Below are 72,089 nucleotides of genomic sequence, written 5' to 3' on the forward strand. Positions count from 1 at the left end.
ATTTTTTACGTAATAATATTAAATAGATAAACATAGAAAAAATTTTTATACCGTCACACATACGCGATATTGGATCTAAGTGAGAGATTGGTGCGGTGCATATATGTGACGTTGATTGCAAGCAAATTGAATTTTTTTATTAATCAAATAATTATGCGCACACATGGAAGTGTTCCTTTGTTAATATTTGGGTGGCTCTGAAAAGAGCCGTTTGATGTTTAGTTCTGACAAGAACCGTTTTAATAATCCGTCCAATACCCTTGACGTGCAACAACTTGTTGGAGACGTGCGTCGATGGAATTGTGCAAATTCCAGAAAAATTGGGGCTCCCGTCTAAGATCCTCCCATGCGTTCCTCGCGTGTGCAACCAAAGTTGTTATATTTTTCTTATGAGCTCTCATGAGCAAGATTTTACAATTTTTCTCTGTATGTTATATATTTAATTGAGATCCGCGGATTTCACTGGCCAATTGAGAACTTCATGCATTGTTATCTTGAAATAATCGAATTGCCGGCATATCGTCGTTTGCATAGATTCTACGAATGCAGTAACGTATCGGCAACATCTTTTATCTCGCTATGCCGACGTGCTTACTTCGCGTCTTTACATTTCGCGCTCTTTCAAAAACAAAAGAAGAGCAAGGACATATAGAAGCGGAAAGAAAAACAATCGCCGAGATGCATTTGTTTTTATCATTGCTGTTTCTTCTAACAGCCGTGTCCTATTGTCGTATCTTTATATACGATCAGTCGACCGTGGACACATTATTGGGATGGGGGAGGTAGTACAACAAATGAAGAGATCGCAAGTCGCATTCCATGTTCCGAAAGAACAGTGAGGAAGTAGATTGGACGGTGGCAAGCAGAAGGAAAGGAGGGCCTTGTCGACAGAAGAAAATATGATAAGGGAGTTCGCGTATTAACCGAGGAGGAAGACGCACTTTTGTTGGCAGAGGCGAACAACAATCCTTTTCTTTCTTTGTCGCAAAGTGTACATCAACTGGATTTGCCGTTTTCGGCATACACTGCGCGACGTCGACTAAATGACGCCGACATATATTGTTATCGTCCTGCCCGGAAGATACCACTGACCGAAGCACATCGCGATAATCATGTAGCATTTGCTCGAGAGCAAATAAACATCGTTTTGCCAGAAGATTGGGAGCGTACCATTTGGACGGACGAAAAGGTGTTTTCTTCATCGGTGGATCGACAGCAGTTCGTATGGAAGCCCTTTCTTCTCTCCGTGATTCTCTCCGTCTAAATCCAAAATATGTTGTTCCTCGCGATCGGAGTGGACGTATCACTTGTGGTATGTGGGGTTGGATTAGTGCACACGGCCCAGGTGAACTAGTCGAAGTGTCGCTGCATATGAATACCCTCGAATACGTAGATATTCTGGAGAACGTTTTACTCCCCAGCGTTCGCAGAATCTACGCAGAAGAGGATATGCCGACAATTCGTCTAGTTCAGCACAATAGCGCTGTTCATACCTCTCGTATCGTTCAAGAGTGGTTTGCACAACACCCAGAAGTTCTCAACTGGCCAACGAAATCCCCAGATCTTAATTTAATAGAAAATATTTGGGCAAAAATTGTAAATTCATGGGATCCTGGTCATGAGAGAACAAGAGCTGCTCTAATTGCACACGCGAGGAATGCATGGGAGGATCTTAAACGGGAGCCCCAATTTTTCTGGAATTTGCACAATTCCACGACGCACGTCTCCAACAAGTTGTTGCACGTCAAGGGCATTGGACGGATTATTAAAACGGTTCTTGTCAGAACTAAACATCAAACAGCTCTTTTCAGAGCCACCCAAATATTAACAAAAGAACACTTCCGTGTGTGCGCATAATTATCTGATTAATAAAAAAATTCAATTTGCTTGCAATCAACGTCACATATATGCACCGCACCAATCTCTCACTTAGATCCAATATCGCATATGTGTGACGGTATAAAATTTTTTTCTATGTTTATCTATTTAATATTATTACGTAAAAAATAACACGATTTACGTTGTGACAAAAGTTCTCCAAATAAATGTGGCAGACTTTATATTTTCCCGCTTTCTCACATACATGTCTTTATCGACGCAACAATTATTCTTTCGCTGCTCGTGTTACCATTGCAGTGTCGGTAAAGTCGTCGATAAGTTGGGCGCTCGGGCGGCCGGCGCATAATAGCGTGCCAGAGAGGGGGACCTCCATTTCCCCTCTCGCGGAACGAATCGATACAACACAGTGTATCCGGTTTATAAAAAGCAAACTATTTATCTTGATAATTCAGTGTTTAAGCATCGGGTAACATTTTGTAAGAGAAAAAATAGTCTTAGAATTTGTTTAAGAATGGAATTAAGATGGTATATAAAGAACAAGAAATTGTTCCTGATCATTCCATTTATCAATATTCTTCCTAAAAGTTTTCTCTATGCTTAGAATTTAGGTACAGATGATGGCATTAGGATGTTGGTAAAGACTTCCTTTTTCTACGTCGCCATGACTATGGAATCATTTATTTTTTGTTTTGCTGGTGAATATTTGAGTAATAAAGTGAGTACTCTCGAAATTGTTGTTAATTACTTCGTTTTTTAATTTCTATCCTGAATTGTTGAAAATTCCGTTAATTCTAACGTTAATTTAAAAACTTGGTCTGATGTTCATATAAAAATAGCGACGTCATAATATTTTTAAACATTTGTGTTGTTTATATTTCAGAGTAAAACGGTTGGTGATGCGGCATATGAATCACTTTGGTATGTTCTTAAACCACGGGATTGCCGTATTTTATTACTTATGATAATGAGATCACAAAGACGGCTGACAATTACCGCAGGAAAATTTATGGATTTATCATTACAAGGTTTCGCAAACGTAAGATTCTTAATAACGATGTTCATTTGCTAATTTTTCTAACTATGCGTAAACTATCTTAATATATCTGTGTTACGTCCGGAAAATTCCGTGCGATTAAAAACCTAATCACCATAGTATGATTAAAGGTATTTGATGAACTTCATTCCGAGTCAGATAAACACTAATATCAAACATGTTATCACAGGACGTGATAGCTCTAAAATCTTCGGAAATTTCGATGAAGTGTTTCAACAAAAATCCTCGAACAGACTCAGATTTTGTTTTTCACCCAACGCTTAGTCAGCGATAATATCACAAACGTCCTTCCTAATCATAACCTAACCTAACTATTCCTTAACTTATTACTTAACTTATCAACTTGCATACAACTACCACTGTTTTCCCTTCTAAAAAGTTGTTGCTGCATTTTGCGTGAAAACTATTACGTTTTCTGTAAGAGTGTTATTGTTGGTCTTCGGCCCGACAAGCTGCCGAATTTCTCTGTTTTTTTTTGTCAGATTTGCCGAGTTATTTCATCCAGGCGTTTTCCTTCCCAAATATCTTTTAATAACTTTTAATAACTTTTTAGAACTTCTTTCTTCGGAGTAATAATTTTCTTTGAAAATGAACCGAATGGGTCAATTTCGCATATTGTTACAAGGTACGACTAGCCTTTGGTCTTCAAAAATCTGTACCTTTTTTGCGTCCCTTCATAAATTTTGTTGCGCACCAACTCTAACTAAACCTAACAAAGCCTTTTTTTTTATCACCTAGGAGAAACTCCTAACGGGTACCCCGACTCTGGGGGAAGTCGGGGTTATGTGGGACTTGCACCCATTAAAACTCCTGGGAGAAACACCGGCAGGACAAAAGCGAAGGACGGGGAACTAGTTCCCCATTCCTTCCCATCCATTGCAACCGTACGCTAAAGAAGCGTCGCACCTGTTCACCGTGCGCCGAGAACTTTGTGAGGGGAGGTGATTAGGGGCGGGAAGGGAGAGCAGTCTCTATCCCTAAGGGCAAAAGCATGTGCTCAATCGCCGTTCCCACACGAGCCCTGTCACCGTATCCCTCACTCCTTTCCGGAAGGGGGAGTACTAGCTACGCCCGATCCAAGGGAGCGAACCTCTCCCAAGGACGAGTTCCTCACCAACCGTTCCGGACGAGGATGCGCTGTCCTTAATGCGACGCGCGGTGAGGCGGAACAATTGTCCCGCCGCCGACCAATATTGCTTGGCCGGCGAGGGAGGGGGGTCTCCAAACCCCCCGCCCTCTCCCACTCCGGATGTTCGAAGTGAGGAGGGTGGAAAGATGGGCCCGGCCCCCACCGGGTTGTTCCCACCTCTCCTATTCCCCCCCCCCGAGGCCCAAAGAAGGGGCAAACCCCTATCCCCAGGGGCGGCACGCACCAGGGGAGAGGACTACCTCCCCCCCACGGCGCCACGGGAGAAGAAGGCTGCTGCCGGGCAATGCGAGTCCACGCCACCCGGCCCGCAGCCGAAGACCAGTACCCTACCGGGCTTACAGCACCCGGGGGGCCGACCGTGGGCTAGCGCCCGGCCTAACCCGCGGCACAAGGGCAGGCCAGGTCGCGATGCACCAACCAGCTGACTGAGAGGAGCAAGCTCCTCCCAGGACCCCCGGTGTTCACCCATATCTGTAGACGCGAAATGCGTCCACCACTGTCGTCAAAACTGACGGCTTAATAACTTTCCCTCCCTGATACAGGCGCGAAATCGCGCCCGTTCCCACGGGACCCACGTTGGGAGGGCGGCCGCGTGGACGCCTACTGCGTCCACCGTCCCCCTTCCGTTGGGAAGCCAGCCAGCACGCAGGCCCTGCCATGCGGTGGCTGGCCTCTCTACCAGCGTCTCGACACACCGCACAACACAGAGTGCCATCGCACTCCCGTGCAGTGTGTCCGCCCCGCCCACACCTGTAGCACAGGCCGCCGCTATCAACGGCGGCCGTACAGCTACCTCGGGTGTGGCCAAGTCCCCAGCATTTGAAGCACTGGACCGGCCTAGCCGCCAGCAATATAATACTGACAGCCGACCAGCCCAGCGCAAAGCCACCCCTCTTGGGAGCCGCCAAGGCCGCCGCCAGAGGGAGCCTGGCCCATGCAACCCCTCGGCCCCTGAGTCCCCACCTCAGCGGGCCGAGTTGGATAGCCTCCGGCGCGCAGCCAGCGCAACCGGCTAAGGCTATCTTAACCGCTTCTGGGGAGGCCGTCTCATTGAAACCAGTGAGGCGGACCTCCCCTCTTTGCACAGGCCGATTCACTACCGCATCCGGCAACACTGCCCTAAGACGTTCCGCCAAGGCGTCCGCCTTCTTCCCCTCGGTGCCGGAATCTCGGACGCGGACCAGGAGCGCCCCATCGGCGCTACGACTCACGTCCACGTCCGGAATCCCCATCTCCCCAAGGGGGATCTCTTCCGCCCATTTCAGGGCCTCAGCATATGTGGCCCCGCGAGCCAGCTTCACTGTGACAGCAGCGGTTGCCGGAAGCCGCGGCCACCTCCTACCCTGTTTGCGAGAGGGTAATAGGGCCGGAGATGGGGGCGGTGGGGTTGGCCACACCCCGTCCCGACCCATTCTTCTCCTCCTTCTCTCGTGCTCTCTCGCCATACGCGAGGGTGGTCCTGGGGCGGGTTGTATCCATCGCCCCTCCCATCTCCCGCGGTTACCACTCCGAGGCTGGGTGGGTCCTTCCTGGCTCACGCCTGCTCCCCGTTCCATTCCTAACCTAACAAAGCCTAACAAAACACGGGTAAACCTTGAAATCTTCTTATCACCATATGTATCCCATCTCCTACAATATTTATCTTCGAGATACTGCAACATATTCTTAAACCCCACCTCTAAAATGTCTTCGCACCACAGTCTCATGACCATATCTGGGCATAAAATTTAGATTTCTGATGCAACTCCCCGAACCCTACCCTCTCATCCAAGCTGACGAGTTGAGTAAAACCAAAGGTCACTTCACTTCTCGACAGCGATACAAACTTTGGTTCCCGAGCAGCATGACGTAGGCGATGGCGTGCGGCGGCGAACGGCAGCCAGCGGCAGCGTGAGGTAACGCGTGGGGGACTAGACGAGCACCGACGTATTATTTACTGTCTCTTTCTCGTTCGTCTAACTTGCGGCCTATGTGAGCCGCAGAATTTTTCTCGCTACTCCTATAATTCGCTCCTTCTCTCTCTAACTCACTCGCTCGTCCTTCCTCTCTTCTCGCGTTCTTACAACTTGATATATTAATTATATGACATACATAATGATATATATGATGAAGTATGACATATATTGGGTCTGGGAAAGAGTTCGTGACTTTTTTAGTAAAATTCAACTGGTTTTCTTATAGTGTGAAAATGAATTTATTTAAACCAAATATGCTCCATTATTATCGACAATGTTTCGCCATTTTTCGGGTAGAGCCATGATGCCATCGGTGAAGAACTTCTGTGGTTTCTGGTTGAAAAACTGAATCAAGTGGTTTTCACACGCTTCTTTTGAAACCAGCTTAATTCCATTGAGAGAGTTCTGCAGAGTTCGGAACAAGTGATAGTCAGAGGGTGCTATGTCTGGACTATACGGTGGATGCATCAGAACTTTCCAACCAAGCTCTCGCAATTTTTGACGGGTCATCAAAGAAGTGTGTGATCGGGCGTTGTCATGATGGAAGACAACACCTTTCCTGTTATTCAATTCGGGCTGTTTCCTTTCAATTGCCTGGCGTAATCGCTCTAGTTGTCCACAGTAGAATTGAGAATCAATCGTCTGACCAATTGGAAGTAGCTCATAGTGGACGATTCCCTTCCAGTCCCACTACACACACAGCATCACCCTTTTCGGCATCAATCCTGGCTTCGCGAACGCTTATAACGGCTCACCATCCCTTGTCCACGATCTTTGACACTTCCGATTGTCGTATGTGATCCATTTTTCATCACCGGTTATGACGTTTCAGAAATGGCTCGATTTTATTGCGTTTCAGCAGCGCATCGCAGATGTTAATTCGGCCTATCATGTTTTTCGCGCTCAACTTATGAGGAACCCATATATCGAGCTCCTTTTTGTAGCCAGCGTTGTGTAAATGATTCAAAACAGTTTTGTAGTCAATGCCTAGCTCCATACCGATATCGACACTGCTGATATGCTTATCTTGCTGGACTTTTTCAAGAATCTCATCAGCTTTTTCAATGATTGTACGACGAGAGCGTGACTCATCTTTCACATCAAAATTATCAGAACGAAAGCGAGCGAACCATTTCCGCGCAGCAGATTTTGATAAAGTACCTTCACCGTACACAGCACAAATTTTTTCACAAGCCTGCGCAGCGTATTTTCTTTTCTCGTAATAATATTGCAAAATATAGCGCAATTTTTCATTACTTTTCTCCATTTTCAAACGCAAACAACTTTCCAACCACAACACTAATTTCGATGTTTATACACTCAAAATAACGCTCGAAGTGTCATCTTTCCAACAAGCGTTTAGTAGTGTCGCTGGGATCAGTGTTTCCGAAGTTATTTGCAATTGACGCCATCTATCGGGAAAAACGCCACGAACTTCTTCCCAGACCCAATATATGAAATCTTTATAAAAATGAATGACATACACATATAGTGTATATAGGGTGGGGAGTTATAAGTTTACAACCCGAAATGTGAAGGTAGATTGGCTTAAGATAAACATAAAAGTTCCATACCGTTTTGCGAGATTCGCAATAATTATCGAGTTATTAATGACAGAAATCTGAGGAATGGGAGCACGCCGACATAGATGATTGGAGAAGCGTTGCAGCTACTCAGGGCACAGCGCGGCCCACTCGACCTAGCAACTGTTAGCAGCGTGCAGCGAGACGTAGCTTCGGCGAAATAAAACAACGAATAGCAGCACATTGTCTTTCCCCTCGCCACGCACCGGCAACAGTTGCTAGATCAATTGAGCCGCGCTGCGGCCTACGCGGCTGCAACGCTTCTCCAATCATCTATGCCGGCGCGCCCCAACTTTTTTTTTGTTCACGCAGGGGAATCCATCATGGATACCCCCACTCCCTTGGGGAGAGGCGGGGGTTATGTCAGATTCTTACCGACTAAAACCCTTGCGGGATGTCTATCTGTCGGACCGTGAGGAGGGGAGTTAGGGGAACTGCTCCCGCATTCCCTCCCCAACCCCCCGGCCCCAGGGCTCTAATCCAAGAGCCCCTCGCCTCCTTGTACCGCACCCCCCTTCCCCTTTCGGGAATTAGTGGGAGAGGTGCAGTCCCCAGCGGGTAACCCTGCCGGTTGGCCTTCTGGTGTCACCTTGGAGGAAGGGGACGTCCACCCTTCATCCTTATCCTCCCCCTTCCTAAAGGCAGAGGGAGAACTTTTGGGTAGGTGGGCCCGACCCCAATCGGGTTCCCCACCTCCCCTTCTCCTCCCTATCCGATCACTCGGGAGAGCGGAAGGTCTCCTCTCCGCTCCCCTCCGAGTGGCGGAGCCTGGCCCGAGGTGGCCGAGGAAACCGCCGGCCCGTGTAGGCCAACGGCCTCTCCTCATCCGATACCACCTCGGGCCCGCTGTTAATACCCCCTCCCCCCCCAGGGGAGCGCATGCCCCGCCGTCCTCTGCGACGGCGTTTGCCAGGCCGGCGCCCCCATTCGGCGGCCTCCTTCTGGGAGATTACCTCCCCGCAGAAGGAGGCTGCCGCGTCCCACGCTCTCTCGTTCCCGCACATGGCTCGCACCAGGTGCGGGAGCGAGAGCTCCCCGTCGCGGCAATCCACCGCCCCGAGCAGAACCCGGCGCTGCCCATCCCATGCTGCATAGGCAGCTAGGGTATGCCGCGCCGTGTCCTCTTGCTCGAGGCAGTGGTGGCACCGAGCGTGAAGCGAGGGCTCCTTCCTTATCCGGTGCAGGTATCTCCCGAAGCACCCATGCCTGGTCAATACCTGCACCAGGTGGAAGGACATTCCACGCCCCTCCTGTCTGTCATTTCTGACAGACAGGGGCAGACAGCCTCGGCCGTTGCTAGACCGGACCCTCGGAGGTCGGCTAGCAAACCTTCCCACCGCTCCAGGGTCCGGTCTCTGGCCTGGGTCATCAGGGCCTTCAGGCCCCTGGCCGTCAGCTCTCTCCCCTCGCGGAGCTCCTTTACCCGCCAGTAGAGGATTCTCCTCTCCTCGGCCCGGAGCTCCACAGGGGGGGAGCCGGCCAGGGTAGTCGCCGCCATGTATGACACGAAGCGGAATCCCCGGATCGCCCTGATCATAAGGGGCCTAAGGGCCTGCCTCATCTGCCACTTGCCTACCGCGGTGGCCAGCAGCTGAGGAGCCCAGATAGGTTCCCCGTACAGGGCGACCGAGAGAACCGCACCGACATACAGGCGGCGAGCCTGCCATCCTGGGCCCCCTTGGGCACGCATCAGCCTGGCCACGGCCAGTCCGGCTTTGCACACCCTGAGGGCCAGTTGCCTGAAATGTGGCCCGAATGACCACCGGCTGTCCAACGTCAGGCCGAGATATTTCATCGTCGGCCCGACGCGGACGTGGACGCCATCGACTCGGGTCTCCGGCGGCGCCCGACGCCGGCCGTGAAAAAACACAACCTGAGTCTTCTGGGGCGCCACCTTGAGACCCAGCTCTCCGATGGTTCCTACCACCGATGCCACTGCCACCTCCGCGCGGAAGCGGGCCTCCTCCCAGTTCCCCCTTCGGCCACCATTAACGTGTCGTCTGCGTAGCAGACGACGTGGCAGCCGTCGGGGAACGGAGTGCGAAGGACCCGGTCGAAGCCGATGTCCCATAGCAGGGGGCCGAGCACCGACCTGCGGGACACCGCGCTCCATAGTGCGCCAGCCTTGAACCCTGCCTTCCTTGGTGAAGGCGAGGTCTCTGTCCCCGAAGTAGGCGGACATTATCCGCCGGAGATAGGCGGGCACCTCGAAGTGCTCGAGGGCCCATCCTATCTCCGGCCAGGGCAGGGTGTTGAAGGCATTGGAAATGTCTAGTGACACCGCCAACAACACCCTGCCCCTTATCTCCACGACCGCCCGGGTCAGGTCCCGGACCCACTGGATAGCATCCAGCGTGGATCGTCTGGGCCTGAACCCGTATTGGCGGTCGTGGAGGTCCAGCCCACTCGAGGACATGCTGGACGAGGCGGTCCGCGATGATGCGCTCCAGTATCTTGCCCGCCTCGTCCAGCAGGCAAATCGGCCTGTAGCCTGACGTAGGCCTGTAGTGCCTGTAGTCACTACCGGGCTCTTTGCCCTCCTTCGGGAGGAGGGCCAACTTGGCCTCCTCCTCTGGGAGGAAGACTCCCTTCCTGAGGCATCCTGTCATAGTATACTTACTGCCTGTACATTAATTGAATGGAAATCTTTTAAGGTTTATATATGATTCCTCGTGATGTTTTGGTCTCACAATAGCGACATGAGTGCAATCTATGCAACCTATTACTCCTTTAAAATTCCTTTCCTTTTGAAATCTGTAAAAATATATTGTACAAAACAATATTATAAGAAAATTATGAAAAAAATTATAATTCAGTGAATAGACAAATTTATTTAATATTATTTAAAGAAAGATTTGTAAAAAAAGTCACAACAGTTAAGTGCAATCATATATAAATTACTTCAATTTCCTGATATTATTATATTGTTTTCTTAAGAAAAATATAAATTGTTTACAGTTAAAATAAATTTTTAACGGTCTTTTATAATTGTAAAAGGATGTTACTTTTCGTTTAAAACTGCTCGTTTTTCCTCTGTGTTTGGGAATTTGCTCTACTCATTGGCAAGCAATTGCGTGATATCCATCGCTACTGCTTTTATTGCTCTGCTAGTTGCTGGTTGTGATATAGATATCAGATAATCATTACCAATACCTTTTTGATAAGAACTTATAGGAAAAAAACGCAGTGCAGCTAAAACCTGTAAGTAGTTAGTAACACATAGTTTTTTATTATACAAATTTGAACAAAATCAGTTTACAGTCATGGACAACAATAAAGTTGTTCGTTATGTTTTCAATATAGCTCGGAACGCAGTTGATAGTCTAATAAGAGAACTTGTTTTGAAAACTTTTCAGCAAATAAGTTCTCTCGTTGAACCATCAATTGCGTTCCGAACTATATCTAAATATAGCGGAAAACTGTAATGTCCACATGTCTATTATATATTTTAAAGTTATATTAGAATTTACATAATTACCGATGTTTCTTAATCCTCTCCTTCCTTTACATTGCAAAATATTTTGAAGTGAGTCACATATATAAATTACTGCTTCTTTTAATAAGCGGAAAACTCTTATAAATTGTTCATCCGTTAAATTAAATGGATTAATACTATCTCTCAATTCTTTCATTATTAGAGAATTTTCCCTCTTTTCTGCCTTTTCCACATCATTTAGCATATTGATGAGTATTCCACAAGCCATTTTATTCACAATAAAAAATACTAATATTAACTTAACCTTGCAAGATTGCGTTATGACATTAACGTTCTCCGGCAGCCAGCGTTAGCATTATTTTACGTAACGCAAGAAAATGCGTTACAAATTGCGTTAAAGTGGTTTACAGAATACGGATTTATAGTGAAAAATAATATAACGCAAACTTAACGTTAATGTAACGCATATTGACGACGCCATAAGTTAAGATGCATTTACAGAATACGAAATCGTAAAACATGCGTTACGAGCCATATAACGCATGCGTTATACTTACAATACAACAATATTGCGAGATAAATCTCATCGCAATATCACAGGAATATTGCCGCTATATTCCAGCATGATAGACCGCTACATAATATTTCTGAATATCGCAGTAATACTTCAATTTGATATATCAATCTACAATATAGCATGAATATTATAACAATGTTGCGGAGTGATATATTAGACTACAATATCACTGGAATATTACTGCAATGTTACAATATGACTATCGTATGGCAACATAGTGACAATATTACAACAATATTGCGCGATGATAAATCTCATTGCAATATCACAGGAATATTGCTGCTATATTCCAGCATGATAGACCGCTACGTAATATTTCTGAATATCGCAGTAATACTTCAATGTGATATATCAATCTACAATATCGCAGAAATATTATAACAATATTGCAGAATGATATATCAGATTACAATATCAGTGAAATATTACTGCAATGTTACAACGTGACTATTATATGGCAACATAGTGACAATATTACAACAATATTGCGCGATGATAAATCTCATTGCAATATCATAGGAATATTGCCGCTATATTCCAGCATGATAGACCACTACGTAATATTTCTGAGTATCGCAGTAATACTTCAATGTGATATATCAATCTACAATATCGCAGGAATATTATAACAATGTTGCGGAGTGATATATCAGACAGATTGAATAAATCAGCATTATAAAGTGAAAAAACGTTAGAAAAATCGATATAAGATGAAATTCGTGATTTCGGCTACAATGTTGAGTCCGCCATATTGAAAAAAATTTAGAAAAAGAACTACCCACATATTTTTAAGGTACAAATGTTAATAACGCGATCTTTGTAGTTTCCGGTATAAAATAACAATTTTTTTTAAGAAATCAATGATTTTCATAAAAGACAAACTGAAGAAAATACACCGTTTTGTTTAGATCTAAATGGTCAAATTGTAAAAAGCTTACCCGAAAACTCTTAAAAAAATTATTCCCGAAAAGAATTATTAGCGATTTCTTCAATATCTGTTAGCTCAAAGTTTATAGTCACGCTATTGACGGTTGCTGTACTCAGTTTCAGAATCCTTTACTGAATAAGACATAAAATTTTTTCGATTTGCGAAAAGTTCTTATTGAGAACTTCTATAAACATTATTCTTTATGCTATCATTATATTTATATTTCTATTATTGAAAATTGTCTCATATATATATACGTTAATATTACATCTGTATTTTTATTATAAAAATGATAATGATAAGATACTGATTTTAATAAAAACTTTAGCAATAAAAAAATTTTAGCAATTATGGTTTATAGCATCTTACAAATCTTATAAAATTTATGATTCTGAAGCTATGATTACCGAAAATATTTGCGTTTTGACTTAACAGATGATATATCAGACAATATCACTGGAATATTACAATATCACTGGAATATTACTGCAATGTTACAATGTGACTATCGTATGGCAACATAGTGGCAATATTACAACATTATTGCGCGATGATAAATCTCATTGCAATATCACAGGAATATTGCCGCTATATTCCAGCATGACAGACCGCCACGTAATATTTCTGATTATCGCCGTAATACTACAGTGTGAAACAATTTATATACAGGGTCCCATTTTAATGTCACATCACAAATATCTCAGAAACACTGCGTTAAATCAAAAAGGTTTCAGACAAAAGTTGTTTGGCTTGAAGAAGGACAAGAAGGCGATAGCATTTTGTTTATAAATGGCGCCACTTTTGAGATATTCATTGACAATAAATTTTCATAAATGGAAATCCGAATTTTTTGTTATATTTTCTTATTCCATCAATTAATTTGAACAATTTTTGTCTGAAACATTTTTTTATTTGGTTAATATTTTTTGAGATATTTAAGGAAAACTTGGTAACTTTTTCAACATTTAACTTACGATATCTCGCTAACTATCCGTCGAAAGAAAAAATAGTATTAGACTTTTTTACTTTACTTACTATCAAGAATATATTATTATAATAGTGCCCTAACTTTTGTTAACTTATCGACCTTTGGAAATTTCAAAATTATTAAATTAACAAAGGTTAGGGCACCATTAATATATTCTTGATATTAAATAAAGTAAAAAAGTCTAATACTATTTTTTTGTCGACGAATAGTTAGCGAGATATCGTAAGATAAATGTTGGAAAAGTTACCAAGTTTTCCTTAAATATCTCAAAAAATATTAAGCAAATAAAAAATGTTTCAGACAAAAGTTGTTCAAATTAATTGGTAGAAAAAGAAGATATAATAAAAAGTTGGGATTTTCATTTATAAAAATTGATGGTCAGTGAATATCTTGAAAGTGGCGCTATCTATTAACAAAATGCTATTGCTGTCTTATGTCCCCCTTCAAGTCAAACAATTTTAGTCTGAAACATTTTTTTATTTAACGCAGTGTTTTTAAAGCGTAGTCTACAATGGCCGTAAGCAATAAGAAGAAAGCGTGAACAGTAAGAAATGGACTAATCACAGTTGATTATTTTTATCATAATCGAATGTGATTCGTTTATTTCTTACCGCTTACGTTTACTTCTTACTGCTTACTGCCATTGTTGACCACGCTTGAGATATTTTTGCGAGATTTATGCCTAGGACATTAAGTATTTTTGCAATATTGCTGTGATATTTATGCAATATTTCAGTAATATTCCTACAATATCGCAGCAACATTTAAGAAATATTGTAGCAACATTCCTGCATGATTGCAGTAATATTTCGTCAATATTTTGCAATTTTTCTGCAGTATTGTGACTATATTTCATAGGTATTCCTGCAAGATTGTGGCAATATTTCAACAACATTGTGGCAATAGTCCTGTGATATTATGATAATATTCCTACAACATCATTACAATATTCCCGCAATATTTCTGCGAGACTTATGCCTAGGATATTAAATATTTCTGCAATATTGTTGTTATATTTATGCAATATTTTAGTAATATTCCTGCAACATTTCTGTAATATTCCTGCAATATTGCGGTGCTATGTGGTTCTTCACATTATGGGGGGGTAAAAGTATGTGTTTCCAGCCTAAAAAATTAATTGACCTTGATATGACTGACACATAACCTTAAGAACAAGGTCAAGGTTGTAAACATGATATCAGAACGTAAAATTTTTCAATCTTGACACTTTTAGGTCAAAAGTATGGATTTTCAGTCCTAAAAAAAGTCCGGTTTGACCTTAATAATAATCTTAACTCATGACCTTGAGAATAAGGGTAAGGTCACGGCCTAATGTCCCTCGTTGACTTCTGCATTCTTATTCTTATGCGTAACATTGCTCCCTAGCAGGTGCATTTTCGAAGATATTCGCGTTTTCAGCCTAAAACAAGCTTAGACTTTTATGTGACCTTCAGAGGTCAAATTTGGCAGTGTTCAAGGTCATATCCAAACGTAAAATTTTCCGCTCTTTTCATTTCTGAGTCAAAAGTATGGGGTGCCATTTAAAAAAATTGACCTGACCTTGAAATAACCTTCAAGGTTATTGTCAAGGTCAAATCCAAGGTTACCGTCAGATAGCTAGGAAAAAATCATAAAAACCCAGTACTTCGCATTTTTTCTGGGACTTATATTTTTCGAGTTATTCTGCTCTTCCGGGACTTTTATAACACCCTGTATATATATATATATATATATATACAATAAAAAAATTTTTCTTTTAAACTTTTTTAAAAACAAAACAAAAAATTCTACAAAATATAAAAATATTTTTCTTATTATTTAGTTATATTTTTAATTATGTAATATATTTTTAATTAAGTTACAATTTATTTTTACAATTCTATAAAAAATGAATAATATACTATAATAAATAAATCTAAAAAATATATATTCATTAAAAAATATATTTATAAAATAACAAATAGTAAAAATATAAATTGCGACGTTTTTCACTAAACCCGATGAGACTCCGAAATGAGATGAGCCGCGCAAGATTTTCCGTCGCAAGAAATGCCGCCGGTAGCGAAAGTCGCGAGTCTGATCGGACCGAATCTTCTACCGTTCAAAATATCACCAAGTTCTTGGGCACCAGGTACAGAGACGGCCGTACCTGGTACCACCGATCCTCGCAAATGTCACGTACTTGACTGTCGGATTGCAATCTCCGATTTCCACCCCGTGCGGGGCCGACTAACTCCCCGTTATTTAACTCGTAACTGCTGTGAAGCCATTTTAAGTACGCACACACTGTTCACCGGTCAAATTGACCGGTAGGAAACGGAACTGATGAATATCTTGACAAATAACACGACCACACAACTGCGCGTATATCAGTCGACTGACATTCAGAATGTAAGAAAATACACTGACGGATGAGTACGCAACTAGAAAATTAACTACGTTATTTAAATTTTAAATAGTGCAATGGTCAAATTGACCGGAGAACAGCAGTTACGGGTTAAGTCGGAGGTGGGCGGGTTCGTTAGAGTATCAGTGCAATACTAAGAAAACGGTCTCGTCTGTTTGTCTTAAACATGCAGTCTATATTATAAATCATACAAAGCAGTGGACGAGACGTCCACTAGCTTCCGTCCGCCCGATGATTCCGCACACGCAAATATGCAGTCTGCTCGAGCCGTCGACGGCTTCGCCGTCCGACGGACTCCGCCAAGTACCGTAATTTCTATACGGCGGTGGGTCCTCGACCGCACCGACCGTTCTGGGCCGCGATCTTCTGAGGGAAGACCCAGCCACCCTCGCGAGAGGCAAAAAGGTGATATGAGCTTACGCAGCGGCTTCCTCCTTCCTGTCCAGTTCCATACTCGCGAAGGTGGCCGGCTGCTCGCTCGTCCTCCGCTTCCTCGTTCGCTCACTCTCGCTTCGCTCGCATCGCTCTCGGTTTGGTCGGTCGCTCGGGATCCCAAGGCGGAATAGGAATCCTTCGCAGGGACATCGGCTCGGAGCCCCCCCCCCCACTTGCGGGACCTCCCAGGGAACCTTGCGCGGTCCTGCCGTCGTGCCCCGCCGTTTCGCCGAATCTCTTCCCTGCCTGCGACAACCGTCGCGACGACCCCCGGCATTATATCCCGAATTCGCGGGCGCCCCGCTCGCACGGGTGTCCCGCCGCCAATTACCGATTCTATTTCCGAATATTTGCTCAGTAACGGGCGCTCCAAGCTGCCACGTTACAAAATATAATACAAAAATTAATTAAAATCTAAAATAATAAATTTAAAATATTAAATACACATTTTGGACAATTTTAAAACTTTTTAAATAACAAAAAGTTACAATAGAAAATAAAATTGAGAACAACAACAAAGCACTTGGCGCGCCCAAAAACGTGACGATCCGTAAAGTCCCGTTTCTTTCGGACGCGCCAAGTGCTTTCTTTTTTTTATCACAATGGGAAAATCCTCATGGATACCCCCGCCCCAGGAGGGGGCGGGGGTTATGCCGGACTCTAACCGGCTAAAACTCCACCGGGGTGTTTACCGTTCGGACCAGAGTGTGGGGAGTCAAGGGACTGCGCCGGCACTCCCTCCCCGACACCCCGGCCCCGGGGCTCTTATAGAACCCCTCACCCAAATGCCGCACCCCCTCCTAAAAAGGGAGTCGGGGGCGCGGCGCCCCGGCCGGTCGCCCAGCCGGATTGGCCTTCTAATTTCTAATTGGAAAGAAGGGACACTCACCCTCTCTCCTAGCCCCCCTCTTAATTAAGGGAGGCCTGGGAGTTGGGGCCGCCCCCAAACGGGCTACCACTCCGCCCTTACCTATCCTCACCGACGCACAGGGGGTGGCGGGCTTTACGCTGTCGGGGGGGAATGCAGGCGTAGTTCCCCTGACTCCCTCATCATGATCCGAGCGGTAGGCACCCTGCAGGGGTTTTAGTCGGTAGAAGTCCGATATAACACCCGCCCTTCCCAAAAGGGCGGGGGTATCCATGAGGATTTCCCTTGCGCGACCAAAAAAAAGGGCTTTACGCTCGTCCTCCCCCCTTGCGCTGACGGAGGTGGGCCCGAAGCCTCCGACGAGTCGGGGACGGTTCCTCGGCCGGCGCCAGCTCGGGCCCATTCCTTAAACCAGGGGAGCGCCGCCACTTTCTCCGTCGCTCCCTGCGACGGGTACCGGGGCGACGCACAGTGGGTCAAATGGGTCTTTTCGTGGACAAAAATCGTTAAACGGCGTAATTCTTAATCGATTTCCATGCTTTTTTTTTTAATTTACTCGCGAAGAATTGCTCTACAATCGTATCGAGCCCGATTTTTAAATTAGGCACTCTATTCAAAATGGCGCAAATTTGTCAAATGTATAAAACCTGTAAAATATCGAAGATTTTTGGATCGGACAAAGTTTATACGGGCTTTTAAGGCCTCTGAGATACATATGTAAGATCGAAATTCTCAGTTTTTGCCAGTGGAGAGAATCTGCAGTGGGCCGATATATTTTATACCTGCCTGATATCCCCACATTATCAATGTATTCTACTAATGAGTTTGCGTATATGTATTGCATATATATATAATATATATGTATGTAACATATATTGCTTATTTTTTTATTATTTATGAATTCCATAGTTTAACGTAAAATCCTGATATAGGTGACAGCATATCAAGTCAGTACTCAGATGAAAATAACGAATTAAAGTCAATCGTGTGAACTGGCTGTATTAATGATGGTAATACTTATCTCCTTTTATTCTGACGATTTCGTTATGTGTTTAAATGTTTAGTATATTTTTGTCTTTTGTAATTAAATATTAGGTGCGCAACTAAGTTCCCGCTGTTTTTCAAGAGATGGCTCCAGTAGTAAGTGCTGGTCGATTGTGACTTAACCAAAACGTCATGAACCAAGCTTAGACATATGGTAAACAAACCGCTTTGACACATTAGTGATTTTGTTTTTGCGTCATATACTTTTGGTTGTGTGAAAATGTCTTATTTTGTGCCAAATAATCGTCATTTGCGGGAAGTGTTGCTTTTCTTCTTTCATTCGAAGAAAACGGCGGCTGAAGCGTATCGAGAACTCCAAAAAGTTTACGGAGATGCTGCTCTAAGTGAAACAACGTGTCGTGATTGGTTCCGTCGCTTCAAAGACGGTGATTTCGATGTTGACGATCGTTCGCGTGAAGGAAGGCCAAAAACCTTCGAAGACGCTGAATTGGAGGCATTGCTCGATGAGGATCCGTGCCAAACGCAAAAAGAGCTTGCTTCAGCATTAGGAGTTACCCGCCAAGCCATTTCGCCAATCGATTGCATGCGTTGGGAATGATTCAAAAACAAGGAACTTGGGTTCCTTATGATTTGAAGCCAAGAGACGTTGAGCGTCGTTTTTTCGCCTGTGAACAACTGCTCCAGCGGCAAAAAAGGAAGGGTTTTCTTCATCGCATCGTTACGGGTGGTGAAAAATGGATTCATTACAGCAACCCAAAACCGAAGAAAACAAAATCATGGGGACTGCCCGGTCATGCTTCTACGTCGTCGGCTCGGCCGAATATTCACTCTGCGAAGGTTTTGCTGTGTATTTGGTGGGACCAGGGCGGTGTTATTATTATGAACTGTTGAAACCGAACGAAACCATCACTGGGGAACGGTATCGAACTCAATTGATGCGATTTAGCCGAGCATTGCGCGAAAAGCGGCCACAATACGAGCAGAGGCACGAAAAAGTGATTCTACAGCATGACAACGCTCGGCCTCACGTTGCCAAACCCGTTAAAACCTACTTAGAAACGCTCAAATGGGAAGTCCTACCCCACCCGCCATATTCCCCAGATATTGTGCCGTCCGATTATTACTTGTTCCATTCGATGGCACATGGTCTGGCTAATCAGCAGTTCCGCTCATATGAAGACATCTCAAAATGGCTTGATTCGTGGATAGTCTCAAAAGACGAACACTTCTACCGTGACGGTATTCGAGCTCTGCCAGAAAGATGGGAAAAAGTTGTCGCTAGCGATGGGCAATATTTTGAATGATCCATTTGTAACAATTTTTTCACAATAAAGTTGCATTTTCACCAAAAAAACAGCGAGAACTTAGTTGCGCACCTAATATTATTAAATATTAGACTATTAGATATTATATTAGATATTAAGTGATTTATCTAAGTTTACACTGTTGTGAGTTGAGCAAGATTTGTGCTAACTCTGAGCTGGGATCACGCAGAAGTTGGGCGCGAGAGCGAGTATAGATTAGGCCGACGGTTGTCGGCCAAAGGAGAGGAACGATAAAGAATCTGGTCAATAATTTTCTGGTCTCCCCGTTTCAGCCTCGATTTATTTAGATGATGACTAGTTACAGCGATCCGTAAGTCGAATGATGTCGAATACAGATCGTCTTGGACGATGGAAATGGAAAGCACCGTTAGCTGAGCGCGGACACCGATTATTTAATTCTCCACGTGTCACGAAATTTTGATAAGTGCGATAGTTTTTTCAGCGAGAAAATGAAATAAAAAAACTGAGAAATGAGATCAGGTGCCCAAGCGACGCGTTTTCGAGGCACTGCGGCACCAGAACGGATTCTCGAGAATTAAATATAATCTTCCACGGTATGAATCGTGATATTTATAATTTAATATCTCGGATGCAGCATGAGACGATTGGCAGATTCGAACGGTCTTCTGTTCAGCCGACACAAAGTTTAGGCGATATAAACAATATTTTGCCGTTAGTTCCGAGATATTATTAGGTGCGCAACTAAGTTTCTGGGTTTCACACATGAATGGCGATAACGACACATGTAGTTGACATACATGTCTGAAGTTGTGTCTTTTTTATAGCTTGGACATCTGTTAACAATAACCAGTCGTAATACTAACACATATCGCAACGCAAAAATATTTTTTCTAACAACGAAGATGTCGAGTTTTGTACCAAATAAACAGCATTTGCGGGAAGTTTTGCTTTTCTGCTTTAACTTGAAAAAACGTGCAGCTGAAGCACGTCGTTTGCTTGAGGAGGCCTACGGCATGCACTATCGAAAACTACCTGTGAAGATTGGTTTAAACGCTTTAGAAGTGGCGATTTCGACACTGAGGATAAGGTGCGCTCTGGAAAACCAAGAACAATTGAGGACGCCGATCTGCAAGCGTTATTGGATGAAGATAATACGCAAACACAAGATCAACTTGCGGAGGCATTAAACATGACTCGCCAAGGTATTTCCAAACGTTTACATGCCATGGGAAAAATTCAAAAGGAAGGAAAATGGGTGCCGCATGAGTTGACTGAGAGACAGATGGAAAATCGAAAAGCCACTTCCGGAATTTTGCTTTTGCGGCATGAAAGAAAGAGTTTCCTGCATCGAATTATTACTAGCGATGAGAAGTGGATATATTTCGAGAATCCCAAACGCAAAAAATCGTGGCTTTCACCTGGCGAAGCATCAACATCGACGGCACGGCCAAATCGCTTCGGAAAGAAGACAATTCTCTGCGTTTGGTGGGACCAGAAAGGAATCATGTACTATGAGCTGCTGAAACCCAGCGAAACTGTCAATGGGCATCGCTACCGACAACAATTGATCAATTTGAACCATGCATTGCTCGAAAAACGGCCAAAATGAGACATGAGACACGAACGAGTGATATTGCAGCACGACAACGCTCTGTGCTATCGCACTTCCATCGTCCAGGACACCATCAAAACGCTGAAATGGGATCTGCTACCACACCCGCCGTATTCGCCAGACCTGGCCCCTTGCGATTATCACTTGTTTCGGTCGATGGCGCATGGCTTGGCTGGGCAACACTTGGCCAATTTTGAAGAAGTGCAAAATTGGTTGGATGAATGGTTTCGGTCCAAAGACGCGTCGCTTTATCGTCGCGGTATTCATGTATTGCCAGACAGATGGCAAAATGTGTAGCGAGGGACAATACTTTGAATAAACCATTTTCTTTATTTCTCTTGAAATTTTCCATTTTTCATTGATCAAAAAAACCGGGAAACTTAGTTGCACACCTAGTAGATTCTCACATCGTCGGTTTATGTCGGTTAATGACAAAAGTGTTATTGTTACGGTGGCAATGATACATTGTATAGGAATACAAATAAGTTTCCGCCTTTTTCTATCAAAAATTAGGAAATTATTGTGAAAGAACGGTACATTACGTTTTATTCAAAGTATTGTCCATCACTAGTCATTACTTTTTCCCATCTTTCTGGCAACATTCGGATACCACGTAAGAAGAACTCTTCATCTTTTGAGGCTATCCACGAAGCGACCCAATTTTTAGTATCTTCATATGATGTAAAGCGCTGCTTAGACAGGCCATGTGCCATCGACCGGAACAAGTGATAATCGGAAGGGGCAATGTCTGGTGAATACGGCGAGTGGGGTAGGACTTCCCAATTAAGTGTTTCCAAATAGGTTTTGACCGGTTTTGCAACATGTGGCCGAGCGTTGTCATGTAGGAGAATAATTTTGTTGTGTCTGGAGTAGTAATGGGCGCGTTTTTCCTTGAGTACTCGGCTCATTCTCATTAATTATGTTCGGTAGAGAGCTCCAGTAATGGTTTCGCTCGGTTTGAGCAACTCATAATACACGACACCAAGCTGATCCCACCAAATACACAGCATGAGTATTTTCCCATGAATATTTGGTTTGGCTGTCGATGTTGAAGCATGGCCCCCAGGTGGTCCCCATGATTTTTCCTCTTTGGGTTATCGTAGTGGATCCATTTTTCATCACCAGTGACTATACGATGCAAAAAACCCTTTCTTTTATGCCTGGCAAGCAGCATTTCGCACGTGCAAAATCGGCGTTCAACGTCTCTCGGCTTCAATTCATATGGAACCCAATTTCCTTGTTTTTGAATCATTCCCAACGATTTTAAACGATGTGAAATTGCTTGTTGAGTCACTTCTAATGTAAGTGCTAGTTCTTCTTACGTTTGGCACGAATCTTCGTCCAATAATGCTTCCATTTCCGTGTCTTCGTACACTTTCGGCCTTCCACTACGTTCTTTGTCTTCCACGTCAAACTCACCGCTTTTAAACTTTTGAAACCACTCACGACTTCTCTCACTTAAAGCAGTCTCACCATATGCTTCTACAAGTAATTGATGCGCCTCAGCTGCAGATTTCTTCAAATTAAAGAAGTAAATCAAAAGTTCCCGCAAATGACGCTTATTCGGCACAAAACTTGACATTTTAGCACGAAAAAAATTATGTGATGCTGATACGGAGTCACTAATATTTCAAGGTTATGTTGTTACCAGATGTCCGAACTTACGATATTACGTTTTACATCTGACAATTTCAACATAACCTTCTGGTGGGGCCATCTTTTGTCAAACGGCGGAAACTTATTTGTAATCTTAATAATTCGCCGAGATAGAAGAATAAGCAGCAAGATAGAGACCGAGCAAACAATTCGCTAGTAAACACTTTCGGATTACCCGATCGGTCACTCGTGCTACCGGCCTCCAGAAGACACTCAGCGAGAATCCTCAGGAAGATTTTAAAGCGAACAAGAAAAACGCGAATCTGAATTCAAGTTCGGAACAAAAAGTTTCCATCGTTTTTAAGGCAATGTCCTATTAATATTATTATAAATGATAGTATCTTCAATCAAAATATTTTCCGGCATTATCTACTATTTTTTGCCATCTTTCAGGCAAAAGATGGATACCGTGATAAAAGAAGTCTTTGCTCTTAGAATGAATGAAGTTATCGATAAATTGTGGCACTTCCTCAACATTGCGAAATCGTGTACCAGAAAGACTGCTGCATAGAACAAAATAACTGAAAATCCGATGGGGCAATATCTGAAGAATATGCTAGATGTGATAGGACTTCTCATTGCAATTCCATGAAAGTTCCCCAGGTCGTCAATGCAATGTGAATTTTAGCATTGTCGTGCAAAGGAGTCACTTTGATTTGTTTTGTCGTAAAATATAGCTGTTTCTCGATCAATTGCTCATTCGACTACTTCAATTGTCGACTGTATAATTCCGCGGTGATAATCTACGAGGGTAATCCCAGAAGTACCCGACCTGACGTATATATAGCAGTTGTTGTTTGAAAAGAATGACTATGGTAGTGTTACGTCCTGGAGGAGGAACGCAACTTGACGCTTGCTTTCGCAAGCGTCAGACGTACTCGCAAATCTACAGAACAGATCAAGGATCGGAATGACCCCTTTATCTGGCGCAGATGTACGTCAGTGGTCCTTTATTTAGGTCAAGGAACTGAATCCTTTTACCTGGGATAGGACCGTGAGCGACAGTTGAGAGAAGGGAGAATTTTTGGTTGAGAATAATTATTTGGAAAACGTGATTGGTTTACAATTACAAATAACTTGTTTTATTAGTGATTAGACGGAAGTTCACAATGAAATAAAATTTGTAAGATTTTATAATGTGTCCGTATACATATGTGGTTAACAATCGCGCTCAGAACAATGATTCTCGATTACTCAGAACAATATTCCGTGTTCGTTATGTCCGACTGTGATCGAAAGGATTGGGCCACTGACGTCTGATTTAACAATTAAGGAGGAATGCCAAGGAAAATAGAAAACAGAAGTAAAACGAAAGGAAAAGAAAAGAGAGAGAAGAAAAGATAAAAAAATGAAACGAAAGAGGTTACTCAAGTAAAAGAAAATACAAGTAACTTACTGCTGGACTTCTCTGATCTTAGTAGACAATGAAAGGTGTGGTTGCTGCGTCTCTGTGAGGATAGATGCCTCAAGTTCTGCGCCAAGGACAGGCAGCTGGTTTCGACAGGATCGCTCTCAATGGCCCAAGAAAGAACAAGATCGTTGCACCGAATAATTGACAAGTGAAGAATACTGGTCGGTCTAAGCCACAAGTTGGCTTGATTGTTAAGAAACCCTGAAGGGGTGCTGGAGAGAAGCGTCTGTCCTGGATGCTGGATCGGCGAGAAGTGAGTGAGGCTTTTGACTTTTCTCAAAAAGTCAGCTCGGTTGAGAGAGTGGGGTTTTGGGGGAAATGTTCCAGAAGATTATTTTATAGGAGAAGATACATGTGGCAATAAGAGAATTTCGAAAGTCTTTTGTAAATAAAAAAAACGTGGCAGCTATCTTAAGAAGTAAATATCGATATTTCTAAGAACGATGTCATGGTACTGTTATCAATGGTTAAGCGCGTGGGAAACAGGATAGGAGTTGGTTCAAGATTGTTAGTATTTTCGGGGTATCGAAAATTCCAGAGATATCGTCGTGTGGTATCATGCCTGAGCGCATTCGGCCATACGATAAGTAATCATAAATTCGATTTCCCTTATTTATAAAAGAAACCTAGGGTCCGCTGAGTCAGCAGGACGTAACAGTAGAAAGTACCAACCTTATAAAGCTTAAGTTCGAAATTTGACGACGCTACGTTGTTTAGTATTTGTTTGGTAACCATCAATATTGAACGCTCTCAGTGAATTTGTAAACATGGAAAAATTGATCATCGTTATGTGATAGAATACTTTCATTTGAAAGGCCTCAGTCCAACCAATATCAAAGCGGAGCTAGATTCTACTCTAGGGGAGTCTGCTCCTTCATTTACAACAGTAAAATATTGGATGGCAGAGTTTAAACGAGGTCGTACGAGCTGTCAAGACGAATATCGCAGTGGTCGACCAAATGAGGTGACCACACCAGAAATGGTGAAGAAAATCCACATAATGGTATAGGATGACCGTCGACTGAAAGTGCGCAAGTTAGCAGACATGTTAGGCATTTCAAAAAGTGCTGTACATCGCATATTGACTGAAAATTTGGACATGAGAAATCTGTGCGCAAGATGGGTGCCGCGATTGGAACAAAAACAGCGTCGTGAGGATGTTTCAATCAAGTGTTTGGCGAAGTTTCACAGCAATAAAGCCGAGTTTTTGCGTCGATTCATAACCATGGATGAAACATGGTTCCATCACTTCACACCTGAGATGAAGGAACAGTCAAAACAATGGACCAAGGTGGCTTGATGGCTATTTAAGGAGCTCGACGATTCCCACTATAAACAGAGTATCGAAGCTATTGAACATCGCTGGGAAAAGTGTAATGAGCTAAAAGGAGACTATGTAAAAAAATAAAGATATTTTTTCCCAAATTTTTTGTGTTTTCTTTGTTAGGTCAGGTACTTCTGGGACTACCCTCGTAAGATGGTTTTAACAGCTCATAATACAGCATTCTTTGTATATCCCACCAGATACCATAGGAGGACCTTATGACCATGAATATTTCGTTTTGGCTCTAATGTAGAGAATTCTCCGGGATTTACTCACGACTTTTTGCGACTGGGATTGTCTTGATTAATGCATTTTTCGTCTCCGGTCATAATTCGATACATAAGAGACTTGTGTTTGTGTCTATTGAGCAGCGAAAGGCAAATGGTGACTCAGCTGGCAATAGTATTCTTGGATAATTAACGGGGAACCCATTTTCCTTCCTTCAGAATTTTCCCCATTTCATGAAAGCGTCGAATTACAATACTCTGATTAACATGTAACCTTCTCGCAAGTTCTACACTCGATTGAATAGAATCTTTTTGCAATAACGCTTCCGAGTCATCCGAATCCATTTCTTGCAATCGCCCGGCACGCTTCTTGTCTTTCAAGTCAAAATCGCCACTTTTAAAGCGCCAAAATCACTCATGACATCAACTTTTAGCTACCATTCCCTCACTATAAGTTTCGCAAATGCTTCTGGTTGCTTCGACAGCTGTTTTGTGCTACTGAAATAAAAAAAGCATGCAAAGACAAATACGCATTTTATCGACTTCCATCTCCATACAAATTAAAAATGATTATGTTAATAAATATGACTTTTCACGTATCAGTTTCTATGTGGGTTGACCAATATTGACATAATCTAACAAAAATGCGCCGCAAATGTAAATTATTTATAATATCATCTATACGCAAATGCTTTTGTATATCCCTAATATTTAAGGACAAGTTGAAAATATGTTACTAAAAACGTATTGTTAGAGAAATTTTACTCGCATGTCATGCGAGTATAATGATTTCATCATAATCATTATTAAACAAAATAATAAAAAATTAAAATTGATATAATTCGTATTAATTGTTTAACGTATTAATTGTTTAAACGAGTATTGTCTCATCATACTTTTGTGTATTAACATAACATACTAATTTATTGCATGTTATTTAATATTTCAGAGTTTGAAAGCCTCCGCATCGTATGTATCCGTTTTATACGCAATGTATTGACGCCGATGAAACTTAAAACGTACACACTTATTATAAAATCAAAGTAGTATCTGTTATATTCAATATAAATATATATATATGTATGTTATATGTATACATACACATGTTATATACAACATATACGCGCGTTCGCGCATACGCACACGCATACAGTTATTTATAATTTTGTCTTTATGTATTATAGTGATACGATACATGTGATACTACCATGTTTTCTCTCATAAACTAATTTCTTCTTTCTACATTTTTTTTTTCTTTTATCTTCCGTGATAAAATTGGTCGTATATTAAATTATGTAGTATATATTATTATAATTAGAACAATTTCTTATCATTATAATTAGGGTTATTTCTTATTATCATAATTAGAATAATTGTACAATATTCGATTTTAAGATAAGATCGTACGGTAATTGTAATCAATATAACTCTTAAAACATAAATAAATTGGTCGACACTAAAGTTAAAAATTCTAATATCTTTAACCTATGTAATTTAATAATTTAATAAGTACTTTATAAGTATGCACAAAGTTATTTAATAAGTAAAGAGACAGTAAATAGGTAACCAGACAGAAAGTTGTAATTCGAAAAATATCTAAATAATAAATATGATACTTTAAAAGTCATATGTAAATTGACATATTTATATATTTGACATATTTATTGTCACTTAAAAACAGATGTTTGACTATTATTTTTGTTAATATAATACTAATTTTGATAATAATAACTCTGAAATTTGTTTCATTATAGTTAGTATCCTCTCGAAAAGTGCACTTTTGAAAAACAGCATTCAATAATAAAAATTTTATTTTCATTTTTGTATTTATGGGTGTAAAATTTTTTAGTATTTATTCTAGGATAATCAAGTAATATGGTAAAAGTAGGAATATAGAAAGAGGCCGGTTCTAAGCCAAAACGCTGAATCAGCACTGCTAGCAAGATGTCTGCAGCCGTATATTCTCCCCTCCTCCGTATACTCGCCCCAACTTAAATGATGCCCCCCCTCCCCATCCATATTATCCCCATTGCTCGGGTGCCACTTCTCCATTCAGCCGTATAATCGGATAATATCACTCTCTTTTTTACCGATCCTCTAGTCTAAAGATAATTATTTTTTATCGACGTTCAATTAGCTCCCCCCCCCCCATTAATTGGTTACTCATTCTAATTAACACGTCCGCTTTACCGACATGTACGGTAGATACTTTCAGAGAAGAGCCTGAGAGCGGTACACCGGATTTTTCTTTTCATTGAGCAGCCCAGTAAGTAAAATGCTAGCAGAATGCGCGCAGATTGACGTCAATTTCGATCAGATCTCCACATCAAAATCATAGCCATCTGTGTCCTCATTAGGCTCATGTTTTGTCGATAGGACCTGTGTGATAGACCGTGCGAGCAGATTGTCGGCAGAAACCGCGCAGGTCCTGCTGACAAACTACGCGTAGAATCTGCGCGTAGAGTTTGCTCGGTTTCTGCCGCCAATCTGCCGTCAAATTACTGCAAGTCTTGCGCAGTTTTTGCTACAAATCTGCCGTCAAATATCCGACAATCTAGCGTATATTTGACCGCAGATTGGCGGCATAATATGATATAACAGATTCTGCGTTAAATTTGTTGCCTATTTGCCATCAAACTATGATAGCAGGCTTTGTTCGAAATCTGCTCGCGCAGGTTTGGCTATCTGGGAGTATAGGATATACAAAATACGTACTGTGCCTAGGTATTAAGCCTATTGGCACTCGATTTACATGAAAATTAAGCTTATTCTAATAGTAGTACATAAGAGTCCCTAGGAAGGTAAATAGCAGGTAACTAGGCTTAATCTATATGTACAGTCGTTGTTTAATATAACTTAAAGGAGTGTACATCTTAGTCATTATGTCATTATTTAAGTATCTAATCATGTACATATTTGCACACATACAGAGTGTATAAAAGGTACCGGGATAATGAATTATCACAAAAACTAGCATTTTAGAAAAAAATGTTTCAAACAAAAATTGTAGGGTTTCAAGAGATCTATTTACTGACATGAGTTTGACCTTGGGTGGCGTTGCCAAGGTTAAGATAAGGTCACCTTGTATTTTTTAAACGAGTCCCCCCCCATTTTTTATTGCATATTCTTATAACCCTTCTTCAGTCCTTTTCAAAACACTATAACTTTTTCTACTTTGAGTAAGCAGTTTCGAAGTTATCGAGCTTTTTATAATAAGATAACCAGCCAACCAAGACCAGATCTAAGAAGTATCCAGGCAGCCAAGGCAAGATCAAAGAAGTGTCCAGCCAGCCAAGGCAAAATCAAAGAAGTATCCAGCCAATCAAGGCAAGATCAAAGAAGTATCCAGCCAGCCAAGACATGATCAAAGAAGTATCCAGCCAGCTAAGGCAAGATGATCATAAAGGAAAACTAGCAATTGAAAGCTCGATTAATGTATTAAATGTTCAAATTGTTCACCACTCATTGTTTGACAATGCGCTAATCGATGATAAAAACCTTCTTCTATGTATTCATTTTCTATGCATCTTCTATGTATTCATTAGGTATAAGTGCCACTTCGTCAAGAATCCGACCTCGTAGATTATTTAGATTCCGATGTTTAGTTTTGTATACTTGATCTTTTAGATAACCTCAGAGAAAGTAGTCGAGAAGTGTCAAATACGTGACTATATTGGCCACTCGATCTTGGCCACAGCTTCTCCTCCCTATCCACCGTTCAGGAAAAATTGTGTCTAAATAAATACGAATGTTTCGTCCATAAAGCAGTGGTGCACCATCCTGTTGAAACCATCATCTATTGAAAGTCTCCGCCAACGATCGCGTTGATTGCAGGGACGATTTGATTTCTCAGCATGTCTTTATATGAATATACAGGGTGCACGATTTATCTGAAGACATTGAAATATCTCGAGAACTATGCATTGGATAAAAAAAAATGGTTAATGAAAGTTGTTAGTCTCGAAGGGGGACATCCAATGATACCAAACTCGACCTCCCACCCCACCCCCTGGGGGTGGGGGTTGAGGGCAACTTTGAAATCTTAAATGGAAACCCCCATTTTTTATTGCAGATACGGATTCTACGCCACAAAATACGTAAATTTTGTTCGAAACTTTTTTTTTATTCGTGATAGATGGCGCTGTAATCGCAAAAAATTATGTTTTCCGCAACTCTCTAGAAATGATCATTGGATTGAGAAATAAAAAATACCTGTTCAATATTTTTAAAGAACATAATAAAAGTTATTCCCCCCCCCCATCCTCTCGGGGTAGGGTGGATAGTAACGTTCAAATCTTAAATGGGAACCCGAATCGAAGAGGGAACTGCTCGACGCGCCTTTCTGTGGGGTTACCTAAAAGATAAGGTTTACAACAAGTGCCAACAACTCGTGAAAACGTGGTAGAACGCATAAGAAACGCTTGCGCTGAAACTCCCGCAGATATGCTTCTATCCTGTGTACAGTCATTTGAAAAAAGGATCAATAAGCGTATTGAAGTTGAAGGTAAAAATTTCGAACACTTACTCTAATTAATTGAACAGTGAGAGGCAAGGGGACTCACATTAAAAAAGCACCCGAAGGGAACATAAAACTACTACGTCCTCGTCGTTGTTCCTGTGTAACGCTAAAAGTAGTTTCTCGGAAAAATTCAACGCTATCTATCACGAATGAAAAAAATTGTTTCAATAAAAATTTCACGTACAATCTAATTCTGCAATGAAAAATGTGGGTCCCCATTTGAGATTTGAACGTTACCACCCACCCTACCCCGAGAGGATGGGGGGGAATAACTTTTATTATGTTCTTTAAAAATATTGAACAGATACTTTTTATTTCTCAATCCAATGATCATTTCTGGAGAATTGCGGAAAATATAATTTTTTGCGATTACAGCGCCATCTATCACGAATCAAAAAAAAGGTTTCGGACAAAATTTACGTATTTTGTGGCGTAGAATCCGTATCTGCAACAAAAAATGGGGGTTTCTATTTAAGATTTCAAAGTTGCCCCCAACCCCCACCCCCAGGGGGTGGGGTGGGAGGTCGAGTTTGGTATCATTGGATGTCCCCCTTCGAGACTAACAACTTTCATTAACCACTTTTTTTTATCCAATGCATAGGTCTCGAGATATTTCAATGTCTTCAGATAAATCGTGCACTCTGTATACATATAAGATCACGATATTCGTCATTATCGCTACTTACATATAAACGAAAGGTAAGAAATGAAATATATGCGGTGGGATATTAATTTGTGAATTCGTTGCAACTGATGATTCATCTCGTCCATCTCTTTCTGAAGACTGCAAAGTGGAAGTGATATTTTAAAAGGATATCTCACGTACCATTTCCACACTTGGGTGAAAAGGTAAATATCTATAATTATGTTTTATATTGTAGATACTGTCAAAGCATTTCTTGAGAACAAAGTAGGAAAATATAATGAAGAAGATATGAAAAAAAGAGTAGAAACGAAGAAAAAAAAGAAAAAGAGAAAAAACGTGAGAAGAAAGCAGAAAAACGTTTAGTCAATCTATATAAAATTGAAGATCGCTGTGAGGTATCTGTTCCAAATCAACGAAAACGAAGACCTACAGTTTTATATGTTGGTCAGCAGAAAATTATTATTTATAAAATAATCTTATACCAATAAAATTCATCTTTGTTTGAATCATGTATCCTGATTCTATATAAACATTTTATAACTATAGATAAAACTGAATTTAAAGATGACTGGTGGACTGGTGTTAAGTACAATGAAACTCTTGGCAAAAATGATTGAAGGTACAAGCATATATTTAATATTTCCTTATACTATACCAATACATATCTTTTTCTTGCTTAATTTATTTTGTGCTTATTATGTTTTCATTAGGCTGGGTCTACAATAGGTGTAATAAGCTTTTAGTTATTTGGTATAAGCTTTACCAATCGCTTCCCATTTCATTTCCTTTATGTTGTGATTTTTATAATATTTATTATCTTTTGCATACAAACAGGGATTTGCTTGTACAATTGTTATTAACACTTCGTCGCCAATGTCAGCAACATATTCTTCGTTGTCGGACATTTTGCCAAACCAAATCGAAACGTGCGTGAAAACGTGTACATATGCCTAAATAACTTTTCTTATTGGCTGAAAGAAATCGGCCTTAAGCTTTAATTCTTAACTTCAAAAGTTTGGATCTACCCAACTTTACTGCCAGCGCTGAAAATTTATAGTTTACGTGACACAAACTATATATTTTCAGTATTGAGAATGAATATCAGAACATAGCTTATATTGTTGCCTATGTTATTGCATTTTGAATAAGGTAAGTTTTGGAAACATCCCACATTAGTTATATACATTGTTCGAGCGTATACTCTTAAATAATTTTGTTACAGAAGTTGGTTAACATGGCCAATATAGTAATATCAGGTGTAGTAAAAAGAAATCCATTATTTTTGCATGAAATTGAAGGCTTTAATTACCATAGTTAGAATGATCCGATTTAGGTCAAATATGCGCCGTTTTGTTCGATAACTTGTTGCCATTTTGAAAGTAATTTCATTATGCCTCTCTCATAGAAGCCCTCGTCCCTATTGGCAAAAAATTGAGACAGTCGATTTTCACAAGCCTCTCTTGAAGCGAATTTTCCACCAGCAAAATTGTTTGCCATGGACAGGAACAGATGGTAATCACTTGGTGCCAGGTCCGGACTATAAGGTGGATGCATAAGAACCTCCCATCCAAGCTCCCGGAGCTTCTGGCGAGTCACTATCGATGTGTGTGGCCTGGCGTTGTCCTGATGGAACACAATTCCTCTCCTATTGGCCAAAGCTGGCCGCTTCTGGGCGATTGCTTCCTTCAGACGGTCCAATTGTTGACAGTACAGTTCCGAGTTAAGAGTTTTGCTGTAGGGGAGCAGCTCATAGTAGATAATTCCCTGCCAATCCCACCAAACACACAGCAAAACCTTCCTGGCCGTCAATCCTGGCTTGGCCACCGCCAAGCTTCCGCCGGCTCACCGCGATTCGACCACGACCGTTTTCGCTTGACGTTGTCGTAAGTGATCCACTTTTCATCACCAGTCACCAACCGCTTCAGAAATGGGTCGATTTTGTTGCGATGCAAAAGCGATTCGCAGATGGAAATTCGGTCCATGAGGTTTTTTTCGTTAACTCGTGTGGCATCCATACATCGAGCTTCTTTTTGTATCCAGCCTTATTCAAATGGTTCCAAACGGTTTTTTGTGCAATCTTTAGCTCTTGGGTAATCGAAACAGTGCTTACATGACGGTCGGATTCGACAATGTCCATGATTTTATCGATATTTTCGACAATTGGCCTTCCAGTGCGTGGTGCATCTTTGACATCGAAATTACCGGAACGGAATCGACAAAACCAAAATTGCGCGTGATTGGCTGTTACAGTATCAGGACCATAAACACTATTTACATTTTCAGCCGCCTGGCTTGCGTTTTCGCCTTTATCGAAGAAAAACTGTAAAATATAGCGTATTTTCTCTTTACTAGTGTCCATCTTTGATGCGCGCTCAAACAAAACTGAGTCAACTAATTACAAAACTGTCACAAAAGTTTTTTTAGTACGAAATCTCATCTTTCTAACGCCATCTAGTGGAACCCGATCGGACTTATACAACGCGAGATACAGATAACTAAAGCCATCTATTGGAAAAATAATGGATTTCTTTTTACTACACCTAATATTATTGGTGCTGATATGCTTGCTGAAGCAGAAAGACATGTACAAAGAAATGGGAAACATTTCCGAACCCGAGAAGATCTATTTGAACTTCCAGAAAACCAATTCATAAAATTATTTCATTTAACTAGAAGACAGGCTGACAATATTATTGATATCGTAGAGCAATACCATCATCCAAAAAGATCTTCAGCATTAGATGCATCTGTGGAAGTAAGTTACTTGATTCCATATCTATCAATATTATACCTGCTTTTTGTATCCATCTCTATTAATCGTCATGTGGAGAAAAATTCCCGCTTTTGTTATTGCTCTTTCTCTATTGGTTAAGAGTCTCCTGACAGTAGCGACAATACCGCTGTCGAGTCGCATGCGACAATTGTCACAGGGGCTCGATTCCCGACGGCGTGCGAGTGAGATGCATATGCGAAAATGTACAATTTACGTTACATATAATATAGATTTTCGTATGCGCATCTCATTCGCATGCCGTCAGAAATCGAGTCCCAGATGTCATGCGACAATTCTCGCATGCGACATATCTCATACGCTTTCAAGTGGTCTGTTTTTTTTAGCTGCACTACTGAACTGGTGCAATAAGTTAAAGTGAGAAAAAATATAGTTGTCTCATTCTAACTTATTGCACTAGTTCCGCAGTGACCGCAGTGCAGCTGAAAAGAACAGACCAAATAATTGAGCCCCAGAGTTTTGTTGTCAGTTGTCAGCAGGGGGTTCAAACTCCCCGTATTTTTTGACTCCGAAAGTTCAGTTCAGTGGTCGGTGCTCCAGGCGGCAGCACAGTCGATCCCTCTCTTTTCCTCTCTCTTCCCCTTGTCCACAAGTTGATTTTGATTTGTTTTGCCTTGACCGTTAATGGTTAAACAATTCAATACAGCATAGTGCAATTAACGCTAAACGCAAATTTTTCAGTGCTATTAGTGTTTATGTAGTGAATATTCTATAATATATTATAACGTGTTTTTTTTCATTTTTAGTTGTATAGTAAATTACAGTGTTTAAGTGTATAAGTGATTTATAGTGTATAAATGTTTAATTGATAGTGTTTAAGTGATTTATAGTGTTTAATTATTATAGTGTTTAATTATTATTAGTAAATAATAGTGATTGCATTACATATATATAGTTATTACAATATTTTATATATCCTTATTATATTAGATATTATATTATATATTATTAGTTTATATATTATTTATTATATTAGATATTATAATATATATTAGATTTCAATTTATTATATAATTTATTATAGTTATTAGTTATAGTCATAGTTATAATACAATTAAAATTTTAGCTACATTTATAGAAATATGGTGCATAAATGTTGTGTGTCCAATTGCACATCAAATAAAAATATTCCAAGGCACCAATTTCCAAAAGATGTGCAACGAACAGAAATATGGCTTGCAGCAATAAAAAGAACAGACCTGATTGGTAAGTGTGCATATATATTTCTATATGCTTGTTTATTTTGTTCTTTCTTCCTCTTTCTCTCTCTCGCTTTCCTTTTCTTAATATATATATATATATATATATATACAAGGGCAGTCTGAAAAGTTCTCGGCCTAACAATAAAAGAAAATTTGTTTTGCCGTGAAATATTTTATTTTTCAATATAATCTCCTGAAACTTCAATACATTTATTCCAACGTTTTTCCAATAATTCAATACCATCATTAAAGTGTGATTCCGGAAGGTCCTTTTCGCTCTGGTGTATAGTGATGGATCCAAGTTTCATCAACAGTTATGAAACAACGCTTGATATCCATTTTATTTTGCTTAAAATGATCCAAACACGCTTGAGAAATACGCATTCGAATGCGTTTTTGGTCCATTGTTAGCAAATGTGGCACCTATCTTGCACAAAGCTTTTTCAACTGATGCTGCTACTCGAATGACTTGACAAATCGAATAAAATTTTACATGGGTTTATATCAGGGATGCCATTTTCCAATACAATTATAGTTTGACAGTTTCTAATGCCATGTATATGTCAGGTCGATAACTTTTCAAACTATGCTTACGTATATACCTCTGTAGCATTCAAGATCATTATGTCACAATGAAGTCACATTATAATGACGTGTGAATGTTCGCATTATCACAGGCATGATATCACTGTGACATCACTGTTATTCAACTGGGAATTTCACCTCATAGTAATGTCACTGACATCATGTCTGTGATAATGCGGACATTCACATAATATAATGTTAATATGACTTCATTGTGACATAAATGCTTGTGACATAATGACCTTAAATGCTACGCAGGTATATTTTATTAATTTTGAAATTTATTTGATATATGTTTGTGCATTTATATATATATATGTAAATAAATGCATATGTTTTAAATATAGTCTCTTTTTTATGTGTTACAGGTGTACAAAGGAAAATATTAGATAAGTTACATATGTAACACGATTCAACATTATATTATTATTTTTACTACTTTTTTTCAAATAGTTTACTTATTATATTTACCTGTTATATATATTTTGTTATATTTTAATTTTTGTGCAACAAAAAACTAATAAAAGTAATATGTAATTATGTTCTATTTTAATGTAATTAAATGTACAAATGTATACATTGATAAATATCTTTGTGTGCATTGTAATATATTTTAATAATATAATATTAACATATATATATATTATAATCCTCCCAATAATATTGTTTGCACAAATTAATAACAAAGTGATAAGTTTCTGAGCGATGTTATTAAGTTTAACTGTTATTTACTGTACTTAAGATTATAAATGAAAACTATTTTAAATGTGTGAAACATTTTTTACGTAGTCTTAAGAAACGTAAATAACATTTAAACTTTACAATATCGCTCAGGAACTTATAAATTTAATTTTAATATCTAAGTATGTACCACACGCGCGCGGTGTGATTTAAATATGGCGGCAACCTCCCCACCACTCGTTCCTTAGTTCGTTACTTCCGGGCTGGTGCTCCAGGCGGCGCTGAAAATAGTGTCCCCTTCTCACAAGAGGCGAGTTTGAACCCCCTGGTTGTCAGTTGTAGCATGCAGAGAGGAGTGACACGTAGGAGTAAATAATTTACACATAAATGGATTCGAGAATTACATAGCAGAACTGATACGTCAGGATATTGTGAAGGATCATCTTCAAGTGAACGCTTTAATACAAGTAAATATATGTATATATATGTGTGATTCTATCTCATAAACTATGAGATATAACCTCAATCTCAACTTTAGATTAACATCAATTCTGGAAAAAGAAGAAGGAAAGAAGAAGAGAAAATTAATATCATGTTTGACAATAATAAATAGTAGGATCATATTTATAATAATAAATAATATGTTAGGAATTATATTCTGATAAGCCAAATAACAAATCACTATGTATTTTCTGTTAAGGACATATAACAATGCACTGGGCTGTTGAAAGCATTAGACGAATTCAATACCGAAGATAGGACCAAAATTGCAGTGTTAGAATCCTCCATAGAGCGATTAGCATCTGTTGCTGAAACCGAACCAAATGAGAAGAAGAAGAGTTGTTGTCCATCGTTGAGAGCTATAAGGATCAATTAAATATGTTCTTGGTGGTCTTTCGCAAGGCTAATGTCGTTAGCACTTGTATCATAGAAATAGATAAATTAGCTAGGGAGAATCTGCTCTCCTTGCCAGAGTGGCAAAATGCTCTTCGTAAACGACGAGACAAATAAAGTTTGATAGATTCTTCTAGCCAAATCACAGACAAATTATTCAGCATCGTAAGGCATCTAGCTGAGACAACTCAGAGAAGTGCTGATATATTGGACATATTGTGTACGTACTATATTTTTGAATTATTTCATAAAAATATTGAATTTATTAGATATCTATCATGCAGAATGAAGCAGCTATTATCCTATCTTGAATATCTTGAACATATGAGATGTGAGAATAGAAAAATATTTAACAGAAAATACATGGTACTGAAACAATTGTCTTATAGTAGTAAAGTTTTATTTTCTAAGTAAACTAAGCTTTAAAAATCTAAATCCTTTATCATTTTTTCCTAAGTTATTTTTTAAATAAAATGTTTTAATTAAAAATGTAATAAAATTTATTAAAATGTTTTTTTGTATCATGACTGATTTTGAATCATTCTTTATTGTAGGTGATTGTATTTCTTTTAATAACTGTTATCGAAAAATAAACTCAGAAACAGCATTCCATTAAAAAAAACAAAGGTGACTTTCAAATCTTGAGAATCACCTGAAAAAAAGCGTTATCACCGTAAGGATTACTTCTGCACCATGTAATTTCTCTCTTTGTTAGATAAATTCTTATTTATTATTATCGTCTCACTATATATTGTCTGTTTAAGAATAATTATTACGATTCTACCGATTTTGCTGTTGTTTCAGTAACATCCTCTGACAAGGTTGATAACACGAGAAACGAGCTGGAGCATCAAGAGCAAGTGATAGTGCAATCGGGAAAGCTCTTAGGAAAATATGGTAAATGCGAAGTCACTGATGAAGTATTACTTGCATTGGCCTTCGCGTTCTTCCTCGCCTGCATGTTTTACATTTCACAAAAGAGACTGTTCTGAAAGCCCTTTGTATGTGATATTAATGAAATGGACTGATCATTTACGGTGATATTGCGATTGTAACATATTGCGCAGGAACTCTCACGATAAATGACATAGAGAATGTATGTACTATTTAAGAGGAGAAATCGGGTGAGTTTTTACAAGTATTTTAATGGCTTTACGCGTGTGTGGATAAATTGCTCGTTAATCTCTGAAGGACTTTTTCATTCGGTCACCAAATCTTATTAAATAAACTCAACTGGTTGTATATAATGGTGTCCTGTAAGAAGATAAAATATTTATTAAATTTCAAAATGTATACACGTTTCTACTATTCATTATCACTAAAATAACGATGTCGTATCGCGAGACGCTATGGAAATTAATTGCTCATACATTTTTACAACCGCTTATGAATTCCTCCCTGGTGACTATTCCGTCTCTGTCTATGTCCATCTCCTTGAAGAACTTGTCCACTTGGATGTTAACTGCAGGCTGGATGGTCTGCGCGTCCTGCACTATCTCATAAATCGCGGATATTATGACCAACATTTCTCGCTTCGTGATGCAACCGTCTCCATCAAAATCGTAGAATCTAATGAAAAGTAGGTCCAGAGAGTATTTCGCATGTTATAACCTTCGAGATTACTGACTTCAATAAGTATCAGTGATCAAATATTTAATAAATATCCAATAATCAAGCAAAATTTCTATTGCGACTAATATTAACATTTTTAAATGTCACTTTTTAACTTTGAATATTATTCCGAGGAAAAATGATTATATATATAAGTTTTCTCTGCACAGCCATCATTAAACAGCAAGAAAAAGGTAAAGTACAAAGTGGTCAGTCTGTGCCCGAAGAAGTTACAAAAAATTAAACCGAACTTCTTAACTGACACGAAATAAAAATCTTTTAGGTTGCGCTCGAAAATGAACCTGGAATCAGACAGTCCGTTACTAACAGCTCATCATTACTGCTCATCCAAATATCCAAGAGAGCTGATCGACCATGCCGTTCACGATCGATGCTGTGAAAGACGAAGATCGCTGAAGCTGATGAAATCATCACCGTCCTTATCGAAACTGTGGAAGACGATTTGCGTGTATCTGGTTGGGTCGCCCAATGGGAATAGTTTTTGGCGTATGCGGGTTTCAAATCGCTAGGCGTCGCACTGTTTGCGCAGCATCTCCGCCGGCGGACCGTATCGTCGTCAGTCCCGAAAAGACGGGACTCTTAGCTGAAAATATTTGAGCGAACATTAATTTAGAACGCGATGTCGTAAACTTCTCGCGAAGAAATGGGAAAGAGATCTTTCCTTCTAAGTATTCTCTTGACGCGTGAAAAATTGGTCGCAAGTTTTGATACTTTTTTTGTAATCTTTTCTCGTAAGTTCTTGTAGTATGTAACGATTACCGTGCGCGTGTTAGCTCGTTTCTGTAGTGGAAAGTAAAAATAAGAATTCTGAATAGTTTTGTATACTAATATTTCTTTCGTAGTCATAACATAAACTTATACAATGTGAATTAACCCTTTCGTGTCTGACTTTTTTCTAGAAATAATCTGCGTCTAATTCACGTCTTACTAAAGGTTTTTAGAATTTCTGATTATGAATTTATAGTCAAAATTTCAAAATTCAGAATAGTACCTATAGTTGTAAAATATTTATATAGAAATTATATAGAATACACAAGTCAATATGTCCGCATATATTTCATTTCTCACCTTTCGTTTACATGTAAATAACGATAATTACGAATATCGTGATCTTATACGTATATATATTTATATAATAAATTACACAGTCTGTTTTGTTAAATATTTATTTCTATATACACCTTTCCTTTTTTAAATGCAGAATTGTAATTAAAATTTAGCAATATACAGGGTGCACGATTTATCTGAAGACATTGAAATATCTCGAGAACTATGCATTGGATAAAAAAAAGTGGTTAATGAAAGTTGTTAGTCTCGAAGGGGGACATCCAATGATACCAAACTCGACCTCCCACCCCACCCCCTGGGGGTAGGGGTTGGGGGCAACTTTGAAATCTTAAATGGAAACCTCCATTTTTTATTGCAGATACGGATTCTACGCTACAAAATACGTAAATTTTGTCCGAAACTTTTTTTTTTATTCGTGACAGATGGCGCTGTAATCGCAAAAAATTATATTTTCCGCAATTCTCTAGAAATGATCATTGGATTGAGAAATAAAAAATACCTGTTCAATATTTTTAAAGAACATAATAAAAGTTATTCCCTCTCCCATCCTCTCGAAGTAGGGTGGGTGATAACGTTCAAATCTCAAATGGGGACCCACATTTTTCATTGCAGAATTAGATTGTACGTGAAACTTTTATTGAAACAATTTTTTTCATTCGTGATAGATAGCGTTGAATTTTTCCGAAAAACTACTTTTAGCGTTACATAGGAACAACGACGAGGACGTAGTAGTTTTATGTTCCCTTCGGGTGCTTTTTTAATGTGAGTCCCCTTGCCTCTCACAGATCGGGGTGCTTTTTTAATGTGAGTCCCCTTGCCTCTCACTGTTCAATTAATTAGAGTAAGTGTTCGAAATTTTTACCTTCAACTTCAATACACTTATTGATCCTTTTTTCAAATGTCTGTACACAGGATAGAAGCATATCTGCGGGAGTTTTAGCGCAAGCGTTTCTTATGCGTTCTACCATGTTTTCACGAGTTGTTGGCACTTGTTGATAAACCTTATCTTTTAGGTAACCCCACAGAAAGAAATCCGGCGATGTCAAATCAGGCGACCTAGCAGGCCAATTAATCGGGCCACCTCTGCCAATCTACCGACCATTGTAATCACGGTCTAATACTTCCCGTGCTGCTATTGAGTTATACGCTGGGCAACCGTCATGCAGATTTAAACGTTACCACCCACCCTACCCCGAAAGGATGGGAGGGGGAATAATTTTTATTATGTTCTTTAAAAATATTGGACAGGTATTTTTTATTTCTCAATCCAATGATCATTTCTGGAGAATTGCGGAAAATATAATTTTTTGCGATTACAGCGCCATCTATCACGAATCAAAAAAAAAGTTTCGGACAAAATTTATGTATTTTGTGGCGTAGAATCCATATCTGCAATAAAAAATGGGGGTTTCCATTTAAGATTTCAAAGTTGCGCCCAACCTCCACCCCCAGGGGATGGGGTGGGAGGTCGAGTTTGGTATCATTGGATGTCCCCCTTCGAGACTAACAACTTTCATTAACCACTTTTTTTTATCCAATGCATAGTTCTCGAGATATTTCAATGTCTTCAGATAAATCGTGCACCCTGTATAGGTTAGGACCCTGTATAGGTTTAAAACCCAACGTACATCGCCACCATCTCGATCAGCTGATTGAGTGCAAGACTTGCTGCGGATTTGCTGCCAATTTGCTTTCGTGTCTTGTGCGCAAGTGTTGCTCAGTGTTTGGTGCCTATTTGGTGTTAAGTTATGCGCAGCAAAACTTGCATTGTTTTTGCTGCAAATTTACTGCAAGTTGCCCCGCATCAAGCCTTGACGTCAAAACACAATCCTAAAGAGGACACAGTTGCATATGGTTTTGGCATCAAGTTTTGGTCGAATTTGCTGCCAATTTGCGCTCAATTTGCACTCATTTTGCTCATTGGGCTGATAAGATTTTAATATAATTTTCATATTTTATTTCATTATTGATTAAAATAACAAATGGAACAAATACAAGGTGGTTTAAATATGAATTTAATTTAATTAAGTAATTTTGTGTGTGTGTATGGTAAGATATATATATTCAATATAATATGAAATAATATTTACCCATAATTTCTTTTAAATTCATATGAAATTCATTCACTTTACCACTCATTAATAACATTAGCAAGAACATAGACACCCTAAAACTAGAGAACGTACACACGTCATTATATAAACTGCCTCGTAAAGGTTAGGAAATAGATATAGAAAGACCTATGAAGGTCTTTCTATTTCCAGCACTTCGGATGACAACCGAAACAGCCCAATGATGCACGATTCTACTTACATAGTTACTTTCTTTATATAGACAGGAAATTTCTTTCTATTTCTTCGTCTATCATTTTACGTAATTCCATTGCTGCTTTTTTGGTATAAACATGCAACACGACTTAAAAACTCGACCTAAAGTTTGAGCATAAAAGTTGATATTGGTGTGTGTAGGATTATATTAGCCTACTACTTAGTGATTAGGAGGAGTACAGTCGTTTATTATCTTTATATCGCTTTATTATTTACATTATTTATAATAACGTTCGCGGTATGCGAGGTGTGGCTGCGTTAAAGTCACCAAGATAGGCCCGTAGCACGGGAGTTCCGGCAAATGCTCCTGGTCGCTCGAGTCGCTCCAACGTTGTGTGTGTCCTGTCGAAGTTCCTGGCGAGGTACCCCTACACACTCAGGCCGGAGGAGTTGTCTGCGTAGCGGCGTTCGCTACTTTGCGTCCCCACAGGCTAGGCGGTAAACTCCGTAGTCTAGGAGAGGTTTGCCGCCGCTCGAGACGCTGGTCTTCCGTTACCAAATAATGCGCCGGTGGACAAGTGAGTGCTCGCTCGGTCCTAATCGCCAGGTACGAAGGCTGACTTCGCTGCGAGGTTCGGAGTAGTCCCCTCCTGGGCTGATCGGCGTCTCCGCGTGGCGAGGTGATCTTGCGGTGGCGGCTGGCTTGGCGGATACGACGACTGCCACTCGGGTTGCTGCTGCTGGCGTTCGGGCATCCGCCGTGCGTGTTGCTGCGTCTGGAGCTCTGACGACCGCTGCTGCTAGGCTGTCAAGCGGGCGCTTACTTGTTCGCTGTGGCCCCGTTACCTGAGCTATCGGGAGACGAGTCCGGCTAATGGCAGTGCAGCGACTAACCGGGGTGTGACCACCCTATAACAGTCCTACGGAGTGGTGTGGTCGGCGGCAACGGCCGGGTACGCTTCCGTAGCATGTGCTCTCACAAAAATAGCTTGCTCTCCTCAAGAAGGCAAAGCTAGCGTATTCGCCAAAATTCCAAGCGATCGTCTCGAGTATCTCTCAAGCGCTGGAAATGGAATGGTGATCCTGCTCGCCGTAGTGCTCTTTATATCATTATCCATGCTGATTATTGAAATCGCGATTCGTGTCTTCGTCCGACACCTATCGTCTGATCCTTGCGGCACGTGAGTTAATCACGCGTACTGTGTGTGCGACGCGGTAGACTTGCGTGCCGTGGCGCGTGCCGGGGCGCGCGTTATCACGCGCGTCTGCCGTGCGTACGCAGGGACGCAGCGCTTACTCTGCGGCTCAGGGCCGCTGGCGGTACGCCATAGTGTATAAAGATTTGTTTATCCATAAAGAAAAACAAATACATAAAATGTCATGCAGCGGCGGTTCTCAACAAGATGAAAGTTCGTAAGTAATAATGTCTTTGCTAATTAAAGTAATATAAATAGAACTTCAAGGTATAAATTAACCTCAAAAATATTTTATTCAATAACTGTGAAAAGAAACGGAAAAGGCTCTAATTGGACTGCAGAGGAAACAAGAACTTTTATTGCTGTTTGTATTGAAAAGAGGATCCTATCCTATCTAAAAAAGTGCGTGTTATCGTGAATGTATTTCTTATCGAATCGTTGAAGCCTCTTTTCCGCGATGTTGATTGGCCGTGTCGACTGTCTCAATCGTCTCGATCGGTCATGGCTGCATTCGTGTCGCTCGCAGCTGTCATCGCAGCGAATGATAGCTGAATGACAGTTTGTACGAAAGGAGTTATAATGGGGTTATATCAGGTTAACAATTTTATAACATAAAATAATAAGGTATAATATATTTTTTCTTCTTTATCGGGTAATGGTAATAAATATAACGAGAGAGAGAGAGAAAGAGGAGAGTGTAAGAGAGAGGTTGTGCGAGTGTGAGAGAGAAAGAGAGAGAGTGAGTGAGAGAGAGTGTGTGTGTGTGTGTGTGAGAGTGAGAGAAAGAGAGAGAGAGAGAGAGAGAGAGAGAGTGAGGGAGGGAAAGTGTAAGAGAAAGGGTGTGTGTGAGAAAGAGAGTATGAGAGAGAGAGAGAGAGAGATTGTGGGAGAGACATTGTGTGAGAGTGTGAGAGAGTGTGTGAGAGAGAGAGAATGTGAGAGAGAGACAGTGTGTGAGAGAGAGTGCGAAGGAGGGAGAATGAGATAGAGGGAGAGGGAGGGAGAGGGAGAGAGAGAGAGAGAGTACGAGAGAGAGAGGGAGGGAGAGTGAGAGAGAGAGAGTGAGAGAGAAAGGCAGAGGGGGTGAGAGAGGGAGAGAAAGAGTGTGGGAGAGAAAGAGAGAGAGAGAGTGTGGGAGGGAGAGAGGGGGAGGGAGAGAGGGAGAGAGTGGGAGAGGGAGAGAGAGGGAGGGACGGAGGGAGAGAGTGGGGGAGAGAGGGAGGAGGAGGGAAGGAGATAGGGAGATGGAGGGGAGATGAGAGAGGGGGAGAGAAAGGAGAGAGAAAGGAGAGAGAGAGAGAGAGGAGAGAGAGAGAAAGAGGAGAGAGAGAGGAGAGAGAGAAGAGAGAAAGGAGAGAGAGGAGAGAGAGAGGAGAGAGAGGAGAGAGAGAGAGAGTGAGAGAGAGAGAGAGAGGAGAGAGAGTGAGGAGAGAGAGAGAGAGAGAGGAGAGAGAGAGAAAGGAGAGAGTAGAGAGAGAGAAGAGAGAGGAGAGAGATGGAGAGGAGAGAGAGAGAGAGGAGAGAGAGAGAGGAGAGAGAGGAGAGAGATGGAGAGGAGAGAGAGAGAGGAGAGAGAGAGAGAATGATCTTTATTTAGCTTTCTCAGCTATTAGTTATACATTAAGTTTCTTACTATCTAGGTATAGAAGATATAATATAATTTTTTAACATACACTTAAATGCTACTAGCCTCTCACATCGCTTTATATCCCTCGGCAAAGCATTATACAATTTTCTCCTTCATAAAACAAACACTTTTGCGTACTTCTTGTATTTCGATGTGGTATTACAATATTTTCACTTTGTCTACTTTGCCTCTCGTTCGCATCTCCTACTATCTCTAACCTATTTCTAGGATCCTGCGGCAACATCCCTTTTATTATTTTAAAGATGAAAATACATACGTTGTAACGTAATCTTTGCCTTATGGACATAAATTGTAGTGCTTGCAGCATTCTATCTATTTTGGTATGTCTGTCACATTGCAATATGACCCGCATGGCACGGTTTTGCACTACTTGCAGTTTTGTCAGCTGAGTTTCACTCATACCCGTTTGTATTGTTGCACAATATTCAAAGTGTGGTGCTATAATTGATTTATAAACCATGCATCTAGCATTACCCGAAATATCGTTATCAATTCTATTTAAGAAGCTTATTTTTTTCCCTATTTTCTTTATCATGTAATCGCAATGATCTTCAAATCGGAGTTTACTATCTATAATTACACCAAGATACTTCATCTTTTCCACTCTTTCAATCACAGTACCGTCTAGACATTTTAATACAGTATTTCTCTTCAATTCTTTTCTTACACTTTTAATTAACATATATTTTGTTTTAGACGCATTCATTTTCAATTCATTTACATTCATCCATTTCTCTACTAAAGGTAATGCTATATTTAATTTTCGTTCCACTTCTTCACTACTCCCTCCTTTTATATATATTAACGTATCATCTGCAAACATTTTTATACTACACTCCTCCGAACTAATATTTACTATGTCATTTATATATACGGTAAATAATAAGGGTCCCAATACAGATCCCTGTGGAACTCCATACTTTGTCCTAATACACTTTGACCATTTATTATTAAATCTAACTTGTTGCGATCTTATTTAAATACGATCGCAACCATTCTAATACTGTTCCTCTTATTCCATATTGGTGTAATTTTCCCAGTAGTCGCTTCCTATCTATAGTTTCGAATGCACGTTTGAAATCCAAAAATATCACACCTACAATTTCACCTTTGCTAATTGACAATTTCCAATCATCTATGACAGATTGGATTGCTGTTTCACATGTGAATGTTGTTTTCTAAAACCCGATTGTTGCTCTGTAATAATATTATTACTTTCTAAATTATTACTTTATATATTTCAAGTTGTTCTTTTACTATTAACTCTAATACTTTTTCATAAATTGGCAATATATTAATTGGTCTATATTCACTTGCTTTCATTGGTTTTTGCACTTTTGGAATTGGTATTATTGTGGATGTTTTCCATCCCTCTGGACATACACCATTTCTCAACGATTCATTTAATAATGACAAGAATTCGTCCTTAATCGCGTGAAAACTTATTTTTAGTATGCCGCTACTTATTCCTTCTTCCGTTCCTTTCTTATTTGGCAAGCCCATAACAGTACTTTCTAACTTTAGCACATTTATCAATTCAAAATTCTCTATAATTCCTTTATTTTCTATGACATAAATAGTTTCTTTTTGACTCTTATTATCATTTACTTCTATGGATACAAGTATATCATTAATACTCTGTATATAAAATAAATTAAACATATCCGCTAAATTGCGTTCTTCCTTACTCTCTAACATTTCAAAATCTACCTCCTTTACTTCTTTTGTCCCTGTAGTTTTTCCCCTTATTACTTCTTTTAGAGTTTTCCACATCAATACAGAATCATGTCTATTATTATCTATCATATTCTCATAATATTCTTTCTTATTTTTCCTTACTAATTTAACAACTGTATTTCTTTCAATCTTAAATTGCTGCCAATCTTGCTCATCTCCTGTGTATATCGCTTTCTTATATGCTTTATCTCTTACTTTCGACGCTATTCTTATGTCATCTGAAAACCATTTTTTCCCTTCCCATATTTTTGGAATTATAAACTTTTTCTTTGGTGCTATAATATCTAATGCATTTACTATATTTTGAACAAATTTTTTAGCTCTTTCATTTACATTTAATTCTTGTCTTAGTTCAAGTCCTCTTTCTACTGTTTCTAGGAATTTGTCTACATGAAATTTACTAAAGTCTCTACCTATAACTTCCTTATACTTATCCCCATTGATATTTATATTAAGCTCAACGCATAGCCACGAATGGTCAGTTATCTTAGGTGTATCATATACTTTACAATTTATCTTCTGATTAGCAAAAACTAAATCAATCATTGTTCGACTATCTTTCGTAACTCTCGTTAGCTTATCGACGTATTGTTTCATGCCAAAACCATTCCCGTTTTTAATTTCTTTGCATAATACGAATCTGTCATTAAATCTGTATTAAAGTCCCCTATAACTATGCATTGATCTCTCACAGCTAGTAGTTCCACTATATCCTCTAGAAATCTTATGAAGTCTCCATCTGAAGCACTGGGTGAGTGGTACACCACCATTATCACCCCTTTGTACGTAGTATCTTTTACTTCTATTGCTGTACACCAATAATTTGCTATTATTTTTTCTTCTAATATTACCTCATGTTTAATATCGTCTCTGATGTATAACATTACTCCTCCCGTATTTCTATTTTCCGCGTCACATCTAACAATATTATAACCTGGAATGTTCACTTCACTATCTTCAATGCCTGGAGTGTGGGAGAGAAAGAGAGAGTGTGAGAGAGAGTGTGTGTGAGAGAAAGAATGAGAGGGAGAATGAGAGAGAGAGAGAGAGAGAGAGAGAGAGAGAGAGAATGAGATGGAGAAAGAGAATGAGATGGAGAGAGAGAGAGAGTGAGAGAGAGAATGTGAGAAAGGGAGTGGGTGAGAGAGAGAGAATGAGAAAGAAGGTGTGAGACAGAGAGAAAAAGAGTTTGAGCGTGAGAGAGTGAGGCAGAGAGAGGGAGTGAGAGAGTGTGTGTGAGACAGAGAATATGAGAGAGAGAGGGGGGGGAGAGAGTATGTGTGTGTGTGATACTAAGAAAGAGATCACGCAGATAGCGCTTTCCTTCTCTACTACCCGAAGCTTGCCGAACGCCGAGTGCACACGGACACGGCTCAACACGTGCATACGTTCCCCTTCCATGTGAGCGGGCTTGGTGGCAATGCAGCGAATCTGGCAGCTCTGGATGAGCCATCATCGCATTTGGAGATAATGGCCACGTTTACACCGTATACTTAGGCCGCGGCCTATATCCCAAATTCGACCTTAAGGGTCAGAGCACAAACTTCTGCATAACGCATAATACACAACGCATAAGAGAATCAACCAATCAGAGTTCTTCATTTCCCTCCTCAGGACAGAAATTAAGAACTCTGATTGGTTGATTCTCTTATGTGTTGTGTATTATGCGTTATGCAGAAGTCTGTGCTCTGGCCCTTAAGGTCGAATTTGAGGTATAGGCCGCGGCCTAAGTATACGGTGTAAACGTGGCCAATGCCTGTGGAGGACCAATGGACCGAGGATAAGCAAGGACAGCCACGGACAGGAATAGGATGAGCGGGTGAACGGAGAGGGAAAGAAAGAGAAAAGAGGTGGTATTGACAAATCGGCACTTTTTAGTGCCATCCCAGCAAACACAAAGTTACAGTTATAAAACTTACTTATAATCTTTTATTCAGTATAAATGTTGAATAAAAAATTATAATAGTTATATAACAGTTATACTGCGTTTGCTGGGACCCAATTTGCTCAAACTGGGAAGCCTCTGCGCAATGAAAAAACAATCGGCACTTGTAAGTGCCAATTTCTATTGGCACGCAACCACATTACGTGTTACATAAATCTGCACTTTTCAGTGCAACGTGATATTTTATCCGTGATATTTTATATCAACATATGAAAAATTAATTGAAATCTTTGCTTACAAAAATGGATCATTAGAGCCAAACAATGGTGACAAGGACAATCTAAGCAACGTCTCAACCCTGACTGCACCGTACGTGGCAAGCACGTCACTACAACGTAATAACGTCATAGCAACGTGCTTGCCACGTCCGTGCAGACAGGAAATATTCACTGCTGATCTACAGTTGCTGAGTCAGCGATGGAAGCACAAATAAAATTGCATTTGAAATTATAATTAATTTCACTTTACATATATTATGTTATGTACTTTTATAATAAAAATAAAATTTTTTTCACTGCATTACAGTTTCTTTCTCTTCCCTGCGCAGACGTGGCAAGCACGTCGCTATGACGTCATTACGTTGTAGCGATGTGCCACATGCGGTGCAGTCAGGGTTTACATTAAAGACATAAATATTATCAATATTGGTATAGGTCAGGGACCATTTAAATAGCTGTTTAAATGCGCTATTAACGAACAGGTTTTGCTTGTTTTTAGCCGTCAAACTGCTGTCAGGTTATGTGCGCAGAATCTGCGCGTTTTCTGCTGTCAATCTGCTGTCAGGTTATGTGCGCAGGCTCTGTGTACTTTCTGCCGTCAATCTGCCGTTAAATTCTATTAGCAGACTCTGTCGGCAGAACATAAGTCAAATGCGGACACAGATGTCTATGGATTTGTCGACAGATTCTGCGCGAATCTGCCGCCAATCTGTCAACAGTCTGCGGACAAATTGTTAACTGGGATAGTATATTGTACTATGAAGATTTTGGTAAAAACATTAATTGATTTACATATTGTTACAAATAATTATATCTTCAATTACCCTTTTCCACCCCAAACAATTAAAAACTGATAAAACAATTATTTTTAGTTAAATATATAACTTTGTACACAAATCTACCAACATTTATTCAATATTAATAACTTCTTCAATTAAATGAATAACATTAATAATAAATAATTTTTAATAAATTTATGTATAAATTTGTACTATTTTAGTGAAAAGTACAAATTTTAATTAGCAGTAATTGTAATACATTGTATAGCCGTAAAAATAAATCGGTATTTGCAATTATATTGTTGTGCCCGCGCGTGAAAGAAATAACTCGAGATATACTAAACGAGAAAAGCTTTATTTACAGCCTAGAAAAACGGATCTCAATCAATTCCAAAATAATCGCACGAATTCGCCTTACGTCCGTACACCGTGACAGGACTAGAGCGACTCTCTTATTATTCCAGTTGTTAGTAAACAAATTCCTTGACAACGATAACAGCTGTCAAACACTCTCTATATGCCTTTTTCACAGAGCGTCTTCTCCCAAGAGCGTGGGAACAATACGTTCCCCAAAGGTGTGGACACAACACTGTCCCTTCTCTTCCAAAATTGTCGTCCCGACAATCCCATGGAAAAAGTTGTTCGTGATGCTCTTCTTCAAGTCTGTCTCCAAAATTTCACGCCATCTTTGCTGCTCCAGGGCACCTTTGGCGATCCTTTGTCACAACCTGGACTGCTGTCTCAGGTTCTCTTGACTACGCCATCTCTTGTCCCAACAGCTACCAGGCCGAAAAGTTGTCGACGTGACTCTCGAAGTCCCAGCTCACCGCTCTTCAGCTTCTTCTTCGGATAAGGGGGGGGTATAACCCGTGGACCCGACGTTCTTTAAAAGAACACCCCTAATCCCCGCCCCGGTATTCACCCAAAGCCTCACGGAAAAACCACGGTCAAAAACCGTGAGGAGGGCGGTCCTTAACGGATCTCAGTGGAAAAAGACGTCAGCGACTCGGAAAACGGAAAAGGAAAGAGGAATGGGAAATTCTGAAAAAGGAAAAGAAAACAAACAAGTATATGTATATACATGTATTGATTCTTTTAATTTTATTTAATATCTCTTTCTCGAAAAGGAGCCAAACGATCTGCATGAACCACTTTTCTTTTATGTTTGAAAGATTTGCCTATACAAAACACGACATCACTAAGTTTCTTTATAATTATAAAAGGTCCTTCCCAAGAACTTTGCAATTTCGGAGCTTTTCCTATTGTACGACGAGGATTGAAAAACCAAACCTTTTGACCTTGTTCAAATGTCACTTGTCTAGAACGTTGATCATACCAAGATTTGGTATTTTGAGACCTAATTTGAAGACGACGTCTAGCAAAACGATGAATTTCATCCAGTTTTTTCCTTAATTTAATAGTGTACTTTTCTTCTTCTTTATCTTTAACTGAGGGAGGCCGACCTCGAAGAAGATCTAAAGGTAAACGAAGATCCTGACCAAGATACATTTCGGCTGGAGAAACTCCAGTTACTTCATGTTTAGAGGAGCGAAAAGCCAGTAGAAACAAAGAAATCCATTTATCCCAATCTCGTTGATTATCAGAAATATATTTCGCCAAATAATTTAAAATTGTTCTATGTTGACGTTCAACTTGTCCATCTGACTGAGGATGAAGAGGTGTAGTACGAGTTTTCCTGATTCCTAAAATATGAGACATCTCAAGAATTAATCGCGACTCAAAATTCTTTCCTTGATCAGTATGTAATTCTAAAGGAATTCCATGTCGAGAAAATACTTGTTCAACTAGAAACTTAGCAACAGTGGTTGCTCTTTTATTTTTCAAAGGAATAGCCTCTGGCCATTTGGTAAAACAATCTAGCACAACGAGCACATACCGATTTCCATTAAGAGTGGTAGGAAGAGGACCTAAAATATCAACTTGTATTCTTTCAAAAGGAGCACCTACATTATACACCTGAAGAGGAGATTTCCCTTTTTCAGAAGGACCTTTCTTAGCTATACAAATTTTGCAAGAAGCACACCAATCCTCTACGTCTCTCTTGCAAGTTGCCCAATAAAAACGTTTACGTATCCTTTGTAAAGTTTTATTAATTCCAAAATGACCACCGGAAGGTGAATCATGAGCTTCTTCCAACACCTCCGAAACCTTCTCCCGAAGAACTAAAATTTGATAAACATGGTTTAATAAATTAGGAGATTCCCATTTTTTATATAAGACACCATTTAAAACAACTATAGCTTCCCATTGAGACCAATAAATCTTAGAAGAAATCTCCATAGGAGCAACAGCCTGCCAAGAAGGCCTTTTATCAATCTCTTTAGCTTGATGAATTTGTGCCAACACTGAATCCTGAAGCTGAAAATCACGCCATTCTTGTAAATTATCTCTTTCTAGAGAAATAAATCCTATAATATTTTCTTTAAAAGATTCCTCCCGTGATTCTACTTTATAACAATAACGACAAGAAGTTTCCAAACAAGGACGTCGAGAGAGAAAATCTGCATTTTTGTGTAATTTCCCGCTACGATAATTAATGTCAAAATCATATTGCTGCAAACGTTCTAACCATCTTGCCAACTGCCCTTCCAAATTTTTAAATGAAGTTAACCATCGTAAAGAAACATGATCTGTTCTTACTAAAAACTTCCTTCCATATAAATAATGATGAAAAGATTGTACAGCATCTACCACAGCAAGAAGTTCCCTACGAGTTACACAGTAATTCTGTTCTACTTTACTAAAAACTCGACTATAAAAAGCAATAACTTTCTCTTTTCCTTCCTGAAGCTGTGAAAGAACTGCTCCGATGCCATGATTTGAAGCATCAGTGTCAAGAATAAATTGACCTTCTCCAGAAGGAAAAGATAAAATTGGAGAAGAAGTCATCACACGTTTTAACTCCTGAAATGCCAACTGACATTCTGTTGACCAAGAAAATTTTCTATTTTCCTCCGTCAATCTAAATAAAGGCTTGGCTAAAAGAGAAAAATCTTTAATAAATTTCCGATAATACGAGCAAAATCCTAAAAAACTTCGCACTTGTTTCCGTGTCTTAGGAATTGGCCAATCTTTAAGAACAGAAATCTTATCAGGATCTATAGCAACTCCCTCAGCAGAAATCATAAGACCCAAGTATTTGATCTTTTTCCTTAAAAATTCATATTTCTTTGGATTTACCTTAAGATTTGCGGATTGTAACCGCAGAAAAACTGCTTTTAAATTAGAAATCATTTCTTCAAAATTCTTTCCAAAAACAATTACATCGTCCAAGAAAACGAAACATTTTTTAGAAATTAAACCTGATAACACTTTTTCCATTAAACGTTCAAAAGTGGCAGGAGCATTACAAAGTCCGAACGGCATCACTGTAAACTGCCATAAACCGTTTCCTATAGAAAAAGCAGTTTTTTCCCGATCCTCAGGAGCTAACCCCACCTGCCAATAACCACTCTTTAAATCAAGAGTACAAAACCATGAATTCCCAGCTAAACAATCTAAAATTTGATCAATTCTTGGAAGTGGATATGAATCCTTGATGGTTACTGCATTTAATTTTCTATAATCTACACAAAATCTTATAGAACCATCTTTTTTTTTTACCATTACAGCCGGAGAAATCCAAGGGCTATTGGATTCTTCTATTACCTTTTGAGCTTTCATGTCTTCTATAATTTTATAAACTTCTTCTTGTAAATGAATAGGAATTCGACGAGGAGTCTGCTTAATAGGATTGGAATCTAAAAGTTTAATATGATGACAAAGAATATCACAATTACCAGCTATAACATTTTCAGCAAATAAATCTTGAAATTGAATAAGAAACTCTGAGAAAATCTCTTTTTGTGAAAAATTCAAATGTTTAGAACTTTGTTCATGAATTTCCCTAAGTAATTCAGGAAATTGAATAGAATGTTTCTCTATTCTAGAACAAATTAATTCTTGTTTTCCAAAACTATTCTTTGAGATTCCAAGAGCCCTTTCAAACAATCCATCTACTAAACCTGTTTTTAAAAGAAAATCTCTTCCTAAAATACAATCATTATTTATATCAGCTACATAAAAACATAATTGTACACAAAACTTCCCCAAAGTAACGGTAGCAACAACTTGTGAATGAACCTGAACTCTTTCTCCTGTAGGGTAAAATAAATTAACAGAACCTATCGGACTCAATTTCAAAGGTATTACCTTCCTAGAACTTATAATCGAGACATCGGAACCTGTGTCAATTTTAAAAGAACAAGTTGTATTATTTAACAAGCCCCTGAAACAACAAAAATTACTAAGAAACATTTTATCATTCAATTTTCCACAAATATTATACATGTTTTTATCAATTTTGCGCTTATAAAACGGAGCCTGAATCCTTTTTACCGAACCAGCTCCGCGAAGCTCGGCAAAATTTAGTTTTCCTTTTGCTGCAATGTCGGACATTCTGAACGAAAATGTCCTACCCCACCGCATTGCCAACATTCCCTTTCTTTATTCTTACTCGTTTTAAAATTTCTTCGTGCTTCAACTCTTTCAAATTCTTTTCCCTTCTTATATCCATTTCCTTTTTCTTCAAAACGACAGAAAACTCCCGTGACTTTTTGTTCTTTTTTTTTCCGTGAAAAACAGTTTTCATTTATTGATTGTAAAATCTTTGCTCGTTCTATAGCCGCTTTAAGTGAAACTATTCCTTCTGTCAAAAGCGAACGCTTAATAAAATTATCCGAAATTGCAGCAATGAATTGTGCACAAGCAATCTTTTCGCGAACTTCAAAAGAACATTCTGGATAAGCTCCTCTCGAAAGACGCTCTAAATCTGCACCAAGAGTTGCATAATCTTCTCCCGCAAGCATCTTTCGATTTGTAAATTGTGAATAATAATTTTGCATTAATTCACCCTCTCCAAATTGTAATTCTAATTTTTCTTTTATTTCATTAAAAGTTATTTTTTTTAAATCATTTATATTTAAAAGAACCGTTCGTGCTTTCCCTCTTAAACAGGAAGCCAAAACTACTGTTTTCGCGGAATCATTCTAACCATTAGCTTGCGATATTAGAGAAAATTGTGCAAGGAACTCTTTTAAAGGCACTGTCCCATCATAAATATCTGATTTTACTTTGACATCACAAAATATACGTTCTCTTTCAACATTCATTCTCGAATTTTCGAGATCGATAACATTACGAGATTCATTCCCAAAAATACTATTATTAGAAGGACTCATCTGTTTATCCAGTTTTTCTTCCAGGCGTTTAAAAGCTGAATCACGCTCCTCAAGCTGTGTTTTTAATTCATTTTGAATTCGTAGCTGCTCTCTCTGATCCTGCTGCCGTTCCTCCCTTAGTTGCTGCAACTCCTGAAGAACGGCTCGTAATGAATCATCTGAGGTAGCCGGCGTCTGAGCACGAGTCCTCCTCGGCGAATGTGCCAAAGCCATTTCTTTTTCTTTCACTTTCACACACAAGCACGTCTACGATTTCTATCGTTATTGATCCCGGACGAGCCCCCAAATGTTGTGCCCGCGCGTGAAAGAAATAACTCGGGATATACTAAACGAGAAAAGCTTTATTTAGCCTAGAAAAACGGATCTTAATCAATTCCAAAATAATCGCACGAATTCGCTTTACGTCCGTACGCTGTGACAGGACTAGAGCGACTCTTATTATTCCAGTTGTTAGTAAACAAATTCCTTGACAACGATAACAGCTGTCAAACACTCTCTATATGCCTTCTTCACAGAGCGTCTTCTCCCAAGAGCGTGGGAACAATACGTTCCCCAAAGGTGTGGGCACAACAATATATATAAAACTTAAAAATATTGAAACAACCAAAAGCTTTAAAGAAAATTTTATAAATTATCAATATACTCATACAGAATAAATGTCCAAAATACATCTTAGAGATATCCCATAGATATTGCAATATATATAGAGAACATATTTTGGATATTTGTTCTGTATAGATATACAAACATATGAAACTAAAATATATTGAAACAATCAAAAGTCTTAAAGAAAATGTTATAAACTATCAATATCCATATAAAACAAATGTCTAAAATACATCTGAGGGATATTCTACAGATATTACGATATTTACAGTATATCGCTGAAATGTATTTTGGATATTTGTTCTATATAGGTGTACATATGAAACTTAAAAGCATGAAATAACCAAAAGCCTTAAAGAAAATGTTACAAGCAAACTATTGAAGTTTTTTATGCAGTTTCATTTTCTTCTTGTTCGTTTTGTTGCCCGCTTTTCCGTAATCGAAGTACTTCATTTTCGAGACTTTTTTTGCGTCTTTTAACCAATTCGCAATACGTAAATCAGCAATTTCTCTGTCATATGTGAATTGAAGGCCTCTATCTCTCTATCTTTTGCTACCTCTACCTTTCTTGTGCATGTTTCTTCACAATAGCTACAAAAAAACAAGTATTATATACTACAAGTATTATATAACTGAATATATTAATACAAATGTCTCGTGTTGTACAAATATTAAATTTGTACTGAGTATAGAATTTTGTATATTTATGTAATAGAAAAAAAAATAAAATATATTATTGTGAAAATACCGACAATGTGCGACTTATATATATATAAATCTTACCAATAACAAGAATGTAAGATGTGCTTTGAAATTTTTTTTTCATATTTTGCTCCTTCTCTGTTTGTTCCCTTCAAATTAAAGTTAATTGCGACTTTGTTTGTCATAAGTTTGCGTATTATGCAATATATAAAGCCTTTTAAATTTTCCGTGCAATGTTCTATTAACTGTCGAATCTATAACATATAAAATAATAAAATAGAAAAAAGTCGCAGTAATATATAAGTTTTTTAAGCACAAGGAAAAAGAAAAATATTTTCTTACCATAATCAATTTTTTCTCCTCCTCCAATATAAAATCTTCCCATACGCAGAAATCTTCCATAGAAGTCACCGGTAGAGTTGGAATCCCGATAGAATTGTCTAATGTTTCTGCAGGATGGCATGTAGCAATATAAATTTGTGTCACCATTCCTTGTAATTTATCAATACGGTTTCGTAAATCACTTCCTAGACAGTATATAAAGCTAAAAGATGTCTAAAAGATGTCTTCTTATAGTCGTCTTTTCGGCTAGACGAAAAGATACCGAAAAGATGTCTTTTTATAGTCGTTTTTTTTCAGCTAGACGAAAAGATGCCGAAGAGATGTCTTTTAAATGTCATAAATTTTTATTGACGAAAAAATATACTTTTGTAATCATATTTTCGACAAGGTAAAAAGATATTTCGATAAAAAGTATTTTCGATCGACAAAAAATCGACTTTTGAACTGGACAAAAAATCATTAAAAAGTAAAACTAATGAAATCCTCTCATTGGAACAACGTGATGTACGATGCACGACGCGCTTGTCTAAATTTTTTTTTTTTTAAAGATCCCCGATTGTATTGCGATCTGTCCACTCCATGGCCATTTAGCAATATTGGTGACTGTTAGTGAGTAAAGACGAGTAGGGCTAGTATCCCTTGATACTACCCTATATGACGACTTGAGTATTATTTTGTCAAGTCATATAGAAGTTTTCGCTTTAGTCTGCGAGTAGGTGTGTACACTTCCATCAGTCCAGAAGCGAGTGGATTAGGGTGTGAGTCGATTCGATCCTTGTATTTGATTGCGAAATTTTTAATTTCTTCCTTTATAGTTGGTATTCCTAAATCTTTGTGTAAGGTTTCGTTAGTCACATACCAGGGGGCATCCACTATTATACGAAGCATCTTCGATTGGAACCGCTGAAGGATCTCCACGTTGGAATTTGCTGATGTTCCCCACAATTGGATACCATATGTCCATATGGGTTTTAGTATAGTTTTATATAACAGTATTTTGTTTCTTATTGAAAGTTCCGATTTACGGCCAATCAGCCAGTATATTTTCCTGAGCTTTTCTCCTAATTGTTTCCGCTTTGCAGTAATGTGCTTTCTCCATGTTAGTCTCCTGTCCAGGTGAATGCCCAGGTATTTGGCGTCATCTGCTTGGGGAATGAATTGCCCGTTGAGAATTACTGGAGGACTTGCATCTCGACCGTATGTGAATGTTACGTGTGTCGATTTAGCTTCGTTCGGTTTTATACGCCATTTCTTCGTCCACTGCTGGAATCCGTCTAATCCTCTTTGTAAGATTTCGGATGCTTTAACTGGATTTTTGTGAGTTGCTATGAGAGCCGTGTCATCTGCAAAAGTAGCAGCAGTTATTCCTCTGATGGTTGGCAGATCTGCCGTAAACAGTAGATACAGGATTGGGCCAAGCACACTACCCTGAGGGACCCCAGCCCCCACCTTGTGCAGCTGCGAGATCGCTTCTTCTTGTTTTACCATAAAGAATCGCTCTTTGAGATAAGACTGTAGTATATAGGAATAGTGCGTTGGTAGGTTTTGTTTTATCTTATATAACAGCCCTTCGTGCCAAACTCTGTCAAATGCTTGAGATATGTCTAGGAAGACCGTCGAACAGTAACTTTTATTGTCAGTTCCTCTATGTATCCTTCTGGCTAGTCTATGCACTTGTTCAATTATGGAATGCTTGTGTCGGAAGCCGAATTGGTGATCAGGTATGAGATTTTTTGATGAAATTATTAGCAACATTCTTTGCAATAGGAGAATTTCAAATACCTTCGAGGTTATAGACAGAAGGCTAATAAGTCTATATGATTTGACTTCTTCTGGGTTTTTCCCCGGCTTGCAGATCATTAGGATTTGCGCTACTTTCCATTGCGGTGGGAAGCAGGCCAGCCTCAACATTGCGTTAAATAAATATGTAAGGAATCTAGTACCTTCCGTCGGCAGTTCTTTTAGGATCTTCCCTGTGATTAAGTCGTATCCTGGGCTCTTTTTTGGGTTTATTTTCCTTATGGCGTCTTCTATTTCTTGTTTAGTGAATTTATTGATTGATAATTCGAGATCACGCTTATCATTCAGGATTCTAAGTACTTCTTGTTCTTCTTCGCTGTTGCCCTCACCAGGGTTTGGAGTAAAGACTTTTGCTAGGTGGGTTGCAAACTCTTGCGTCTTTTCTAAAGGACTCCTAGCCCATCCTCCCTCTTCCTTACTGATTGGAGGGAAAAAACGTTGTGGTTGGTTGAGCTTTCTAGTTGCTCTCCATAATGAATAGTCCGAGGCTTCAGTGGGATTGAGATTTTCGAGGTACTTTTGTATGCCTTGATTTTTGTCATCATTTAGCATATGTTTTATTTCCTTGATAGCTTTGTTTAGTTTTGTTTTTAATAGCGGCGATCGGGTTGCTTGCCATTGTTTGCGGATTTTTCTTTTCTCTGATATTTTATCTCTAATGTTTGCGGGATAATTAATTATATCATTAGTTTCTCGGTCTCTCGGAGTTGCGTTCCATGCTGCTTGCTGGATGCAATGATTGAAGTGCTCAACATCAAGTGCTATATCGTCTTCTGTTTTCAAGCTTATGTTAGTGTTTAACTCAGCTCCCACTTCATCACGAAAATAGATCCAGTTCGTTTTTTTGTTGTGCAGCCTGCAGGATTTTTCTTCGATAATCGCTTTATTACTAGCCGTAATTATAATCGGGGAGTGGTCGGAGGATAGCTCCAGGCAGGATTGCGTCCGAAAGTTGATTTTTGACATTCCTTTAATGATGCCGAAGTCCAATAGATCAGGGGATTTCCTTCGATCTGACGGCCAGTACGTAGGTTCGCCTGTAGAGATAGTTTGTAGGTGAAGATTTTGTATTGCTTTGTATAATTCGCGACCTTTAGGATTAGGATTCTTTGATCCCCAGGACGCGTGTTTGGCGTTGTAGTCACCGCCCGCGATGAATCTATTACCCAGTGTGTTGAAGTAGTCTACGTATTGATCTCTTTTGATTGTATGTTTGGGTGGGCTGTACACTGCCGAAATAGTGATAGGGCCCTTCCAGTCATCTATGTTTATATTTGTGGCTTGTATGTGCTCGTGACTATATGATTGTACTTTGTAATGTTTGATGTTGTTTCGAACTATAATAGCTGTTCCTCCGTGTGCTGTTCCGTCAGGATGGATTGTGGTATGTGTCGTGTATCTGAAAATATTGATATGGCTTTTGTGCGTTAGATGAGTTTCTGATATCAACATTATATCGATCTTGTGTTCATTAAGGAAGTGTTTTAGTTCTTGTATATGTTGTGAGAGCCCATTGGCGTTCCAGATTCCTATTTTTAGTGTTTTAGCCATTATGGTAGTTTAGTAATTAGCGTTGATAACAGATTCAGCAGAGTTCCGATTTGACTCGCTAAGTCCCCTATCATGTCTTTTAACTGGTGTGATTCATCTAATTGATGGTGCCCTATAGTCTTCTGGCTTGGGTTATCTTGTGTGTACGTCTCTTCTCTCTGTTTGTTTACTCCCTCACGGGCCACTTGTGCGTAGGTAGGGCTGTTTGTGGTAATGTTTGTTTTGTTTTTAATTGGGTATTTTACTGGTGTTTCATGCCTTTCAGATATGGGTTTTTTTTCCCTTAGTGTTGGATATTTAGTTCTTAGCAGGTCTTTATATATTGTGCATCCTCTATAGTTTGCGGGGTGGTTTCCTCCGCAAAGTACACATTTAACGTTATTAGATCTGTCTTTTCTTACGCAGTCCTTCGTTAGATGGTTACCTGCGCACTTAACACATCTTGGTTTCCTGAAGCAAAAACTTTTTGTATGACCGTAGCGTTGGCACCCTGTGCACTACGGTATTTCCCTCTTTGGCCGGGGGGCTTCGAATTGTATTCGGCATTGTAGAAGAGTTTTGATCTTATAAATCTCTTTATTATTTGATCCGGGTTTGATTTCTATGAAAAAGAGAGGCAGTGGTTTTTTAGTCACTCTTTGCTTTACATTCCAGATGTTCGTGACTTCATGTCCATGATTATTTATTGCTTGCTTTAGTTCTTCCATATCGGTAGAAGAATGCATATTTTTAAGGACCACTCTAAAACTTCTGTCTTGTTTCGGTTTGTATGTGTGAAATTCGGTATTTCTCGCTACAAGTTCTTTTGTAATAGTTCTATATATCTGAGGGTCTTTGGCTTGAACTTTAATTTGCTCTCCGTTTAGGACTTTTATTTCATAATCAGTTTTTGCTATGTCGTTTAGTAGGTTGGTGAGAGATTGTATGTTAGTTACTCCCGCGATAAATATTGGAGGGGGCTTCTGCCTCCTTTCCTCTGTTCTGTCCTTGAGTTCGTTTACAGTGTCTTGCTCCAAGATGCTGTATCTGTTTGCTGTAGTCACTGGGGTGTTAAGCCAGTATCTATCCGTTTTGGGTTGTTTATAATTATTTATTATCTCGGGGCTAGTCTGGTTTTTGTTGAGAGTGGATGACCAGCCTTCTTCGTTAGCTGCCTTTTGTATTTTATTTATCTCCTTGTTGTTGTTGGTTAATGTTGATCCATTGTCTGTTCTTTTGGAGCTCAGCATTCCTTCGCTCATGGAGTTTGATCTAGGTCTTGGCCCAGTTAGGGTTTCCTCTATTGTTTGCTGGTATGTTGATGTACTTTTTTTTTGATAATTGCTAGTGCCTGGATTTTTTGGTAGCATTCTCTTCTCAAGAGTCTTTCTCTTCTCAAGAGTCTTTTCTCTGTCGAGCAATAGTTGGCCTCCCCCAGAATCCTCGAGGCCGACCTCCGAAGAGGGTGGATTGCCCGGAGTATCCGGAATACCACCTGGGGTAGTTTCTACCGAAAACGTTGTCTCCATTGCTCATTTTGTTTCTGTTAGTTTTGGTCCACCCCGGGTATTTTTAATTTCCCCGGTGCCCACCGGCGAGCCGGCGAGCGTTCCCCAATCCGCCACCTGGGGAGGCGCCCGATGGGGGACTAACAAACCCCGCACGGGCTTGTCTAAATGGAATGATTTGATTGGTTGATTTGGTTGTACTATGAATACCGACCTTAAACTTAAAGAAATTAACCAATCGTAGTCAAATGCGAGGAAAATAATGGACTCTTACAGCGTGTGAACGCCCAAAGCGAACGCAGCTTAAGATATTCCTAAAGAGGGAGACTAGGCGAATTATTCTTTGTTGGGCAGTCGGAGAACGATGTTGAAAACAAAGTCGTCGTACATTGGTGCTTGAATTTTAACCAACCTATTAATTTTGTGTTTGAATGGTAACATTCGTACTCTAATTGCTCTTATTCTGAAGAATGGCGTAGGGATAATGTCTGTTATGACTACCAGAGCCATATATTGAACATTGAACAACTAGGCGAATTTCTGACAGCTGCTTGAATTTTTTGATTCTTTTCTGATGGCGTATTCGCTTGGATGCACTGAGTGCGTACTGAGTGCGACTAAGGCTTGTCCATAATCTATTTTTCATTTAAGAACGGCTTACATAAATCTTCAAATACTTTTTAACCAGTGAAATGCTCTATATAACATCCGTACGAATCATTTTGATGACTAAGAAGTTAATGAAAATGTATTTGAAACAACTTTAAATTTAAGAATGGACTATGAACAAGCCTTAATCGCACTCAGTGCATCCAAGCGAATACACCATGAAGCATTAGGCCTGTTCGTTTTGTCTGCACTGTTGAACTGGTGCATTAAGTTAAAGTGAGACAAACGTAGATTTTCTCATTCCAACTTGTTGCACCAGTTCAGCAGTGCAAGCAAAACGAACAAGCCTATTAGATGTGTTAAACAGTACTTGGCAAGACATTTATTACAAGGTAAACGATATAATAATAATTATAATAATATAATAATAACAAATAAATTAAAAAGAATATGTCCTTATATTATACGCTGCATATAATCAGTTACGGTGAAAGAAAAAGATTAAGAGAAAACATTTCAGACAGTAAAAATTTCCAGGCGACGTTTCAGAGATGTCCTTAGGACAAGATACTTTCTGAATATCTGTAAAACCTCTCTTTGAAAGCTATGCTATCTAAGATATATAAAAGAAATTAGCATGTTGCATAGGCATGCCAAAGGTTAAAAGTTTCCACTTGTTGTCACGCAGACAACAGAATCGCCGGTTACAAAAAATTGAAACGTGAATATTTTGGAAAAGAAAATATTTCAACATTAAGTCAACAAGTTGATGTAAATTTGTTACATATTGGAAATGAATGTCATAATTCATTTGCTGAAAAGGATTTGCTGAAAACTTTAATAATAATTCTTCAGTAACGAATATTATTAATAAACCAAATATAACAGGCGTTATGATAGATTATAATGTATTAACTGAGGAAAAATGTCTTACAGAATATTCAATATCAAATACTGTTGATGGACCAAATATAATTGATAATTGCACATCTTATATAAGACAACATTGCACATCATCTTATACAAGAGGCATTTCTTTTAAAGAAAAGTTAATGTTTTGGGCAAATGAACACAAAGTTCAACATCATGCTTTATCGTCATTGCTCAAAATATTAAAAACTGAAGGTCATGACGATTTTCCTAATGATGCAAGAACATTATTGAACACTCCACGATGTACAAATATTTATAAGACATCAGGTGGTGATTATTATCATCATGGTTTAAAAAATGGAATCATCAATATACTATGTCAGCAAAGTAAGTTGATAGTAAAAAATCCTATTATTATTAATTTAAATACTGACAGGCTTCCTATTGCAAAAAGCTCAAAGAGTCAGCTATGGCCTATTTTGGCTCAAATTGTTTTCGTAGATTTTAATTCAACTTTTATAGTTGGTGCTTATCATGGATATTGTAAACCTAACACAAATGATTTCTTGCGACATTTCATTACTGAATATAAAGAACTGAGTACGACTGGATTTATGTATAAAAATAAAATCTATCAAGTTCAAATCAAAGCAATAATATATGATAGTCCTGCATGATCATTTGTAACTTGTACAAAAAGCCACAATGCTTATTTTGGCTGTAGTAAATGTATTGTTGAAGGTGATTATGAGAATCATAGAATGCTTTTTTTAGATAACAACTGTTCTTTATGGACAGATGAATCATTTAAATTCCGACAGAATCCAGAACATCATACTGGTATATCTTCTTTTGAAGAAATTCCATTACCAATGGTCACTATTTTTCCACTTGATTACATGCACTTAATTCGTCTTGGTCAGATGAAAAAATTACTACATTTATGGTTAAAAGGTCCTCGCATTGCAGCCCGATTATCTGGTGAACAAATAAAAAACATGACCTCAGATATGGTATATTTAAAAAAATATGTTTGCTCTGAATTTGTAAGAGTGCCAAATAGTTTCAAAGAAGTGGATAAGTGGAAAGCAACAGAATTTCGACTATTTTTACTATTCCTTTCTCCTGTTTTGCTGTATAAATATCTTCCATCTACCTACATGAAGCATTTACTTGTTTTCCATTGTGTAATTAGAATTTTGTGTCACCCACAGGATTATAAAAAGAAAAATGAATATGCGAAAAAACTATTACTTTATTTTGTTCAGTGCTATTCTGATTTGTATGGTACAGAAAATATGATCTATACAGTTCATAATTTGATCCATTCGAGTGATGATGCAAAACAGTTTGGACCTTTGGATAGTTTCAGTGCGTTTCCATTTGAAAATCATTTGCACAGTTTAAAAAAAATATTAAGAAAGCATGAGAAACCTCTTCAGCAAATAGATCGAAGAATAATAGAAAGAAATGCAGCAAGTAAATTGAAAATATGGCCAAATGCAGTAAAATATCCCATTCCAGTTTCACAAAATAACAACAAAATACCATTTCAATGTTCCGAAAGTTATGACATACTACAGATGCGTTATTTTAAATTATCATGCTCTAAAGTAGCAGATAGTTTTTGCTTCTTACAAAATAATAAAATTGTCAAAATACGTCATATAGGATTGCAAAATGGAACTCCTGTTATCATTGGTCAAGAATATATTAATTATTCAAGTTATACTTTATATCCATGTGATTCGAGGCATATAAATGTTTTTGTGATCGATGACGATTTAACTGAGTTGAAATGTTTTCCTATTTCTGAAATATCTAAGAAAGCTGTTGTACTCCCATGGAATGGGGAGGAGCGATTTTGCGCTTTTCCACTACTACATTCCGATATATTGGAAGGTATATAAAAATTTATATTTATAAAATATATATTAATAGTGATACTTTGCACTGCAAATTTATCATATACTACTTTGCAAGTAACCGCACAAACTGTGTAATTATTGAAGAATTATTTAAAGATAACCATTTTCAATCACTACTAACAGTTTTATGTGATAGATTACCAAATAGAGGATTTTTATATTCAGTTTCATGAACTCTACCTATATTAACAGATGTGCAGGTGTTATGAAACACTCCATATTATCTCATATCTTACTAATGACAGTAAATTTTGAATTGACACAAATAACAGTTTTCAATTAACTTTTAATATTCATGTCTACTTTTATTGTATACATTTTACTGACTAATTAAACTGTTCTAGATGTTGTAGTGTGTAGTGATAGGTACAAACTGGTGCTCAGTTGTTCCCCAGTCATGGGTTAATAACGAGGAAAAGACGTGTTTATGGCCCCCAAAAACAGTAATGTAACAAAATGCGTGCGGAAACAAGTAGTTCCTGAAATGTCATGGCAAAGTACACAACTCAAATATATCTTAGGACCATACGGTAAAATTCTTTTTTAAAAGTACATTTATCTTATATGTTTTATGTTATGGTAACATTTTTTGTAGAAACATATGAAATTGCACGAAAGATGGAGAAGAACACAGAATTCTTATCATCCGACGAAGCAGTTCTTAACAGCAATAAAAATGTTAATGACATTCCTGAGAAAAGAAAAAGAAAACAAAAAGTTTGTTATTCTTCCGAAAAAGAAGCTACACCAGAACCAAGTAAATTATTTTTTTACTATTTACAAGACAAAAATGTCACAATATTGTCGAAATATTAGCTTATGATATTTTATGTATTATTGTACAATACATACAATACATTCTGAAAATTTATTTATATACATACGCACACAGCACTACAATATTGCAGCAATATTGAAGCAATATTATAATATCGTAGCAATATTGCAAAATCACAAGATTATTATATAATATTCCAGCAATATTATCACAATATTACAGAGTGATATATCAGATTACAATATCACTGGAATATTACTGCAATGTTACAATGTGACTATCGTATGGCAACATAGTGACAATATTACAACAATATTGCGCGATGATAAATCTCATTGCAATATCACAGGAATATTGCCGCTATATTCCAGCATGATAGACCGCTACGTAATATTTCTGAATATCGCAGTAATACTTCAATGTGATATATCAATCTACAATATCGCAGAAATATTATAACAATATTGCAGAATGATATATCAGATTACAATATCAGTGAAATATTACTGCAATGTTACAACGTGACTATTATATGGCAACATAGTGACAATATTACAACAATATTGCGCGATGATAAATCTCATTGCAATATCATAGGGATATTGCCGCTATATTCCAGCATGATAGACCACTACGTAATATTTCTGAGTATCGCAGTAATACTTCAATGTGATATATCAATCTACAATATCGCAGGAATATTATAACAATGTTGCGGAGTGATATATCAGACAGATTGAATAAATCAGCATTATAAAGTGAAAAAACGTTAGAAAAATCGATATAAGATGAAATTCGTGATTTCGGCTACAATGTTGAGTTCGCCATATTGAAAAAAATTTAGAAAAAAAACTACGCATATATTTTTAAGGTACAAATGTTAATAACGCGATCTTTGTAGTTTCTGGTATAAAATAACAATTTTTTTTAAGAAATCAATGATTTTCATAAAAGACAGACTGAAGAAAATACGCCGTTTTAGATCTAAATGGTCAAATTGTAAAAAGCTTACCCGAAAACTCTTAAAAAATTATTCCCGAAAAGAATTATTAGCGATTTCTTTAATATCTGTTAGCTCAAAGTTTATAGTCACGCTATTGACGGTTGCTGTACTCAGTTTCAGAATCCTTTACTGAATAAGACATAAAATTATTTCGATTTGCGAAAAGTTCTTATTGAGAACTTCTATAAACATTATTCTTTATGCTATCATTATATTTATATTTCTATTATTGAAAATTATCTCATATATATATATACGTTAATATTACATCTGTATTTTTATTATAAAAATGATAATGATAAGATACTGATTTTAATAAAAACTTTAGCAATAAAAAAATTTTAGCAATTATGGTTTATAGCATCTTACAAATCTTATAAAATTTATGATTCTGAAGCTATGATTACCGAAAATATTTGCATTTTGACTTAACAGATGATATATCAGACAATATCACTGGAATATTACAATATCACTGGAATATTACTGCAATGTTACAATGTGACTATCGTATGGTAACATAGTGGCAATATTACAACATTATTGATGATAAATCTCATTGCAATATCACAGGAATATTGCCGCTATATTCCAGCATGACAGACCGCCACGTAATATTTCTGATTATCGCCGTAATACTGCAGTGTGAAACAATTTATATACAGGGTGTCCCATTTTAATGTCACATCACAAATATCTCAGAAACACTGCGTTAAATCAAAAAGGTTTCAGACAAAAATTGTTTGGCTTGAAGGAGGACAAGAAAGCGATAGCATTTTGTTTATAAATGGCGCCACTTTTGAGATATTCATTGACAATCAATTTTCATAAATGGAAATCCGAATTTTTTGTTATATTTTCTTATTCCATCAATTAATTTGAACAATTTTTGTCTGAAACATTTTTTTATTTGGTTAATATTTTTTGAGATATTTAAGGAAAACTTGGTAACTTTTTCAACATTTAACTTACGATATCTCGCTAACTATCCATCGAAAGAAAAAATAGTATTAGACTTTTTTATTTTAATTACTATCAAGAATATATTATTATAATAGTGCCCTAACTTTTGTTAACTTATCGACCTTTGGAAATTTCAAAATTATTAAATTAACAAAGGTTAGGGCACTATTAATATATTCTTGATATTAAATAAAGTAAAAAAGTCTAATACTATTTTTTCTGTCGACGAATAATTAACGAGATATCATAAGATAAATGTTGGGAAAGTTACCAAGTTTTTCTTAAATATCTCAAAAAATATTAAGCAAATAAAAAATGTTTCAGACAAAAGTTGTTCAAATTAATTGGTAGAAAAAGAAGATATAATAAAAAGTTGGGATTTTCATTTATAAAAATTGATGGTCAGTGAATATCTTGAAAGTGGCATCATCTATTAACAAAATGCTATCGCTGTCTTATGTCCCCCTTCAAGTCAAACAACTTTTGTCTGGAACATTTTTTTATTTAACGCAGTGTTTCTAAAGCGTGGTCTACATTGGCCATAAGCCGTAATAAGAAGAAAGCGTAAACAGTAAGAAATGGACCAACCACAGTTGATTATTTTTGTCATAATCGACTGTGATTGGTTTATTTTTTACCGCTTACGCTTACTTCTTACTGCTTACTGCCATTGTAGACCACGCTTGAGATATTTTTGCGAAATTTATGCCTAGGACATTAAGTATTTTTGCAATATTGCTGTGATATTTATGCAATATTTCAGTAATATTCCTGCAATATTGCAGCAACATTTAAGAAATATTGTAGCAACATTCCTGCACGACTGCAGTAATATTTCGGCAATATTTTGCAATTTTTCTGCAGTATTGTGGCTATATTTCATAGGTATTCCTGCAAGATTGTGGCGATATTTCAACAACATTGTGGCAATAATCCTGTGATATTGTGACAATATTCCTACAACATCATAACAATATTTCCGCAATATTTCTGCGAGACTTATGCCTAGGACATTAAATATTTCTGCAATATTGTTGTCATATTTATGCAATATTTTAATAATATTGCTGCAACATTTCTGTAATATTCCTGCAATATTGCGGTGCTATGTGGGATGTATATATATGTATATATGTATGATTATTTACTATCCTATCTTTGTTTAGGTGAAACTTTTAATTAAAAAAAAAACTTTATTAAAACTTTTTATTAAGGTTATTTACTATCCTATCTGTTTAGGTGAAACTTTTAATAAAAAAAATAAACTTTTATTAAAACTTTTTATTAAGGGCGTTTTTCTAACCTCTTGGTAAGTTAACTAACAGTTAAATTATATATCTGTCTTTGTTTAATTCAAAAGAAAAACAATGAGAGACATATAATTGAACTATCAGTTAATTAATCAAGCGGTTGGAAAAACCAGCTCTAAAAAACCAAATAAATTAATTAAATCCGATCTATCGTGATTGGCTACGACCCAAGTCGCCGACTGAGAAAATAGACTGAAGTCTAAACGCGAGTCGGTCGATCCAGTCAGTCGGCGCTTCACTGTTATTGGTCCATTGAGAGTCGGCAGTCGTAGTTGGCAGTCGGGTCGGCGTCTCCAGTCGGTAGTTTGATACGGGCTTTATGGACGCGCTTAAGATAACATTGGCCGCGTTCAGTAGAACAAAGTGATCAGAGAGCGCTTAGTGATTATTGTCTGTGATTGGAACATTCTTTTAGATTCTTCATAGACCCAGAAGTATTTACCAATCAGGAGCGAGATTCAGTGGAAAATCTAGTAATGTTGTCCAACTGTTGAGTCTGCTGAATGCATATCTATCATATCCAAAAAGCTTGTCGTACGACACATGTAATATGTACGACAATGTAACCTAAAGGCCCATTTACAATGGCTGCAAGAATAAGGTTGAAGCGTAAGCAGTAAGAAATGGACCAACCATAATCGATTATTCTTATAATAATCGATTGTGGTTGGTCTATTTCTTAAGCCAGCGACACACGGTGCTTGTTTTCGTGCTGGATTACTTGCTGGATGAAAATACTGCGTTCTGATTGGTACATGTCCGAAGATGGATGGAAATGCACCAATCAGAATGCAGTATTTTCATCCAGCAAGCAATCCAGCATGAAAACAAGCACCGTGTACCGCTGGCTTTATTGCTTACGTTTAGAACTTTATTCTTGCAGCCATTGTAGATGGGCCTTAAGAATCGTAATGTCTAGTGACATTCATGAAATATCGTATGTGACATTTTTCAAGAATTGAGCCCCTGAGTCTTTATTCTCTGAAATTTATGAAAAATATTGTATATGATATTTCATCAATGAGGCAATTTAATTGACTGAGAATGATGATACTTAGTGATATTCATGAAATATCGGCTGCATTCCAATATTCACTGCTAGCACTGAAACTCTATAGTATACGTAACACAAATTATATATTTTCACTGGCGATGAATTTCGAAACGCAGCCATCATATGCGACATTTACAAGACGAAAATGAATCGATTGTGAAGTCGATTATGTTGTTACCAACTTTATTAATTCTTCTGTTTTAAGATACCTAGATCATATTATTTTGATATTACTGCCAACATAAAAATGTAAAACACAGCGGCAAACAGCTTTACAACATACATGAAAATATCGAGTTTTGTTTACGACTGATAATTTGACAGTTGTGTGAAATTTATTAAAATATTGTGAAATATGGAAGACAAGCCGCTAAAGGAGCTATCCGTAGAAAACACAGGTTTTTTCTAATCTTGATCCATCATTGAGAAATTAAATGGAATATTTTATTTCCTGATTTTTCTTGTAGATGTCAACCAAGATGAATTGATACTTCAACAACAGAGACGAATTGAGAAGGAGGTTAATATGCTATACATACTATATTCAAAGTATATTTTTGACAGATAAGTTAAGACAGTTAATCGTCTTTATTAATTTATTACATTAAAAATATAATTCATATAGCTATAATTAGCCTTATTACTTATTTAAAATGTCATTATTTAAAATATCAAAATTTCTTTGTTTTAATGGACAAGAGATAAAATTTACATGAAAATTTATTTTAGATAGGTAATTTTTTTCTATATTTTAGATTTCAGAATCTATAGCTTTAGTTAGTGAAAAGGAATCATTGAAGAGCTTAGAACAAGAATATAAAGAAGACGAAATATATCTTTCAAAGGCAAAAGCTTTAGCGCAAAAATACTCCTGCATTAGAAGAACAAGACCCGATGGTAACTGTTTCTTCAGAGCATTTAGTTATGCTTATTTGGAAAAGTTAATTGAGAATAAGGAAGAATATGATAAGTTTCGAGACTTAGCTTTAAAAAGTAAGGATAACCTTGTAGCTCTAGGTTTTCCTCAATTTACAGTTGAAGACTTTCATGATACAGTAAGTAAAATTTTCTATACTTTAAAATAATATCACTCATAATTATATGTGTGTGTGTGTGTGTGTGTGTGTGTGTGTGTGTGTGTGTGTGTGTGTGTGTGTGTGTGTGTGTGTGTGTGTGTGTGTGTGTGTGTGTGTGTGTGTGTGTGTGTGTGCGCGCGCGCGCGCGCGCGCGCGCGTACGCGCGCATGTGTACGCACATGTATGTATATGTATGAGTGTATGTACATGTGTTGCAAAGAATATATAGTTTCTTTTTATTATAGTTTATGGAAGTTATTGACAAAGTAGGGGGTGATGATACAGAGTCCAGTCATATGGAGCTGCACAAATTGTTCAATGAGCAAGGTTATTCTGATTATGTTGTTGTATATCTTAGATTGATTACATCTGGTCAGTTACAACGTGATGCTGACTTCTATCAACATTTTATTGAAGGAGAACGCACTATCACTGAATTCTGTCATCAGGTTCATATCTTGTTGATGTTAACATCTTTCAATTTTCTATAAAGTTATAATTTATTTATAATATGCTATGCTTTTTTTATAGGAAGTTGAACCAATGTACAAAGAATCTGACCATATTCATATTATAGCAATGAGCAGTGCATTAGGAACTGGTGTCAGAGTTCGATATATGGATAGAGGTGCAGGAACTGAAGTAACTGCCCATGACTTTCCTGAAGGTGCCATACCAGCAGTGCACTTATTATATCGTCCTGGCCATTATGATATTCTTTATCCTTGATAAATTTGACATTACACAGATTTTTCTCATATTATTTTCTACAAAATAAACCTCTTACCAAACTATTTTTATCTAATATAGAAACAATTCGTAGTGATTAAATTTAGTTTTATTTTTCTCAAAAATATTTGCATTTATTACATATAATGCAAGATGTCACTTTTAATTCTAAATAACTGGTTTTGTTTTTATCAGTTTGTCAGAATATTGGTTTTTGTAATTTCATAAGAATATTTGCAAGAATATATTGGTGTATCTTGATGTTTACAACTCATAAAATATTTTTAACATTGAAACCAATTGTCTGAAATAAATAATAAGGAAATTCAAACATTGTATTATTTATTTCCTGTATTTTTTAAATCTTTATATATTTCTTAATTTTTATCTTACAATTCTTAAATAACACAAAAAAAGTTAAGTAAGATATATTTTCATTTTATGTTGTAAATTTCAATTATACATTGTAAATTTTTTAAACCTATATAT

At 38.3% G+C, this 72,089-nt stretch overlaps 3 protein-coding genes and 1 pseudogene across 5 annotated transcripts; 3 read left to right on the forward strand and 1 right to left on the reverse strand.

Annotated features, from left to right (window-relative positions):
* Positions 1 to 34,868: 34,868 nt before the first annotated feature.
* On the forward strand, positions 34,869 to 39,564 carry LOC112589027 (uncharacterized). Its single transcript, XM_025300731.1, has 5 exons — positions 34,869 to 34,903; positions 37,179 to 37,279; positions 37,864 to 37,956; positions 38,500 to 38,638; positions 38,954 to 39,564. The coding sequence occupies exons 1-5, from the start codon at positions 34,869 to 34,871 to the stop codon at positions 39,198 to 39,200; spliced, it is 615 nt and encodes a 204-aa protein (XP_025156516.1). The 3' UTR covers positions 39,201 to 39,564.
* A 16,219-nt stretch (positions 39,565 to 55,783) lies between these two features.
* Positions 55,784 to 56,617, reverse strand: LOC109504530 (uncharacterized; annotated as a pseudogene).
* A 4,987-nt stretch (positions 56,618 to 61,604) lies between these two features.
* Positions 61,605 to 65,123, forward strand: LOC109504195 (uncharacterized). Of its 3 annotated transcripts, XR_003113196.1 has the most exons (6): positions 61,605 to 62,278; positions 62,823 to 63,146; positions 63,534 to 63,634; positions 63,714 to 63,740; positions 64,431 to 64,661; positions 65,032 to 65,123. XR_003113196.1 is itself a non-coding variant. In XM_025300695.1 (5 exons), exons 2-5 carry the CDS (start codon positions 62,939 to 62,941, stop codon positions 65,091 to 65,093), a joined length of 708 nt encoding a protein of 235 aa, XP_025156480.1. In that variant the 5' UTR covers positions 61,614 to 62,278; positions 62,823 to 62,938; the 3' UTR covers positions 65,094 to 65,123. The 3 variants fall into 3 exon arrangements, 2 of the variants coding, with proteins under 2 accessions (XP_025156480.1, XP_025156483.1); XM_025300695.1 differs by having other exon boundaries at positions 61,614 to 62,278; positions 63,534 to 63,740; XM_025300698.1 differs by lacking the exons at positions 63,534 to 63,634; positions 63,714 to 63,740 and having other exon boundaries at positions 61,615 to 62,278.
* Positions 65,124 to 69,959: 4,836 nt separating this feature from the next.
* On the forward strand, positions 69,960 to 71,758 carry LOC105183266 (ubiquitin thioesterase otubain-like). Its single transcript, XM_011141259.3, has 5 exons — positions 69,960 to 70,193; positions 70,263 to 70,315; positions 70,551 to 70,850; positions 71,117 to 71,320; positions 71,403 to 71,758. Exons 1-5 carry the CDS (start codon positions 70,151 to 70,153, stop codon positions 71,598 to 71,600), a joined length of 798 nt encoding a protein of 265 aa, XP_011139561.1. The 5' UTR covers positions 69,960 to 70,150; the 3' UTR covers positions 71,601 to 71,758.
* The last annotated feature ends 331 nt before the right edge of the window (positions 71,759 to 72,089 follow it).

The sequence above is a fragment of the Harpegnathos saltator genome, unplaced genomic scaffold, assembly GCF_003227715.2.
Source record: "Harpegnathos saltator strain DR-91 unplaced genomic scaffold, Hsal_v8.6 scaffold110, whole genome shotgun sequence".
NCBI lineage: Eukaryota > Metazoa > Arthropoda > Insecta > Hymenoptera > Formicidae > Harpegnathos > Harpegnathos saltator.

Bases quoted from the DNA above. Each gene is read 5' to 3' on its own strand.
- LOC112589027 (XM_025300731.1), top strand. From the start codon at position 34,869: ATGGCTTGCAGCAATAAAAAGAACAGACCTGATTG. The intron at 37,957-38,499 runs GTAAATGCGAAG...ATCTCCTTGAAG, and splicing joins AAAGCTCTTAGGAAAATATG to AACTTGTCCACTTGGATGTT. The intron at 38,639-38,953 runs GTAGGTCCAGAG...AAAATCTTTTAG, and splicing joins ATCGTAGAATCTAATGAAAA to GTTGCGCTCGAAAATGAACC.
- LOC109504195 (XM_025300695.1), top strand. From the start codon at position 62,939: ATGTTTTGGGCAAATGAACACAAAGTTCAACATCATGCTTTATCGTCA. The intron at 63,147-63,533 runs GTAAGTTGATAG...TGCTTTTTTTAG, and splicing joins CAATATACTATGTCAGCAAA to ATAACAACTGTTCTTTATGG. The intron at 63,741-64,430 runs GTGAACAAATAA...TACGTCATATAG, and splicing joins CATTGCAGCCCGATTATCTG to GATTGCAAAATGGAACTCCT.
- LOC105183266 (XM_011141259.3), top strand. From the start codon at position 70,151: ATGGAAGACAAGCCGCTAAAGGAGCTATCCGTAGAAAACACAG. The intron at 70,194-70,262 runs GTTTTTTCTAAT...TTTTTCTTGTAG, and splicing joins GCTATCCGTAGAAAACACAG to ATGTCAACCAAGATGAATTG. The intron at 70,851-71,116 runs GTAAGTAAAATT...TTTTTATTATAG, and splicing joins TTGAAGACTTTCATGATACA to TTTATGGAAGTTATTGACAA.